Source organism: Apium graveolens, chromosome 4 (genome assembly GCF_009905375.1).
Source record: "Apium graveolens cultivar Ventura chromosome 4, ASM990537v1, whole genome shotgun sequence".
Classification (NCBI taxonomy): Eukaryota; Viridiplantae; Streptophyta; class Magnoliopsida; order Apiales; family Apiaceae; genus Apium; species Apium graveolens.
This window is the reverse complement of record NC_133650.1, coordinates 31,552,971-31,613,918: the sequence shown is the minus strand read 5'-3', so window position 1 is coordinate 31,613,918 and position 60,948 is coordinate 31,552,971. Positions and strand designations below refer to the sequence as shown.

Below are 60,948 nucleotides of genomic sequence, written 5' to 3'. Positions count from 1 at the left end.
TATTTTTAGAAACTTAGATTTATCAAAAACTTAAATTTCAGAAATATGACCCAGGGTACATGTACACGGTTCATACTCAAACAAAAACATGCATCCACACAAGGAAAACAACGAAAAGGATGCAAAATTAATAAAGTAATTTAACTTTCCCTAATCATACTCCCGAGTTTAAAAAAAAAACAAATGATAATAAATACAAATTTAACATATTTTTATTTCAAAATTTTCATTAATAAGATGAAAATACTTTCTCCCAATCACTTAATTCATTTTTATTAAACAACTCGGGAGGAAGGACTCAACAACATTTTAAAAAGTTAATTTATAAAGGGAGGCAAAGCACAATGTCTTAAAAACGTGCTTGGTTATAATAAAGTTGCAAAAAAAAAAGGCTTCTTCGTTTTTTATAGCACAGTAATCGCTCAACCAGTTTAAGTGGATGGAGGATATCATCTCCATAATTAACATATTTCTCTACAAAAAAGGGCAACACCAATCACTAACAAAATACTATATTTTTCTTGGATAAGGACCTATGACATTCTATTTTAATCTCCTCAACCCAATTTTGTTGTATTGCCAAAACCTTTTCCAAACAAGGATACCTTCCTGCTTCACAGTTATAACAATGACAACGCCGACTCAAGCTTCAAAATTTAGGAAGAGATTTAATTTCTGTAGCAGTAGCTCACGGCTCCCATAACAAGGCTTTGCCGATATGATCCAGTCCTTGTCATGAAGTCCTGATTTAGTACTGTCAACCATCTCCTTGTGGAAGACGGAGACAATGCGGTATATTGATGTCCTCAGAATGTCGGCCTGTACATACGCCTTTGAGTATACTGGACTACCTTTCCTCTTCCCCACTCTGCTCACTGCTGGGTCTCTCTTTCCGTTGCTAAGAGTCGCCCATTTGATACCAGCAGGACCTATTAAGTACTGCGCAGAATGCACATTGGTCTTCTTTCCCATGCATAGTTCAACAGCTAATAAGCATGATATCAAAGTTGATACAACAGCAGCATTGCTCTCTGTAATTTGAGCTACGCCAAAACGATCCTCTCTGCGAGAACGTACAGTCAAGGAAGCCACAATTCCAGCACTCCATTTACATAGCTGCATAGCATATAAATTACGATCTGAAACTGGGATATTATTTATGGCTAGCATATACAATTTGATAAAAAATATAGATTTCACTTATGTCAAAGCAAGCATTCCTTTCCCAGGCAAAACTACCATCCGTCCTCATGTTGTAATACATGTTGGAATTGGGTTATATTATTTTAATTTATCAACTTTTTAGAGGTATCAAAAACAAATTAGCATTAGAAACCATTATAAGGGAAGGGGGTGTAGCCCAACTTGAAGTTTTTATAGATTAAAATGATTGTATTATTAATTCCTAAGCTGTACATAGGAGTGGCTCTAGGAAGTTCACTGACCAAACTAACCTTGTGGGTCTTTTGACATCGCTATGCTTTTAAAAAAAAATCTTGTTCTGTTGAATTCTTTTGTGTCTGTAAATTGCTTAATATTAGCTACTTCATAATAAAGTTTGACAGTTAACTGCTAAAGATTTTTAAGTTCTATATAGATAAAAATAAACATTAATTCCTTGCACTAGCATTGTTCAACAGAAAATATCGAGGATTTAACTACAGAGCTTAAAGTATAACTAAGAGAACCAAGCATCTACAGATTTAGGATTTGGAATAAGGACTTGGTAGTGAAGATGAGATTGAGAAAAACAGAGTACGATCAAATAATAACACATACTTCACTGAAAAGTGAAAACGTTTATACCTGCATATTATAGAATGCTTGCTCTAGTCTTGACTGTGCTTCCCTTTCAGTTGGTGACTTTAACTGACTAGACACTTTGAAAACATCAACAGAATCAGTCTCAACACATTCACCCAACTCCAATGCTAGTTGTTCCAGAGGCTTAAGGCAAACAGCTATAACTCTTTTGTACGTTTCACCACTTTCCTCAAAGAAGGCAGCACGGCGCCACGTATTAGCATTACCCTCACAAACCATATAAAGGTCAAGGTATGCCAGGTGACTTGATAGATTCTTCGCAGTGCACTCCTCCAGAGCTGCAAGAAGAGGTTCACTTGGATTTGTTTCAGCTGCAGCTGAACCTTTAGGGGGTGCGAACGAGTACCGCTTTGTATGCAGAACCTGTATAGCCGTTGACGTAATTAATATCTTTGATATATTATAAAATCAACTATCTACTTCAGGTTCATCAACTATCAAAAGTATATTTATTGGAAAGACTTCGACATTATTCAAGTATCTAATTATGTAATTAGAGTAGTGCTAGGTACTCCGAATCTGTTCCCAAAATCTTTCCCAAATGACCCGGCATGACATTTGTCACGTTTCAATTTGTGGGCTCATATGTATCACGTGGGGTCCCACCTCATTATCAAGAAAGTTACCAAGTATGCACCTAAAACATCAAGATTTGAGAATGGTTTTGGGAACGGTTTTGGGGACTCTAGCATTCCTCATGAAATTAATATAACTGCTAATTGCACTTATGTCAATGGAGTTGGTCTATAATGGAAAGAGCATGAATGCTCTGCTAGTGTGTTAGTCTATAATGTCTTCACATTTTTATCACACAATAACTTATACTTTAATTATGTTCCTACCATTTAGCTTTATTTATTTTAAAGAACTAGAAATAACAATAGATCTCTTTTGAAAGTCCTGAGTGGAAATATTTTGATAGATACAACTAGTTAACTTGAAGTTAACATTCATGTAGGGCAGGTCTACGAAAGGGGTTTAACAGGGGATAAATATGTATCTCCATTAAAAATCAATAGTCACATACGAACCCTAATATTTATCCAAATAAAATCAATTCAGAATTAACATCTCCCTCAAAATGAAAGATTACAAGAGGTTTTATAAGATTAACCATCACTGTGAAGCCAAGTAACTTTCTAATGAAAGAAAACTAAATACTTTCTGTATCTACTCCCACATTTAATTAAAAGGAAACAAAGCCTTTTATTACTCGACTAAGATAACATTATTCTAAATTGATAAATACAATATTATTACCTAATTCTATAGGAAATTCACTCTAGTACGATTGTACAAGTGGCTTTTCCCACCAGTGCCATCAAATTTAATTATTTTATGCTTCATCTAATATGGCTTTTGATCCTTTCTGACAAATGTGGATTTTCAAATTTTAGATTTTGTTTTCTGATAGTTAAGTTTAACACATAAATTAAAAAACATGAGAACAGCGAATATAAGAACTATTAATCCAACTTAGAGCATGTTCTGTATCATTGGAGTACTTAATGTTGATAATGTTAATCGATTTTTCTAGCATGCCCACATACTAACCACTTTTTAAACATTCCAATGTCATTTGATGACCTAAAATCAACTAACTTATGTTTATTAATCAAGTAGAATTAGTTAATAGCCCTCATTGTACACATTCAGTTACTTTTTCATTTCAAATTAAATTATTCTAACAAACCTCTAGATACTACTTTTGATATTGAAAAATTAAATTATTTCAATTAAACATCTAATGGTTGGTGGTTAATAACTTAACTAATAAGTTTTATTAAATAATGTGTGAATAGATATGTAAAGGATTAGGTAGTGAATTAATAAACGTGTCTTATTCTAACAATTAGGAAATCAGTAGATTGTATGGAGAGTAATGTTACATTAGATTCTAATAATTAACTCATATTTATTAAACATGATTCTAAACATCCAATACTAACATAAAAGGAAAGATAATAAATACACAGAAGATACAAAATGAAAATGATATAGTAGTCAAATTCTCACAATGAGCACTAGAAGTTTTAAAAATCTTAATTAATGACTAAGCAAAGGTTAGTTGAGTGTAGGTCAGTAAATGACATTGGAATCTCTAAAAAGTTGATGCAGGATGAGCATTAAAAAATCTACCCAAAAAAAACATATTTGGAGTGATAGGTCCATAATTTAGCATTTTTTTAATACCAATTTTATGTCCGTATTCTCAACTTTATTAATAAATAAATTATTTTACTTTGTTTTGTAGAAAAATAAATAAAATCAAAATTTGAGCAGGAAACGGTGAAAAAAGCACGGAGGTGGAGAATACTTGAAGGTAAAGAAATTCGAATACTTATTAAAAAGAATGAAAAGAGGGAAATATATCTTGAACAGAATTTGCTATCCCAAGAACCAAGCCTTCATATTTTCCCATATATATATACATATATATATGTCTCTTCTCTTGTATTTTGAAAGAACCCAATATCTAAAACCAATCGAGAGCTAGAATTTTGTTAGTTATTGCTTTACTCATCATGTGTAGCTACATTTGTTTCCCTATAATGTAGATGAAGTTAATTTAATTATTTTGATATCTTCTCGTTCCTATTATTTGATTCTCATAATTTTCTTAGTGGTTAATTATTCAATTGACAATGTGGATTTGATATATTATTGTTACCGGCTTTATTTTCCATAGATTATGCTTGCTACATAAAGTTTTAATGGGTTATTGTTAAATAACAAGTTTCATAATATATGCTTGTCTCGTTAATTGATATACATTAGTTTTGTGAAGAAAAGAGAATTTATTTTAGGGCAAGTTGATATTAATTGTGATTGATTAACAGATTTGGATCCTAGGTTTTTCATATTATTTGTTGTTTGCTAATTAGGTTAAACAAATCTATCTCAAATTTATTTGTCTTGTTCGCCCATTAAATTATTAGGATTTTGAAAATTTGTAATCTCTGTGAATCGACCTGTAATTGCTACAACTAAACAATGCGCGCTTGCAGTTACAGTTATTATTTTTACACATCAAGTTTTTGGCGCCGCTGCCGGGGACTATTGGTAATTTTCACTCCTTGATATTTAATTCTTTAGACTAGTTTATTGTTTTCTCTCTCTTTGTTTTTTTAGGAAATAGTGAAGCGGAGGAAAGTTTGGATAAAAAGGTCGTTTGAAGGCCTCGCCGTCTCTTTTGAAATTTTTGGAAGAGCTTTTTGGTATTTCATATCACCTCTCTCTATTTTTTTTCTCAATTTTATTATTCAAAAACCACAATTTTCAAAAGCCCAATCCTGGTCCATACCCAACTCAAAATCCCAACTCATATCCTCCTCAAAATCTTGGTCATTATCCTAACTCGATCCCTTGAATCCTTCTGATTTTAGTGAATCTAATAAGAAATTGAATTCCATTGAAAAAATTATGGAGGCATTACTCAAATCTCAACAATCTTTCATGCAAGCTATGACCCAAGATAGGCAGTTGCTAAATTCAAACAAACAAGCTATATCTAAGCTATAATTCCAAGTTAGTCAACTTGGTAAACACAATCAATGAGATACAGAAAAATCATTTCCCTAGTCAACCTGAGGTTAATCGTAAATTTCATTCAAACCACAATTCTCGTGAAAATGTGACCTCTGTCATTTCTCTAAGGCCTGATAATCAATTCAACAATCATGTTCATGTTAATACTCACAAGGAAGATAAGCTAACATCTCAACTTAACATATTAATTGTGATTGATTAACAGATTTGGATTCCTAGGTTTTTCATATTATTTGTTGTTTGCTAATTAGGTTAAACAAATCTCATCTCAAATATATTTGTCTAGTTCGCCCATTAAATTATTAGGATTTTGAAAATTTGCAATCTCTGTGAATCGACCTGTAATTGCTACAACTAAACAATGTGCGCTTGCAGTTACAGTTATTATTTTTACACATCAAGTTTTTGGCGCCGCTGCCGGGGGCTATTGGTAATTTTCACTCCTTGATATTTAATTCTTCAGACTAGTTTATTGTTTTCTCTCTCTTTGTTTTTTTAGGAAATAGTGAAGCGGAGGAAAGTTCGGATAAAAAGGTCGTTTGAAGGCCTCGTCGTCTTTTGAAATTTTTGGAAGAGCTTTTTGGTATTCCATATCACCTCTCTATTTTTTTTCTCAATTTTATTATTAAAAAACCACAATTTTCAAAAGCCCAATCCTGGTCCATACCCAACTCAAAATCCCAACTCATATCCTCCTCAAAATCTTGGTCATTATCCTAACTCGGTCCCGTGAATCCTTCTGATTTTAGTGAATCTAATAAGAAATTGAATTCCATTGAAAAAATTATGGAGGCATTACTCAAATCTCAACAATCTTTCATGCAAGCTATGACCCAAGATAGGCAGTTGCTAAATTCAAACAAACAAGCTATATCTAAGCTATAATTCCAAGTTAGTCAACTGGCAAACACAATCAGTCAGATAGAGAAAAATCGTTTCCCTAGTCAACCTGAGGTTAATTCTAAATTTCATTCAAACCACAATTCTCGTGAAAATGTGAACTCTGTCATTTCTCTAAGGCCTGATAATCAATTCAACAATCATGTTCATGTTAATACTCACAATGAAGATAAGCTAACATCTCAACTTAATCATCTACTCTTGAATCCTAGTCTTCAACAATCTCCCAATCCAAATGCTAAAATTTCGAAAAATGAATCTAATGAGTCATCACCATCCAATAAACCACCTTCAAAACTGCGCTCTGATTTGTCTAGTGAAAAAGTCTTTAAGCCGAACATTTCGTTTCCTCAAAGACTTATCTCAAACAAACAATCTGCTCAGTTAGCTAAGATTTTGGAAGTCTTTAAGCAAGTCAAGATTAACATTCCTCTATTAGATAATGCAACAGGTTCCCTCTTAGGCTGAGTGTCTAAAAGATCTGTGTACTCATAAAAGAACCACTCATGTTCTTAAGAAAGCTTTCCTAACCTCTCATGTAAGTTCTATATTGTCAAATCAAATCCCTGTGAAGGATAAGAATCCTGGTTGTCTTACCATCTCTTGTGTCATAGGTGATACCTTCATTGATAAAAGCTTTACTTGATCTAGGAGCTAGTGTGAATCTTCTTCCATTATCTATCTATCAAGCCTTGGGTTTAGGTGAACTTAAAAAGACTAATATCACTCTTCAATTAGCTGACCGTTTTGTCAAAACTCCAAAGGGTGTAGTTGAAAATGTGTTGATTAAGATTGGTGATTTGTCTTCCCCGTTGATTTCATTGCTCTAGAGACCGAACCAGTAAAATATCTCAAAAATCAAATTTCCATCATTTTAGGAAGGCATTTTCTTGCCACCTCTAATGCTTTGATTAACTATAGGAATGGATCAATGAAACTCACTTTTGAAAACATGTCAATAGACCTAAATATCTTTATTGTAGGAAATCAAACTAATGAACTTTTTGACCAACCCGTAGAAGTTAAGATGATTGATGAGTAGCTGATAGTGAAATCATGAATGTTGATGATGTTCTAATTAATGCGACACTAACTCCGCAATTAAGGTTATTTTATTCACTATCATTTGCCCCCCAACTTCTGGAAAACACACTCGATGTTTCGTAGAAGTTACGTTATCTCTTACCCTATCTGAATTATCCTTTTTAACGTAAAGTGTGGAGCGACCTACACATTTACAACGATTTGCCTTATCCGAGGCTTCAGGATATTTTCTGAATTTTATATAATTTTTCATACTCATTTTCTTACCTTATTCCTATTTTTAGGAATTTTCAGGTATTTTCCCTTAATTTTCGGGGATTATCTCTTACTCATATGTATTTTTCTAAATTTTCAGAAAGTTTTATGTACTCGCAGATATTTTCCCTAAATTTTTAGGAATTTTTCCAAACCTCCGGGTATTTTTCATAATTGTTCCTAACATTTTACATCCTGGTATTTTTCATAATTTAACCTGTATTTTAGGAATTTTTCCGTACCTCCGGGTATTTTTCATAATTTTTCCGTATATTTTAGAAAAAATTTCATACCTCCGGGTATTTTTCATAATTTTTCCATACCTAAGGGTATTTTTCATAATTTTTCTAATATTTTAGGAATTTTTTTGTGCCTCCGGGATTTTGTAGGGACCTTTTTGCAAGATTACAAAGTTAAGGAATTACTTTACGCTTTTATAAATCGAAGGGACTAATTTGTCAGCTTTTAAACTATAGTGACATGTTCGTAAATTCTGCAAAACATGAGGCACTGAATTGCATTTTGGCAATCCAACCTCCCCACTCTCTGCTCGACTTATCGACTTATGACCATTTTTGGCAGCCTGGTTGAGCTCCAAATCGAGGAGAGCTGGTCGACAATTTTTTTTTTACTTTTCTTCCTTTTTTCTTTTTTTTTTCTCTTTTTTTTCCTTTTCTCTTTTTTTCTTTTTTCTTTTCTCTTTTTTTTTCTTCTTTTTTCTTTTTCTCTTTTTTTCTTTTTGCCTTTTCTCTCTCTTTTTTTTCTCTTGTTTTTTTCTTTTCTCTTTTTTTTCAAAATATTATTAATAAATAATAATATTTAATTATTCAAAAAGTTTTGAATAATATTGACCCCAAAATTAGGGGTGTCCAGCCCGGATAAAATTTCACACGGATAAATTTCGATCTGAATTTTAATATTATTATTTCTAATAATATTTTTCTTCCTTATATTTATTATTTGAATAATAAATATATTTTTTGTGGAGGGATCTTATGCAACATGATTGAGGGATTCTAATCATTGTAGACCATGAATTTGCACCTTCCAGATCAGAAATTCGAACCCTATTTGATGTGAATTTTTGTAGAATTTCGACCAGGATTCTTGTCGGATTAAGGATGATTTTGTCGCTCTGGTCGGATTGATTTTCGACTAGGATGCAACCCCCTTCCAACGAGGACTCTAGTCGACTTATGGGTGATTTTAACACTCTGGTCGAATTGATTTTCGACTAGGATGCAGCCCTCTTCCAACAAGGATTCTAGTCGGATTATGGGTGATTTTAACAGTCTGGTCGAGTTGATTTTCGACCAGGAATCCTGACCTCGTATACCAGGAATCCTAGTCTTTTAGACCAGGAATCCTGAATTACGGGTTACCAGCCTTTTAATGGCGATAACTTTTCGCTCGTTGCTCTGATTTGAGCATATAATATACCGAAACGAAGCTTATTACTAGCTCTAACTCATGATGGCATCTTCATATTTTTTCTTAGTTCCTCGATCCCTCAGTTTTGACGGAAAGTGGCATAACGTGATCTCTACGAGCCTTATTTTTACTTAGTCCAACCAGGTGAGTTATCCTACTTATATTCTCAACCATATTAAACCTTGAGCTTTAAAGAATGTCAAGTCTCAGTACCATATTCTCTTAAAGTGTTTCCAAGTTTGTGGGATCCTTGTCCCAAATATGTTCATGTTTAGAATGACTCTTTGAAAATAGGTATTGCCTTTCCTTTCTGCCCAACTCGGGACGCCTTGATTTTTCTGAGGACTAAGTCTCTATATCGAAGAAATCTTTCTTTTATTCTTACAGTATAGCCATCGAAACTTGTTTCAGATGCTCAACAATCCCGGTGTTGGCTTCATCAAATCTAAAGTATGTGTCATGTCTTCCTCGTTCTTCCCGGGCTCAAAGACCTCATTCTTTGGAGTTGTTAGAGTGATTCCTAGTGGCGTCACAATCTCAGATTTATCAGCCATGGGATAACTCCTATCTTTTCTTTGCAAGTGGCATGAAACACCCTTTGTAGGGGTAGTAGTAAAGATGGCAAAATAATCCGATCGGACGGATACCCGATCCGAAACCTAAAATTTTGGATTTATCGAACCCGATTTTTTAAATTTGGATTTGGATATGGATTTAATTTTTAAACCCGAAAATTTTTGGATTTGGATTTGGATATTAGGTATACCAATCCGAAACCCGATCCGAAACCTGAAACTCTATTCGTACCCGAAATAAAAAAAACCCGAATTATTATATATATATATAATATTAAAATTTTATATTTAACATATTATAATATTATATATATTATTTAATATAATATACATTATACATATTATTATATAATTTTTAGAACATATGTTTTTTATTTATTTATCTTAAAAATTAATTAATTATAAAATTTAATGATATATAATTATTGAATCATAAATGGGCGATAAGGTTTATAATGTTAACAAAACATCTTTTAGTTATAAATCTAAAAAATTGGGTGTCAATTGAGTTAATTTATTAAATATTAGTTATACATATAATAACACAATTAATAATGTGATAAGATGAAATGTTAAAATCTCTTTCTCTGCAAGTTGCATGTTCGATCCCAAGCACTTGCAATATCAATAATTATACAAATTTTCAGATTTCGGGTTTGGGTTTCGGGTTCGGGTATGAATATATCCAATTCAAAAAAATTCGAGTTTTGGCTATACCCCAATTCGATGGATCGGGTTCGAGTATTCATTTTCGAGTATTTTTTGGGTTCGGATCGGGTTTGGATATGGATTCTGCAATACCCGACCCGACCCGACCCGATCCGACCCGACCCGATTGCCATCCCTAAGCAGTAGGTCGTCTGCCTAATCATTTCCCGAGTCTTCTTCCTTCTTTTTCAGTCCCTTAATTTGCTACCTCGGCTTTCCAATAGGGATGAGAAATGGTTGTGGAGCAGGATTTACTATAGTTCTTCTTACATCATTGATGTCGTTCTGTCTTCTATCACCCGTCATTGGGATTCGTGGGAGTTCATACTTTATATCACACTTTTCTATGGGAATTGTGTCACTTGAATATTGGTTATATAACTAAGGGTTTTTTCCTCAATCTTCTTCATGTCAGGATCTACCTCTAAACACCGGCTAAGAAAATGTATCAAGAGTACCAATCTCATACGTTGTAAATGAGACATGGGAATTGGTCAAAATCAATATTTTATAAAAAAAATTAAAAATGTATGTGTGTGCTTCCGAAATCAAGTATACTTTCCTCTCACAATCTTTGACATCAGCCATCATCTTTGGCCAATATAATCTAAATAAGATACGTTTTAGGTGACAGCCTTGCCCCCCGAGCGTAGCCCACGGTTCTCTTCAGGTATTTCTTTTAAGGCCAATTCCGTTTTTCGGGGGTTAGGGCATTTCAATTGAGGAATCACGAACTACTCCTAACATAAAGTCTTTGCAATCAAATTGAAACTCCAAATCTTTTCCAGCATTTTTCATGCTCCCATGGCATCGTCGGGTCACCGACTAGTTTCAGATTGAGTCATCTAGGCAATAAGTCCTCACATGTACCAGTGTTATCAATTTTGTATTAGTTTTGGGTATTCATGACTTAGAAGTAAAAGCTTCCCGTGAAATTTTCCATTTCCTAGGCAACGACCTTCATGCTTCCCTCCCTCGGGATGTAGCACTTATTAAAGTGAGTCGTGACTTCACAAGTTTCTCATATTTAATTGTTGTCCCATGCTTTATTTTGAATTCCCCATTTACTTTGAGAAATCATCAAATATTGAATCTCCGCAAATTTTTGAAGTTCTTGACCCTCGGGGTTTTAGCTGAGGCGATTCTGGCCACTAAGACCTCATACTTGTCTACGTTCGTCATTTGAGAAATCCAATATCTAGGCAAATTCTATCATAGATCCATCATGATCTTGCACTACTCATTTTTGTTGTTGATGATCCATCAAAATAGAGAACCGGATATCACTTGAGTATCGTCTCTTTATCTTGTCTTACATGTTTCCTTGCCCATAGGTATCTCATCCTTCTACATATTTCCTTTCCTTCATAAGGGTATCTCGTCCTGCCCCCCGACTTCTTGGTTGTCAATGGGGCTTTCAAACCATGAAGTCGGTCAAATCTTAAACCTTAAACACGGTTATTGTTTGTACTAAATTCGTCAGGCTCGGTTGTCCGCTAAAACAACCTTCCACCAGCCTCAGGGATGTGCATTGTGCCCCTCGGGGCTAGTTCTGCACATTTGGAAATACAGTTTAACTTTCTCATGCCTTGGTCATGGCTAACGCGAACTTCTCAATACTAGAGTTATTCACACAAAATTTCACTGTCCTAGCATGTGGGTTGCTAAACCTCCATGTCTTTTCTCACAGGGGCAAGTCTCAATTACACAATTGAGTTTTCCATGTATAAATTTAGTACTTCTGGTGTTCCGGTTTTCTGCTTCTTCAATTTCTCAAAGATTACATGGCTTTCATCAATCCATAAAGGGTCCTTTACTTTCTTCAATATCGTGAAGAAGGGCAAACACTTGTCACTGGGTTCGGAGATGAACCTCTCCTAAATTGCACTCTTTAGTTTCTCTATGTTCTTAATGAACGATGAGGGTTCCATAACAGGAATCTTATCAACACTGGCTTTGATTCCCCACTCAGAAATGTGGCCCAAAAATTTATGGATCCTACCTCGAAGACACACCTTGTAGGATTTAACATTATCTTGTGGTGCATCAGCACTTCAAATACCTCTCAGTGGGTGATCATTCACCCTTGATGGAAGCACAATTCTTAACATCTGAAACTCGGGTGTTCATTAGTGAGAGCACCATCTATAGTTTGGGACTCTTCCATTAATTATGCATCCGTTGAGGTTGGAGACCGTTCTTTGATTCAACAGTTGAGTAATGGGGATCTTCGTCCCTGAGAGATTAGTCCCTCAGATATTGAGGTTCGACTGTGGTTGAGTCTCAACGTTGGATGCAATATTGCACATCTCATCAGGTAGTTTCTCGGTACTTCTTCGTGCTTTCATGGTTGTCATCTTCGTCCCATCTTCGTCCCACAGACGGCGCCAAATGTTATGGATAAAAAACATGTATTTCTTTAATGCGGGTATTTAATGACAGGGTTTGATAAGCTTCGAGTTTTAATGGTTGCGCTTGTGTTTTGTGGCTTGAATCTGCCCTCACAAGATGTCTACGTACCTTGGCATATGCCAAGTATCAAGCCAAAACATAGTTCTTGGTGATGCATGCCCTCGGGGCTATTGCAGCAAGAGCTCACCAAGGACGTAGTGACTTTCATGTCCTTCGAGGACCGAGTCTAAAACGTCGTTCAAGGTAATGGCCTTGTGGGTTGAAGGATGCCTTCGCGGCTTTGTGACGTGTGGAGCTCTTGTCCCAAAACGTTCGGCTGAAGTTGAAGGGGTAAGACCCTTTATATAGACGTTGAGAGTATAGAAATTAGGGTAGAATTGGGTGACTTGATGGGCAAGTCTCCCCCTCATATTGGACTTTGGAGTCCTAGAAAGCAGAAATTAGTTTCCTTCTGAATTTGGGTTGCTTGGAGGTTACTTCTTGTAGAAGTAGTTACTTATTTGAACACATTTACTGGGCTGTTTAATTAGCCCATTTATTAATTAAGAATTTAATAAATAGTTAGGATTTTGGGCCTCATTAATTGGGCATTCCCCTTTGACCAAATCAGGTCTAATTAATGTGACACTAACTCCGCAATTAGGGTTATTTGTATTCCCTATCACGTAGTCTCTGTGGATCGACCTCTAATTTTTACAACTTAACATTGTGCGCTGGTAGTTAAGTTATTATTTTTACACATGAGGGAGCATTTTAAAAAAACTTTGGAATCCCACTTAATTATTATATTATTAGTTATTTTCTACTAGAGGATATATTAGAATTTGATTTGAATTAGAAAACTAATTCATATTTTTATTTTATGTCGAATCTTATGTTATGTAACAGCTCAGAGTTTTGTTATTGAATTAATAATATCCTAATTTGTTGCCAGAAAATTCTCCTTGAACCCTAAAATCCAGTGCCTTCTCTGTCAAGTTGTGCCTTCTCTGTCAAGTTGTAATAGAGCAACGTTTTAACAATCTTTTGTCACCAACATCATATCCATTAAACCTAAGTCTTGCCCTCATCCATCTAAAAATCCTAGAAGCACCAGGAAATTCTTATAATACAACCTATATTTACCTATATATAGGCACATATCTCTTATAACTTTTGCCAAACATCTTACAACAGTACTATACCTGGAAAGAAGAAGAGAAGAAAGAGAAAGAGAGAGGAAGGGAAAACCTACAAAAATTATGAGGAACTATTATAAACAAAACTATGATAATGATGAACCACCTACATTTTCTACTGAATTACTAATGTCTTTGGTCATTTTTATATTAAGAAGTGGTAAATGTACTCATGGCATTAGTTTGCTTGCTAGTTGTTACTAATTCGAACCTCTGGCAATGGAAATGGCACCGCAACTTTTATTTTTTATTTGCTGATTAAATGTTAGAAAATTAAGCAATTCATCGAAAGCTTGAAAGAAATATAACAATTACTGTAACCAGTCACACACTCACGCAAGTGCCGAACAAACCTGATGTAGATGAAGACTTAATTCCCAACACATAAAAACTATAAAGACTCCGATAAAAAGGAGGATCTGCTCATTTACGATTTTTCCCAATGTAACCATACTTTTGAACTCATTAGGTAGAAAGAATGCAAGCAAAGTTGAAATAAGGTATCCAGTGCATGAAAGCTTAAAAGCTCGTCTTGTACAAGAAGGTATGCCCATCTTGAAGCTGAAGAACAGTGGGCGCTGTTAATGAAAACTTGAATCAGCAACCAAGAATATAATGAAGAAAATGCACAACAGAGTTCTTTCAGTATAAGTTCTTTCAGTATATGTCTGTGTGCTGGTTTCTTTCTCAAACACAAGTTTCTAAGCATACAGTTTCTTGCCCTCTTATCTTTATAACACAAAAATATTCCATTCTATTTTCCAGTTCACATCTTTCTTATAGAATATTACAATTCATCAGCTTTTCAATGTTTTCCCCTCAGTCAAAAGAAGCCAAAAATCATGAATAAGAAACAATACTCCGATTTTCATTTCATCAATTAATTTACCCTTTTTCACACACGAGTTGCAGAAAAACAGATACAGTAAAATTCAAACAGCCATGATACATGAATTGATCCTTTAATTTAAAGTCATGAGCAGATGAACTATATTCTCATAAACAAGTCAAATCATACCTATCGACAATATATTAAGACATGACACCGACGGTCACTAAAGATTTAGGCACAAAGATGGTATACAAAATGTAAGAAAAGCAAGCAAAAGTTCCTTTGAGTCTGCAACTAATTTCAACAAAATCGAACCTTTAATACCATGTCTAAAACAAATTTAATTAATTTGCAACCACGCATTTTATGGAAGTAGCTAGAGCTAAAAATCAGAATTCTAATAGAAGTGGCAGACTTCTGCAATCTTAATTCATATTATAACATAATCAGAGAAGGATTCTTACTTAGCTTAATTTCATTAAAGTTGTTGATCAAACTGTTAGACTTATTATGCAAATGTCATTAGCCATCTATACAATCTGGCAACCCCAATTACAACTACGTTATTTGTGCCCCCCCCCCCCCAAAAAAAACAAAGAATGACCAACCTTTCTGCATCAGAGAAATTGGGCTCAATAAACCTAAGTAGCTTCAATTAAACCTATCATTAACAATACTTTTGTTGTGTAAAAAAAAATAAAATCCAGCCAAAAACACCACAATGAAAAACACATTGAATCAACAAATCAAATAAAGTTCCAAACATTAAAACAAGCCATTAAAATCGAAACACAAACTACTGACCTGAACAATAGGAAACTGAATAATCCACCTCTTCTTAAAAACAAAAACCAAGCCATAAATGAGGCCAACAACAAAGCCCTTAAACCCAACAACCTTAAACCCCCCACCAAACTCCATACAACTCCAACAAACACTCCCCAGCGCAACCGCACCCGAAAACCCACAAACCCCAACAAACCCTAAAGAAACCCCAACTCTCCTCCTTCCCTCACTCCCAGCACCAGAAAGAAAAAGCAATCGAAAAACCCCGAAAAGGATGTCGACAGGGGAAGCGAAAGAAACGGGGGGTTGTTGGGGGGAGGAAATAAGGTGGAGGGCAGTGGAGAAGAGGAGATTAGAGAGGAGAAAAGTGAGAAAAAGGAAGAGAGAGAGTAGAGAGGGAGTGAGTTTGGTGAAAAGAGTGAGTTTGGAGAGAGAGTAGAGGGAGAAAGATGAGATTGTTTGCCAGATTAAGAAGCCTAAGAAGCGGTGTTTTAGAAAGGCTTCATCTCCGATGATGTAATTTGATAGTGTTTTTGACATTGTGGGTGTTTGTGTTTATTTGATTAAGCTCAGATTATTATTATTATTATTATTATGCAATGTAATGTATAGAGATGTTGAGGAGGTACTGGTTGTGTTGTGCGTAATAATAATATTGCAATTGAGGCGCAGGGTTTTGTCAAAGGAACAGCCCCCCTTCCGACAGGCAGCTCCAGGGTTTTCCCCGGGTACTACCACTTTCTATACATTGGCTGTGTTGTGCGTAATAATAATATTGCAATTGAGGATGTATGCTGACCTTTGACGGGCCTCCGTTAAATCATGCCGGGCCTGGTTAAATTATGCCAAATCGGTTGTCACATAATAATTTGAACAGAAATTAAAATATAAATAAAAATATATTAAGACCCAATAACTATGGCCCGATTCATGAATACATATCGCTATTATAACCCGATACCAACGATTAAGACCTCGACAATACATTCATGCCATTGAAAACACCAATTCTCTAAAATATGAATAATCTGATTGCGAGCAATCAATCATTGACGATCGTTAACAAAGAATCACAGTAAGTGATCACTTCAATTATTCTATTTCTCTTTAAGGGTTTATATTTAGGGTTCCATGAATGTATCCATTTTGGGAGCTTTATTTAGGGTCTATAATTTATGCAGGAAAAAAATGTATACGGTCATAGTCTACCATGGGGGAAATTTTGTTCATGTTCCCGTCTTCGGCTACACGTCAAACACAAGAAAGATTTATCAAAATATCGACTTAGAAGAACTCAGTGTTTAAGAATTGAAGGTATGCGTCGATGACATTTTAGGGGAGTTCGATTCATTGTATTACCACGTTGTTTCGGGTATTCAATTATTGACTAGAACAACTAAGGATGAAGTGATTGAAATGAGTAAACAATTTGATTACCTATGTTGTATGTCTACCATCAAACTCCTACCGAATGGGATGATGACATTAATAATTTTAGAGAGGATTGTGCATACAGTGATGAGGAATTTAATGAAATAAGAAGAGCAACCCGGGATGATAGATTGAAAATGAATGAATTTGAAAAAGAACATAACATTAATAATGATAGCGGGTCAGAATCATATACATCAGATTGTAGTGCTGATTATGATAGAATTAGTAGTGAGGAGGAGAGTGACAGAGAAGTGTGTTATGCAACACCTTCTCAGTTCAAGAAAGGTAAGAGTATTGAAGAGATTTTTAATGCTAAAACAGATGCAAAGGATATTAAATGGAAAGTAGGTCTCGTGTTTGCTATTAAAAAAGAATTTAAAGATGTTGTTAGGTCTAGCTCCATGGAAACTGGTAGGCCCTATCAGTTTTTAGTAGATGACTTAAAAAGAATGTAAGTGGGATGTGCTAAAGGGTGTCCATTTAAGATGTGGGTCACTTACTTTGATTTAACCCAAAGTTGGCAGGTAAAGACTATATGTAATGAACATAATTGTGTTTGGAATTATAAAAATAAGCTTGTGACTGTGAAGTGGCTAGATGATAAATGTGGGGATAAAATCAGAAAAAATCCAAATTGGAAGTTAGGAGAAATGCAGGAGGAGTTTAAAAATGATTTAAAAGTCGACGTTGGTGAGTGGAAGTGTTGTAGGGTAAGGCCAAAGGCTTTGAGGGTTGTTGAAGACAAGATGAGAGAGCATTATGCTAATATTAGCAATGGAAAATGTGTTAGGATGAGTTACAAAGGAAGAATCATGCACTGTGGTTATTGTAAATCTGCATAACACAGGATAAATAAATGTCCAACAAAACCTGAAGGGTACTCACCTCCTAAAACTGGGAATAAAAGAGGTAGGCCAAAGAAAAAGCATGTTGATGATGAAGTGATGGTTGAAGAAAAGTTGCAGAGCAAAGAGGCTGCCACTGGTGAAGTAGAGATGATGGATGATTTGTTGAATCAGATGGAAAATGAAGATGGTATACAGGAACAAGAAATTCTCAACTTGGATGATGATATTGAAGTTTTTAAAGTTGTGCAGCCCAAAATGATATCCAAAGCTGCTATGGAATTTGTAATTTTTTTTTTAATTTTTTGTCAGGTCTGTTTTTTGCTATGGAATCCAAAGCTGCTATGGAATTTATATACTCTTTATTTTTTGTAGATGCCGAATATACGATCTCATTTGAGTAATAGTACCCTACCTGCATCTGCACCCCTCATACCTACTTCTACGCAACAGTCAACTTCACATGTTCTTCTCACAAAGAGTGTTAGTGGAACTGTTTCAAAGAATGTGAATAAATTTAGAGCACCAAGGAAAACCCAAAAGTGATTCCAGTTGATTGTACTGCTGCATATATTTTAAACCATCAATGTGACACTATATGACACTATATGCAGTATTTTATTTTGATTTTGGTACTCTGTGTCTTGAGACAAGTAATTTCACTATTAGACAACTGTTCAATGATTTATTTTAATTTGGTACTATTTTTGTATAGATTTGGTGCTATTAATTTAAGGTTGGATTTGGTACTCTTTAAATTGCATTGTTAGCTTAAATTATTAAATTGTCTTGTTAGCTTTATTGTTGCTCTTATGTTTGTATTGCTAGTCTGCAACATCAACAAATAGCTGACAAAAGAATTTTAAAACCTCTAATGCAAAGGCCAAGAAAAATAAAGATTTAGTCCACCTTCTTAATTTATCCGAATTACACATATACATGAAATATCAAAAAAAGGAAAAATACACATCAGCGTGCCACCTGAGTCTTCCGTTAGTCCCATCAAGTGACTTAATGATAATTACCCATTTACAAATTTTAAATGGTTTAGTTAGTTGACTGCAAGTTTTTTGAGTTCGATTACGCAACTGCAAGTTGAGTTAGAGTTGAGTAATGAATTAGCCAATTCACCCCATTAATTTAAGGTTGGATTTGGTACTCTTTAAATTGCATTGTTAGCTTAAATTATTAAATTGTCTTCTTAGCTCTATTATTACTCTTATGTTTGTTGTGTTGCTAGTCTGCAACATCAATAAATAGCTGACAAAATAATTCTAAAACCTCTAATGCAAAGGCCAAGAAAAATAAAGATTTAGTCCACCTTACTAATTTATCCGAATTACACATATACATGAAATATCAAAAAAAAAGGAAAAATACACATCAGCGTGCCACTTGAGTCTTCCGTTAGTCCTGTCAAGTGACTTAACGATCATTACCCATTTGCAAATTTTTAATAAATTAATTAGTTGACTGCAAGTTTTTTGAGTTCGATTACCCAACTGCAAGTTGAGTCGGAGTTAAGTTATGAATTAGCCAATTCACCCCTAATTTATCTGAATTATACATATACATGAAATATCAAAAAAAAAGAAGGAAAAATACACATCAGCGTGCCACCTGAGTCTTCCGTTAGTCCTGTCAAGTGACTTAAGGATCATTACCCATTTGCAAATTTTTAATGGTTTAATTAGTTGACTGCAAATTTTTTGAGTTCGATTACCCAACTGCAAGTTGAGTCGGAGTTGAGTTATGAATTAGCCAATTCACCCTTATTACGCCTCATTTGCTTCTACAAATAAATATTTCATTCATTTGTATTCGTTTTTTTAGTGAAATTATTAGATTAACTAATATATAATTTAATAAAATATTTTTATTTAAATATATTATGTTGAAGATATGAACGATGATTGATCTCGTGATGGTATATGAATGCCAAAATTATTATTTTTTGTGTCGTTGTTACTCGGCTCCTAAGATTTCTAGAACGAAAATAAGTTAATTTGATAAAAGTGATATGCTTAAACATGATTTTGAAAATATTAGATGCTTATATTTAAACAGAAGTTAAATATAAAATCAAAATTGAACCAAAAATCATAAAAATTGCAAGAAAGAAATCGCAATATTAGTTATTGATTTAGTTATGATTTTAAATTTTAGAAATTTTATAAACATCATTTATATTGTTTGGTTTCGGTTTTCAATTGAAACCAAATTGATAAAACCGAACAACACTAATTTATTAAAAATTAATATAAATTGGAATCTTCATAAGATAATATATAAAAGGTTTTTAGTAACACATTTTCTCTATTTCTTTATGAACGAACAACTACTTCTTTTTAGTACCGAAATAATACGATAATAGCTAGATACAAAAATAAAAAATAATTAAAAACATATGAGCAATTGACCAGTTTATAAGATTTTTGATGATTTCTTTAAAGAGTTCATATCTCGCATATTCTTGATCATACTTACTGTACTTACGGCACAGTTCCTTTCTTTTTTAGTTATATATATACTAGAATTTTTGCCCGTTTTGCATGGTTATTAGTGATAAAAATAATTTTGTTAAATAATTTGTTGTATGAAATGCAGTAAAGTTAATGTTGGTTGTCCTTTTGGAAAATGACTAATTGATGCGTAGGTTGTATATGCCAACACTGGGAATAAGGCTATAATTAATTGTTAAATATGCGCCGTCTAAAAGAAAAAAACCCGAAATGTTAATGAACCAAATATTATTATAAAAATGGTTAAATTAGGTATGAAAATTTATTTTTTTGTCGATTAAATAAGTGTACCCACTAAATTGTGTTAATGGGTGGTTATATTTGTCTGAATTTTTTTCTGCCGATTGAATTAGATGACCAATTTAAAGTTAATTTTTAAAGAAATGGTTAAATTTGCCCCCTTTTTTGCTGATTAAGGGTATGTTTGGTATTGCTGTTGCAGACAGTAACAACAGTTTTTTGCTGAAAAGCAGTTAAAAAACTGTTTGGTAAAATTTAAAAGCTGCTTTTCGGAAAAGTGCTTTTGGCCTAAAAGCTGCTGTTAGAGAAAGCAAGTCCCCCCATGCTTTTAGAAAAAGCTGCTTTTCAGCTGTTGCGGGAAGCAGATGCTGATTTCACCATCAAACCTTACCAAAAGCATCATTATTTTTAATTTTTTGCATCAACACATATACGTATCAAAAAAATTACCAAACAGTCATCTGATTTTTATAACAGCACTTTTTTCAGCAGCACTTTTTCTAACAGCACAGCAATTTTTAACAGCAATCCCAAACAGAGCCTAAATAAGATGACCAATCTAAAGTTAATTTCTATAGGAATTATTAAATTTGACAAAAGAAATATTTATAAATTGTTAGTTCAAATCATAAATATATTATACGATAAAATGACCTTGCCTGAAATATAAATCAAGAGGAAAAAGAACCAAATAGATAGAACCAAATACATTAGGAAGTGAATAAGAACTTTACCTCGAAAACCGGGTTTCACACTCAACCGTAATAAGATAAGTAATTTAAATGCACCAATTAAATTCTGTTAATGGAAATAAGGCTACAATTAAGTGATAAAGACCTTTTTTTAAATGATTAAAATAAAGCAACAAATATAGTTTAATAAATTGTTAAATTAGTAGTGTTTGGGCCTAGTCCAATACTTTTAATTTGGGTATCCATTTAAAAAATGACTTGCTGTGTATTTTGAACAATTGATATAACAGTTAGAATTATTGAAAGTTGTAACAGGTAGAGTTATTGTCCCCCTTTCAGACCCTCATAACATTATTCTCTCTACATCCCCCAAATTAGCAATTTGTCACCAAATTTACAGGTACGAACCCATTAATCTGAACATTGAATTCTTTAATGTCCATATTTCGTTCGAAAAACCGTCTTGGGTATATCTTCTGCCTTATTCTTTAAATGATGGTATCCCGACCTTAAATCGATCTTTGAGAAATAAGTAGCTCCCTTTAGCTGATCAAACAAGTCATCGATTCGCGGGAGAGGGTACTTATTCTTGATAGTCAACTTATTGAGTTCGCGATAATTGATACATAATCTCATGCTTCTATCTTTCTTCTATACGAATAGCACTGGTGCTCCCCATGGGGATACACTCGGTCGAATAACTCCTTTATCCAACAATTCTTGCAATTGCGTCGCTAGTTCCTTCATTTCAATGGGCGCCATTCGATAAGTGGCTTTCGAAACTGGTTCCGTTCCAGGAGCCAAATCAATCGTGAATTCAATCTCTCGATCCGGAGGTAGTCCAGGTAATTCATCGGGAAATACATCGGGAAACTCTTTTACCACAGGAATGTCCACAATCTTTAAGGATTCCTTCTCTACATCCTTCATATGAGCCAAATAAGCTTCGCATCCTTGTCGTAACAATCTTCTTATTTGAATTGCCGTTAGAAACTTCCTACCTTGCTTCTTTCCCTTGAATATCACTTCAGCTCCGTCCTTGTTTCTCAATTTCACTTTCTTATTTCTACACTCGATTTGCGCATCATGGTTTGCTAACCAATCCATTCGAGAATAATGTCGAATTCTCCTAACTTAAACGAAATTAAATCAGCAGAAAAGTACCGACCTTCTATTACAATATCGCAACTAGGATAAATTCTATTGGTAGTAACTCTTTCCTGATTTGCCACTTCTATAATCAAGTTAGATTCTAAAGGGTACGCAATACACTTTAGTCTATCAACAACACTTTCAGAAATAAATGATTTAGTAGCTCCAGAATCCATTAACACTTTGAGTTCTACTGAATTTATAGCAAGCGTACCTGCTACCACATCCACATCCTGCACTGCATCTTTCATCATCGTATTAAACGTCCGCGCCCTCGGCTGGACTACTTATGTTGGTGGAGGCGGTGGTCCAGCAATCCTAAGAACATTTGCCTTCTGAACAGGCTTCTTGTAATTCCTTGCCATATGGCCAACTTTCCCACACTTAAAACAAGTCAACTCTGGTTTTCCCGAACCACTTGTGCATTTAGATGAATAGTGTCCTTTCTGGTTACACTTGAAACACGTCACGTTGAGCATATTACATCTTCCAGGGTGCCTCTTTCCACAAGTCTTGCATTCCTGAATCCAGAGTTTATTCTCCTTTGTCGATTGTCCAGATTTCTGAAAGCGATTCTGCTAATTCCTATTTCCAGGCTTAAACTTCTAGAATTTCTAATTCTGACTTCCCATATTCCTTCCAAACTTTCCTCTAAACTTGGAATTTCGCTTATCTTGTTCTGAATCCTCAAACTCTCTTTTCTTTCATTCACTTTCCATTTTTTTTTGCTTCTCTTTCTCCTTCTACGATCATGGCTTTCTGTACTAAAGCAGCGTAAATCCTTAACTCAAGAAGAGCCACTTGACTATGAATCCATTGCTTAGGTCCTTATTGAAACCTTTTAGCTTTCTTTGCTTCAGTATTCATATATTCAGGCACAAACTTTGCCAACTCTGAGAAGTTTACTTCATACTCTGCTACCTTCATATTCCCTTGCTTTAAATCCAAAAACCTCATCTCTAACTGATCTTGCATGTAACTTGGTAAGTACTTCTCTAAAAAAGCTTTATAAACTTCTGCCAAGAAATGGCTTCTCTTTCTAGCAACGCCTTAGTAGATTTCCACCAGTAACTAGCTTCATCCTTTATATAGTAACTTGCATACTGCACATTCTTTTCGTCCTTAACTTCCGCTAACTCAAAGGCCTTCTCCATTTCTCTCAACCAAGACTGATCTTTAATCGGATCTGGTAATCCTATAAACTCTGGGGGATGAACGAATTGAAAACATTTGAAGTTCCCGACTCTAAGGGCTGAGGGTTGTTGCAAAAGTTGAAAGAGTCGGTTCATCATAGGGGTGTCTTGGTTTTGCTCTTGGTTTTGAGTTTGAGTTTCTTCTTCTTGGTGATTTGGTGAAGTGGCCATTTTATAAACTCGATGAGCAATTATTTAGCAATACAATAGCACAGCATTCATGACAATAAAAATTCTCTTAGAAATAGTTTTTTGGGTTTTAAGTTTTACCCGGTTTCTCATGCAATCCCATTACTACATAATTCACTCACCGGTTAGAGTTCTTACATGATATAAGGTACATTATCACAAAGATGTTTCAATATGGTCGTTGGAAAGCAGGATATGCAAAACAGTTTATAAAACCTAAGGATCCACAATATAGAAAGAAAATGCATAGATAAATGCTTAATAAAATTCATCGATTCTCAATAAGGCAACGAAGTACATAGATAAGTAGTTCTAGTACAAATGGAAAATAAATCAAAAATATCCCCTATCTACCCCTAACCTCTACCTAACTAGTACTACTGCGACCAACACTAAGTTCTGAACCACAATACAACATATAAAGGGATCCCGACATCTGACCAAGTATCCTAAAGCCTACTAGCGCTGGAATAGAAATAACAACTACTACTACTACTACGGGCTCTACCAGATGTCCCGTCTGAACTCACACCCAAACTACACATGGCAATCCAGAACCTCCCTCAACATAGACAGCATCCAATGCACAATATTATGAACTTTGCAGGCCTCGACATCACTGCAAGAAGGTCCCTCCTCCAACCGTCTACGTGCAACCTACTCCACCATCTCAATACGAACACGCTACTGGGGTTGTGGCACCAACATATGTAACCTAGACTCTCGGGCCAACCTGACTACCAAGGATCTCAACTCAGTGATGCGAGTCAACACAAAATCACGGTCCTGAGCCAAATCATCACTAATATGGGTGGGTACAGGCACAATAAGCACTCTGTCAGGAGCTGGGGACTAAGACATAGTAGCTGGGGAATCTGCCCTAACCTTTGGGGAATCAAATACTGGTATTGTTAGGCACAAAGCATGCACTAAATAAATCACGCAAGTATACGCATTCGCAAGTAATATAGAATGATTTCTAGTTCGTTCCCATAGAGACTCTGATTAGTTATATTTAATTAACACTTACTCACCAATGTATGATTATTCTTCAATATCAAGATAATAACATTTAAGGTTGATTAACTAATATTAACTACGAGAATTAAACACTTAAATTAACAATATTAAACACACATGAGATCATAACTTCATTACTACTTCATTCAATAGTTATTGTTATTACCCTTAGCATGTAATGGTGATGATATTAATCGAACACCACGAAACTGATAAACGCCAACTTTCGTTGTACGAATATCATTCTACCAAGCATCCACAATTAAGATAGAAGTTGAATAGGCATCAATTATGTTGAGACCCTATATGTCTACAGAATTTGACAACATAATGATTTAAGCGCAAGTTATTCATTATGATTATACAGGCCAAGTAAAATGGTTAGAGTTACCCACTAATCATGCATACAATACATGAACCTATGCTAGCATGACAGGTTCTAAATCTCAAGATTCACTGTCACTTCACAAGAATTAACATGCTATCTTACATGTGCGCGACGCACATAAGACGAATAAGCACAACCTATGTTAGATATCATACAATCACCACATACCAAGGTATTAAACAATTAACTAAAAAAATCCATAATAAATCCGCTATGATCCCATGATTACAATTAGCCCATAATAGAACTCATCGTCACCATGGGTCCATATGAAAATATGATAATAACACAACGATATAAACTAATAAAAATACTTAATAAATAATGAAGTACGTCACAAGAGTATTAAGGTTCAAAGCATAAAGAAAACTAGCATCCACTGTTACAATGAATTAAAAGAATCACAAGATAAACGTATGCTTCCTCTTCTTCGTTGTTGCGTGCTAAAACGGTCTTCTTGATCTTCTTGCCTTAGCTCCTTGTTACTTGTTGTCGAAAACGTCTTCCAAGATTGTTTATATAATAACCCACAAGAATCAGCACTAACAAAAGCCCAATAGAACTCGAATTCTAAAAATCAGATTCTGAAAATCCGCACCCAGGCGGCCACCTCCTCCTTCCAGGCGGGCGCCTGCTACCAGGCGGTCGCCTGCTCTCATCAGGTGGGCGCCTGCAACCCTTTTGGAAAAATTATTATTTTGCTTCTATTTTTGCTGAATTCTTCGCACATCAACCCGGGAATGACTCCAAGCACTTCCTTAAGCTTATTTTTGATGAAATCCACCTATCTAAGCAAGTTATACCCTGAAATGCAAAAACACTTGAAAACGCGTTAAATACACAAAATACTAGAGTTCAAGACACCAATTCAAGCCGTTATGAGATGCTCTAAATGGTATAAAATGCCACTTATCACACCCCCAAACTTAAATCGATGCTTGTCCTCAAGCAGCACAGACTCAAACTCAGAATAAAATATGCATGAATGCAAACTATATGAATACAACGATCCCCATCGCGATGACTAAACCAACCAACATATGATATTTCAACAAATGCAATTAGGTGACTAAAGATCAATCAAATCTCGCAAGCTAACATACAACTAGAAATGTGGTGTGTGTGAATGCTTAACAGATATGCTTCGAAACTATTTCAATCACCATAACTTAATTATCCTCAAGGCAATCACAAGCTTATATGAAGAATATAATCTAGACACAAGATGACTTATAACACTTCAAGATTATTGGATTTTATTACAGAATCATGCTTTTATTCAACACATAAAATAAATGCTTATTTTATCGTGCAATGAGTGAGGTCCACAAAAGATTTATGCAATGGTACCCATTTAGCGAGCATTAGGTTAGGGGATCCCAGACTATAAAACCCTTAGGTCACTAGGCACAAAGTCCCCTAAAAACTTAATAACTCGAATACCAAAGAGCTCACTCGTGATCAATTGTGCATTAAACCATATTTTTTTTTCTTTTCTTTCCTTTTTTCTTTTTTTTTTATATTTTTTTTCAATTTCTGAGCAAGTGCGTTTCGCTCCATCTTGCTCAACCCTAGACTACTCGTATATAATACGAGCCACAACTAGCAATGAATTCCAATTTTTTCCAATTTTTATCCTTCCATGTCTTTTATCATTAAGAGTCTATCATGCATTCTAAGCATAAGCAATAGATTATCCTCAAAAACCATCAAACCATGACAACAATCTAGCCCTTAAGCATACTCTAAGATTTGGTAAAATTACAAGTGTTTCTAGCATGCATGTCAACCTAACAAGATTCAACATCACTCTAACGCTATCACTATACTCGTATCAATATCTCATATTAATCAGTAAAGCAACACAAAGGGATCATGGTATATGCATGAGTTATATGACATGATAATTAAAGCTATAAAATAAAAAAACCCTATATATAAAAAAAAACTATATGACAACAATATGCAACTATTTTAACTAAACTAACATGAAAATACAACTACATGACATACACACACAAATATGTTCTTAACTACCACCCCTAAACTTAAAATCTTCATTGTCCCTAGTGAAGGTAATAGAAAGGAACACATGGTATACCTACTCAAACGAATCATCCTCGTCATCACCCTCAAAGGGTGGGGTGTCAGGAGGTGGATAAGCAAAATCCTCACCATAAACGGGCCACTGGATGTCAGCTCCAAGGCCTCTAAATGTAGTCCCAAGTGCTTGGGTGAGCTCCTGCGCAAATCTACTATGCGACTCATACATCGCATCCATCCTCCTGGAAAGCCTCCTGTACTGGGCATCAGCCAATCCCGAACCATCTCCTCCCTGGGCTCTCGAAGAACCTGCCTCTCCCCGAGCCTGACTGGGCCTAGCCATGGTAGCACCAGCTACTGGAACTCCTCCTGGGAGGTGATATCCAAAAACCATGTGACTCGGGCTCTCCACCCGTCCACTCCTGCATCGCATTCAACGTCAGTGAATCAATAGGAGCGGCCGATATCTGCAGCTGTTCATAAGACGGCCACTGGACTCCACATGCCTTGCAAAGCTTCGTGACAATAGAGGCATATGGATAGAGGACTGCGACTTCCCCCTCAAAAACTTCAAAATCTCTTGGTAGATGTACTCACCAAGGTCCACATAATATTCCTCATTCAGAATTCCCCATAACAACCTAGCCCTCTCCACTGTAACCTTATATGCATGCACAGACGGAAGAATATTAGCACACATAAATACATTCCAAGCACGAGCATACCCATTCATCGTGACAACAGGGAAATTACGATACTCGTTGGTTCCCCTTTTGAACTTCCACAATGTGTCCGGCCGACAGAGAGTAGCAATAATCAAGTCCATATCAAAGTCCTCAGGGGAATTTTTATTCCAATTCTCCTCCTGCGGTTTCCTTTGTCGCTGCTCAATAACACAGCGAATCGCCTCGAGCTGATAATCAACAGTAAGCCCACGAATAACAGAAAACCCATTCTTGTCGGTCTTGGCATTTGCATAGAACTCACGAACGATACTCATCGGAACCGCCACAGGTGACTCACAGAATATAATCCATCCCTTCTCAGCAATCATCGATAACAAATCACCATCCCTCCCTGATGGCAAGAACCCCCTATCCCTCATAAGAGGCTTAGTCAGAAGCTTGGTGTACTCTTCTTCAGCATCCCCATCCAACAATCGGGGCCTCGCAGCAGTGTTCCTCAAAAAATCAACAATCGGAATGGTGTTGTTGCTCCCTACAGTTCGTGATCACTTTGGGGCCATGGAAACTGAAAATAAGGGTTGGAGAGTTGTGTTTGGTGTGTAGGAGAGATATTGTAGAGTTGAAAGTATATGGGATGTGTATGGAGAGGTTGTATGTATATATATAGTAAAATTAGGGGTTGAATTTGATTAGGAGTGGGTATTGTGGCTAATATTGGGGGAGAAATCATGGGTTAATGGGGATTATGGGCTGTGGTTTTTGTTTTTTTTGTTTTTCTGTTTTTTATAGGCTGAAAACTGTTTTTTCAAAAATCAGGTCCGCAGGCGGTCGCTTGCTAGCGCGTGGCTGCCTGGTCCTAACAGGCAGGCGCCTGCAAGGTTTCTGGAAAAAAAAATTCTGCTAACATTTTTCTGATTTTTTTGGGTTTTTGGATAAAGTACTAAATTCTAAGGGTTTCTATGGTCTTATATCTTGGGTTGCCTCCCAAGAAGCGCGTCTTTTACGTCATTAGCTTGATGTAGAGTAATGCGATCAAGTTGTCAATAAAACGACACTAGCCGTATCCCCATAATAGTGCTTTAATCTCTGACCATTTACTTTGAATGCTTGGCCCAGATCATTCTCAAAAATCTCCACCGCTCCATGTGGAAATACAGTTTTGACGATAAATGGTCCAGACCACCTTGATTTCAACTTTCCAGGAAAAAGTCGGAGATGAGAGTTGAATAGAAGAACTTGTTGCCCCGGCACGAATGACTTAGGTGATAGCTTCCTGTCATGCCACCTTTTTACCTTTTCCTTGTACATTTTGTTGTTTTCGTACGCTTGAAGTCAAAATTCATCAAGTTCATTTAACTGAAGCATTCGCTTCTTCCCAGCTGTACCTAGATCAAGGTTTAACTTATTCAATGCCCAATAAGCCTTATGCTCAAGCTCCACAGGTAAATGACATCCCTTACCATAGACAAGTTGAAACGGGGACATCCCAAGTGGAGTCTTGTATGCTGTTCTATAAGCCCAAACAGCTTCATCGAGCTTCAAAGGCCAATCTTTCCTTGACGGATAAACAACTTTCTCTAGAATACGCTTGATCTCTCTATTAGACACTTCAGCTTGACCATTAATTTGCGGATGATAGGCAGTAGCAATTCGACGATTCACATTGTAGCGTTGCATTATAGAAGTGAACTTACGATTGCGGAAATACGACCCTTCATCACTTATGATAACTCGCGGCATTCCAAACCTTGTGAATATCTGCTTATGAAGAAAATTCAACACTACCTTTGCATCATTAGTCGGTAGAGCCTTGACTTCTACCCATTTCGAGACATAATCGACTGCCAGCAAGATGTACTGATTATTACAGGATGAGATAAATGGTCCCATGAAATCGATTCCCCAAACATCGAAGAGCTCAACTTCAAGCATCACATTTAAAGGCATCTCATCCTTTCTGGTAAGATTCCCAACTCCTTGGGAACGATCACACCTTAAAATGAACTGATATGCATCCTTAAACAACGTAGACCAAAAAAAACCTGCTTGAAGAATATGAGTTACTGTCTTTTCACCACCATAATGTCCACCATAAACTGTGGAAGGACAGTCTCGTAATATCCCCTCCGTCTCACAGAATGGGATACATCTCCTGATGATCTGGTCAGCTCCTTATCTAAACAAATATGGTTCATCCCACATTTACCACTTCACCTCATGCAGAAACTTCTTCTTTTGATCCGCATTCATATTAAGAGGCATTATATTGCTAACAAGATAGTTCACAATGTCTGCGAACCATGGCTCTTCCTTTTGAATTACGAACAACTGCTCATCCGGGAAAGATTCGTTAATCAGTGTCTTATCATGTGAAGTAGAATTGGGATTCTCCAATCTAGAGAGATGGTCAGCTACTTGATTTTCAGTACCTTTTCGATCCTTGATCTCTAACTCAAATTCCTGTAGCAAGAGAACCTAGTGAATAAGTCTAGGCTTCGAATCCTTCTTTGAGACCAGATAGCAGATGGCAGCGTGATCAGTGAACACTGTCACCTTTGTCCCAAGTAGATAAGATCAAAATTTTTCAAAACCAAAAACTATAGCCAAGAGCTCCTTCTCAGTAGTGGTGTAGTTCAGTTGGGCTCCATTTAGCGTCTTACTAGCATAGTAGACCACATGAAAGATCTTAGACTTTTGCTGCCCAAGAACTGCTCCCACTGCATAATCACATACATCACGCATCATCTCAAAAGGTTCTCTCCAATCAGGTGTCGTAATAACTGGTGTGGTGATTAAACTCTTCTTGAGAGTCTCGAATGCTGCCACGCATTCATCATCAAATTTGAAAGGCACATCTTTCTCGAGCAAGTTGCACAACAGCTTAGATATCTTAGAGATATCCTTGATGAAATGCCGATAAAAACCCGCATGACCAAGAAAGCTACGGATTCCCTTCATAGAAATAGGTGGCGGAAGATTTTCAATGATGCCCACCTTGGCTTTATCCACCTCAAGACCTTTACTAGAGACCTTATGCCCAAATTTGATGCCTTGCTGTACCATGAAGTGACATTTTTCCCAATTGAGCACCAAATTGGTTTCCACACACCTTTTGGGCACCAAACGGAGATTATTCAAGCATTCATCATATGAATGTCCAAAGACAGAGAAGTCGTCCATGAACATTCGACATTATTTCCAATCATATCAGAGAATATAGCCATCATGCATCTCTGAAAAGTGACAGGTGCACCACATAAGCCAAAAGAAACTCTGCAAAAAGTAAACGTGCCAAATGGACAAGTGAAGGTGGTCTTCTCTTGATCTTCTGGTGCAATGCAAATCTGATTGTAGCCCGAATATCCATCCAGAAGACAATAATACTCATGACCAGCCAACCTGTCAAGCATCTGATCAATAAATGGAAGAGGGAAGTGATCCTTCCTTGTGGCTTTATTCAACTTTCTGTAGTCCATGCATACCCTCCATCCTGTGACCGTTCGAGTGGGGATGAGCTCGTTCTTCTCATTTGCTACCACAGTAATACCTCCTTTCTTAGGTACACATTGCACGGGGCTCACCCAAGAACTGTCAGAAATAGGATATATGATTCCTGCATCCAGCCACTTTAGAATTTCTTTCTTCACCACTTCTTCCATGATAGGATTAAGCCTTCGTTGTTGCTCAACAGTTGGCTTGCTACCTTCCTCTAGCAGAATTTTATCCATGTAGTACGAAGTGCTGATCCCTTTTATATCTGCTATAGTCCATCCAATGGCCGATTTGAATTCTCTCAGAATCCTCAAGAGCTTGTCCTCATCACTACCTGAAAGGTCAGATGCAATAATAACATGCAAAGTAGATGCATCACCTAAAAAAGCATAACTCAAATGTTCAGGCAATGGTTTAAGCTCCAAAGTAGGTGCTTCCTCAATAGATGGTTTGAGCTTTCCCTCAGCATTCTTGAGATCAGTATTTCCTAGATATTCAAATGGCATGTCTAACTTTCATTTCCAAGGAGAATCATTTATATATTGTAACTGCTCATTGCCTTCCTCATCATCACTGTCAAATTCCCCCAATAAGGTTTTTTCCAAGGCATAGACCTTATCACATGATCAAGTTCTGAAGTAACTAAAGAATCAATCAAATCCATCTTGAAGCACTCCTCATCTTTCATAGGGAATTTCATCGCATTGAACACATTGTATGTCACATCTTGATCTTGCACCCTCATGTTGAGTTCACCTTTTTGCACATCTATCAAGGTGCAGCCTGTAGCCAAGAAAGGTCTTCCCAAGATTATGGGAATCTTCTTATCTTCCTCGAAATCCAGAATGACAAAATCTGCAGGAAATATGAGCTTGTCCACCTTTACTAGCACGTCCTCCATGATGCCTCGTGGGTATGTAATCGAACGATCAGCTAATTGTAGAGACATGTAGGTGGGCTTCAGATCAGGCAAATTCAACTTTTTGAAGATAGACAACGGCATCAGATTGATGCTTGCTCCCAAATCCCAAAGGCACTTGTCAAATGACAACTTGCCAATGGTGCAAGGAATGGTGAAGCTACCTAGATCCTTAAGGCTTAAGCTTTGGAGGTAACTTTTGCTACAGCACGGCATTGCACTCTTCCGTCAGAGCCACGATATCAAGATCATCCAGTTTCATTTTCCTTGAAAGAATATGTTAGTCCCAAAGTATCGTAGAAGGGGGGTTTGAATACGATACCTACAATCTTTTTCGATTCGTTTCAATTCTTCGGTTAAAGTACGGAATCAAAAATAACACAAAACAATTCAAGGAATATATTGTTTTATTAATATAAACCTTGAGGTTGCTACAATCTAATGAAAGTATTGATTAGCTACAATAAATTCAGCAGCATAACATTATGTTTACAAGAATAATAAATGTGAAGCTTTAATGGAGCTCTCGTAAACTTTCTGTGTTTGCTGAAGAAGATAACCAACTGAATTGAATTACCTTCAATTGCTGCTTTGTAGTCTTTCAAAATTAAATAGACAGCTGGCCAATTATTGTCCACACAAATCATTTAACTTTGCTGCACATTGAATCAGTGAACAACACCTCTGTGGTGACATATCTATGGCGACAAGCTTTCTCTGTGTATCCTCTGTGGCGACCGCTCTGTGGTGACATAGTTGTCTTATTATTCTCTGTGGTGACAACCTCTATGGTGACATACTTCTGTGGTGACAATTGCTCTCCTGTGGCGACAGCCTCTATGGCGACAGTTGCCTTGAGCAATTGTTCCAACACCTCTGTGGCGATAAGAGCTTCTGTGGCGACAGAGTTTCCTTAGAGCAATATCTATGTGGTTACATCTCCTGTGGCGACAGGGGTGCCTTGGTGCCATTTCTCTGTGGTTACATCTCCTGTGGCGACAGGGGTGCCTTGGTGCCATTTCTCTGTGGTTACATCTCCTGTGGCGACAGGTAGAGAGAACTGACTTTTACTTAGAATATTTTTGGCTCTTGGTCAAACCATTCTTCAATGTATCAATCATTTTTCTTCTGTTAATTGAATCAAAATACTTCCTTGAATGTTGATGTTTGGTGCACTGGTCTGGTTCACAAACAACTAGTACTGAGAGGATCCTGATTCAATTTGTCTTGTGATTCTGAGTTGATACATACTGATGTTTATCCATTGCTTCTTTCACTGAACCCTTGATCTGTAACATTTGAAGTCAATACATGCAACTGATACTTAAAGCCCCTTGATGTATTATTCTTCATGGCTGCTTGAACATAGTAATGAACTTCTTCCCATGATCTGTAGGAGGACTTAATGAATTAATCACATCATTTGGTTCTTTGTGTTTATCCTGTCTTCATCTGAAGGGTTCATGTGCTTCATAGTTTAATAATGTTTATCTGTTTTTGTTTTCATGTTGAGTTATAAATCCTCGATTACATGTTACATTACATTATGCTTTACAATTTCCCCTATTTGATTGTTAGAGTTCGACAAGCAAATCCTTGAGGATAACTCAACTGATAATAAGAAAAAGTACGAACTGTAAAACAGATAAAGATATTAAATACATTCTGGATTACATATTCATTTCTAGATTTCTTAAGATACAAATTACAAAGAAGTGTTCCTCTAGACTAAACATATACTCTATGTCTTCTTTGTCTTTGTCTTCTTCTGCTTCCTGCTTCCTTCTTCTTCTTAAGGCTGAACAGATTTTCTCTTAGAGACTTTCTTCTTAGGAGGAGATTCCTTCAGCTCATTCAATCTAACTTGAACACAATCACGAGCTTCTATTTCAAGTGCATTGACCGGAGGTGGATTGTTTAGCTCATGAAGCATTATCTCAAGATATTTGATTTTAGAACATTTAGGAACCAGATCAAACAATAGAGAGGATTTTCTGGACATTACGAAGACTGTTATCCTTTTTGGATGTCCTCTTACTCTTCTAGTGTCATTGATCGACTCTTCTTTCATTACTTCATTAAGAATCTTTATGATAGGGATCAGAGCAACCTTGTCATCTTTACAAGTAGATAGTTTGACATCCGTCAAGGCTTGCTGAATTGAGCTTGATTCACTTGTCCTGAAGTCTTTGATTATGATTCTGCATTTATTGATTCTAAAGACTAACTCTCCTTCACTGTCAATGCTGATTATGGGTTCAGTGTCTTTGAGAAGATTAATTTCTACTTCTCCATTAATGAACACCATCTCATGATATTCTCTAGTGATTGCACTCATATCCTTCTCCGTGTCACTGATCATCTTGTCATTGAGCCTATAAGCGTATAGAACTTCAGCAGCTTTGACATCTGCTTCAGATCTCTTGACACTTGGAGCTGTCAGCTTAGCTCTTTTGCTCCTTAGTTGACTTTCCAGAAAGGTAAGTTGTAGATACCGAATGGTTCTTATGTGTTGGTCAGACATGGTGATATTCTGCAATCTACTACCCGTAACAAGTTTGATCACAAATGGATACATAAATGCTTGAGGAGATACATCCATCATCATTCTCCAAAGTATGTCTCTAAAGTATTCATTTTCATTCGATTTCAACCATGGGATCTTTAAGGCTAAGACAAACAGTTCAACAATGTTCAACTTCTTCAGTACACTTATAGACACTTTCATCTGTAGACCATCTCTGTGATTGATAGTGATCTTCCATCCATTCTTCAGAATGTTCACAGTAGTTCCAGTAATTACTTTGCCGAAGTGATCATAGAACTCATGGATGTTTACATATGTCTCTCTGTAGTGCTCAACAGTTCTCAACAGATTAGAGTTTCCAGGGTCTGAATAGTGATATGTTTCTGGTTTGTCCATTTTCTTCTTTGTTTCTTCCCATTTATTTCCTTTCCTGTTAGCTCGAAGATATGCTTCTCTCTCCTCTCTGTTCCTTTTTCTTTGAATAGCTCTTTGAATTCTTGCTCTGGATCTTTCTATTTCTTCTTGAATTTCCAAATAAGAGCGATTGATTTTCTCTGTGATTCCATAGGATAGACAGTAATCTGAGAAAACATCTTCTTCTTCAAATTCTTCATCCTCTGTGATGATCATTCTTTCTTCCATAGCCACTTTTTCAAATCTTGGCTCACACCCTATCGGAACATCACTTTCATCTATTTCACCTTCTTCTAGTTCTTCTTCAGAAAATAAGGGTGTCGGAGCATATATCTGAGACAACAGATTTCTCTGAGTTGTAATAATTCTGCTCAGATGCCCTGATTGCTCCCCCTGAGATGTTGCGCTTTCCTTAGAGAATCTTTCCTTTAGGAGCACCCTTTCATCAATTCTCTCCTCCAACTCTTCCTTCATCTCTACTTCAAATTCATCATACGTACCAGTGGTCTGAAAGGCATCTTGAAGTAGATTAACAGCAGTGTCCACTTTTTCTTGTTCTACTACCCTTTTCTCCCTCTCTGTTGGGTTATCCTTCAGAGCTATTGTTGATTAAGCATGTAAGGTCGAGACAGGGATCTCAAGAGAAGCAGGCAGTTGCTTGCTGACTGAGGTCTTTGGCCCAGTACTGGCAAGAGCTTCTTCAGATGAGACCGGGATCGGCGCTTGCTTGCTAACTGAGATCTTTGGCTCAGTGTTGGCAGTTGCTTTTCCTTTTCCTGTATGAGAGATAGATCCCTCAACGAATTCCCCCAAACTGGCGAATGCCGCTTGTTGATGTTCAAGTTGATTGGAAAGACTGGCGATCTGATGATCTCAGAGAGATAGTTCTGTCTGAAGGTGTTGATCTTTAAGAGCCAGCTGTTCCTTGAGATAACTGTCTTTGAATGCTAGCTGCTCTTTGAGATAATCTTTAGTGACATAGTTTGATAGATCTATAGGTGTAGTTTGGATGGGAGGTGTCTCACAGGCTTCTCGCAGTGTATTGCTCAATACTCTATCACTCGGTTAGGGTCATGTGTGTCACTCGTTCTCACAAGTTCACTCCTCTCAAAGCTCCGAGTTCTGGGTGTACCTGCAGAAGACACTGGAGCCATCTTAAGGAGGTCAGCAGTGGTGTAATGGGAGTTCGTAAATCCCCATCCTTGTCTGAGACAAGTTGTCTATCATCAGGAGATAATTCATCCAGAGTTTGAATCTCTGAAGGGAGCACTGGGGCCTTCATATCTGGCATCTAATCCCCAGCTTCCCCTTGTATCTATGAAGATACATTCCCCTTAGGCTCACCAGTTAAATCTGGTTCATCGCCAATGGGTTGCCGATCTGCACCTATGTCAAATCCACTATCCGCAGATGCATCCAGGTTTATTAGTCTTGGGGAGGTAAGTGTTGTGCTAGATTTGGTAGCGATTACAGCACTCTCTCCTAACACCTGTGAAGGCAGTTGATCCATTGAAGGACCTTGAACAAGATATTCTAACCGTAAAATGGTTCCTGTTACCGTCAATACTTCCTCACCAAATAGTACTCTTCTAATTGACTCATTTAAAGCTTCAAGAGCTTGAATATTGGATAAGGTGTTTGACTCGTTACAGGATACCGTGGTTGACGGGCGAATTTCAATAGATCTACCTTGTTGAGAAGATAGATCTAGGAACTGTGTAGTTGCCTTTTTAGCCAGAGAATCCTTTTGAGAAGATACCTGGAGGTTTGCAGTTGTCTCAGGATGTTCACTACTTTGCTTCATAGGAGGCATAGCTGCGGGTTCACTCAAAGTACCTTCCTTATTTGCTGCATCTAGTACAGTTTCTCCCGCTATTTGCATAGGGTCCTTATACTCCAGGGTTTGAGCTAGGAGAGATGACGGTGTTTGGTTTGGCTCTAGAGGGTGGTTATGAATTTATGGCATGCCAAATTCACTCCCTAGCCTATCTACTTGTTCAACAAGTATCCGTGTGTGCTGAGAATCAAAGTGTAATTGATCTATGCTAATAAAATCAGAACATGCTTCAAAAGTACGACTCATAGCAGAAGTACCCATAACTGAGAAGACTGGTCTATAGACAGAGGTATTAGAATGAGTAGACTCAGCAGCTTGATGTGGTGGACTAGCAGCTTCAGGTTGAGGTTGAGGGGATTCTTCAGGTTCAGCTTCTTGTTCTTGCTCAACTTCAGCCTCTGTTTGGTCACCATGTTCAGAAATAGGTTGATCTGCTTCTACATTCACATCTTCTTCAGGTTCATGATCAATGTTATCCTGTGGATCATATTCAGCTTGAGGTGCATCTGCAGATTCAGGTGCTTCTTGAGCTTCCTCTTCTGCTTCATATTGAGCATTGATAGTGGCAAATGCATCTATCATGTGGTCTGTTAGGAAAGAAACCTCTGAGTTTGGATAGTTCCCTTTATTGTGTAGCTTTGTTACTAACAGTTGAGACAAGACAGGAGGATCTTGCATTAAGTCACTGTGAGTGGTTGTCTTTTGGGCTTTTGACAGTTTTCCATTTAACACTATCTGAAGAAACCTTGCATATAGGATAAAGTTCTGACGATTGGATTAGTTCTCCAAAATGTGCTTCATGAATAACTTCCCAAAGTTGATGCGAAGATTATTCGCGACAGCAACCCCAATAACTTGATTGAAGATAGTGAGTCCATGAAATCCAGCTGTCTTGGGAGACAAGCAATGAGACAGTATATTGAAGAATAGATTCCATTCCTTCGGAAGATGAATTTTGTTGAAATGCCTTGGTATATCATCATTCGTTGTCATTGTGCTCCTGATTGCTCTGAAGAAGATGAGTAGTTCCCAGTCTTCTGGAGTGTCATCAAAGTTATCTCGAGATAACTGAAGATGTTCATTGATATCATCCTCTGTAATTCTGATGGTCTCATCATCAATGTCAAAAGAAAAAGCTAATTTGTCATTTGCAGAAGAGTTGATAGCTGTTGTGTGTACATGCCTGAGAAGCTCAACATTCAATTTCACATTAGTCGTTAATGCGAAGCGCACAATTGAATGTTCGTTTAAAAAACGGATCCAAGTTTCAAAGTGTACCATTTTCACGGGATCACGTTCAATAATAGAAACAAAATTTGTTTTTGGAATCTGAATATTATTTTCCATTTAAATAAAATGAGAATAAAATTTAGATTTAAAATAAATTAAATTGAGCACTTCGAATTATTAAAAGAAATAAATAGACTCTAATTTAACACACTTTAGTTCTAAATGATTAACCAAATATTGTCTTAAGGAAGACATTTAATTAAGATTAAAACCCTTAATGGAGTAACCAAACAAAGCCTTAAACAGTTAAAAAGACAAGTATTTCGATCTGCAAAATTAACCGGTGAAATTGAGTGATTTTGATATCAAACTACTCCTGATTAACTGGGCTTTTCAAAACTGTAAAAATTATAAATTTTGACAGCACTTAGTTAGGGTTTTGATCAATAAAAATTTTTTTCCTCTCCTGTGATTGTAATGCTGTGTGTATAATGAGGATAACCAAACCCGACTGTGTATATATATTAACAGGAAAACAAACAAAATCAACCAAGGGGTTGTGTTGCGACCCCTCTCTGTGGCGACCACTCTCTGTGGCGACACAGACTACTGGACTTAGAGAAATTTCTAAGTCAGGAATCTGTGGCGACACATTCTGTGGTGACACAGAGTACTGGACTTAGAGAAATTTCTAAGTCAAGTCTCTGTGGCGACACAGTCTGTGGCGACACATAGTACTGTACTTAGAGAAATTTCTAAGTCAAGTCTCTGTGGCGACACAGTCTGTGGCGACACAGAGTACTGTACTTAAAAAATTTTCTAAGTCACAATCCTTTGCTATTGATTTATTTTAAACATCAAAAATAACTCATTGAAAAGGATGTTTAAAACAAATAATTATTCATAATTATATTTCACTATTTTTATAGATATTATCATTTTATTGATAACACTATAATTTTGTGGAAAAAAATTATGCTGCAACATATTTAATTTTAATTTCAATGAACCCCTTTAAATATTAATTATTTAAAGTCCTTTGAGATCAAATTAAATAGCTTTATCAATATGAATGTGCTCAGCCATATATATAATTTGTATGTAAGCACAAAAATGATGGAATTACGAGAAATAATTAATGGCATTTAAATTCAGATGTCCTTAAGATATTGAGTTTAAACAACAAGTGAATTTAACCAGACCAAATTGCAGGTATTGACTTATAAAATTAATTAGAAATATTTAACATCCTAAGTTCACTAACCAACTTAGAGAAAGTGTTTTCATCAAGTGGTTTGGTGAAGATGTCTGCAATTTGATCCTCTGTGGGTACAAAGTGTAACTCCACAGTGCCATTTGTGACATGCTCTCTGATAAAGTGATACCTAATATCAATGTGCTTTGTCCTTGAGTGCTGAACTGGATTGTTTGAGATTGCTATTGCACTTGTATTGTCACAGAATATTGGAATCTTTGACACCAATAGACCATAATCCCGAAGTTGGTTCTGTAGGGTTTTTAGCACATAAATGCAGCGAAAACGTAAATTTAATCTTAAAAAAAATGAAACCCTCCGCAGGATCCATGCACAAAATAATATTTAATTCGTAGTTCAGTGTGTTTACCTTAAGAAGCTTTACGTTAATAGAAAGATGGAGGTCTTTAATAGCGATCCAAGAACGATGAACGGAGATCATTAGCAGCTGCTCCTCAAGTGTGAAGCACTCCACCGGTATCCACCAAGAAAATGATGTAATGAAGGAGGAGGAGATGGAGAGAGTTAGGGTTTTATTAATCTTTTTGGTTGAGGCAAAAATAGGGTTTATAATAGTATATTTATAGGCAAAATTTTCAGCTGAAAATTTTCCCATAAAATATTATTAATATTAACCCTTTATTATTCTCATTAATAATTAAAACACCTTTTAATTATTAATCCTTTTTCTAAACTTTTTAGAAATAATTCTCTCACTTTATTTAATTTCCAAAAATTAAATTCTTAATTAATAATATTAAGAACCTTTTCTTAATTAATTTATAATCAATTAAATCTCATTTAATCAATTATTAAATTTTCCAATTAATTCTTTATTTCATAATAAATAATTATCAGTCATTATTAATTAATTCCTCCACCATTAAATCATTCTCTTTTATGGTGTGACCCTGTAGGTTCAATATTAAGCCGATAGTAGAAATAAATAATAATAAAATTATTTTATCATTATTTATATAAATTCTCTAATTCATTAAATATGATTAATTAATTAATCATATTTATTCTACATCATGAGGGATACTTCTCAGCATATCGCGACTATCCGGATAATACGAATTCACTGCTTTGAATACCAAGAACCTATTCAGTGAGTAGTTACCGTACAATTAATTCCTTCTACCCTGCAATGTCATGATTAAATACAAAGCATGGAACTTGTGTCAAGCCTATCTTATTTAATCACTTGCTTTCCCATTCACTATGCTTTGTTCTATTTAATGTAAATTAGAAACTCCTTTCTAATTTCATTCACTCTGGCCAGAGATTCCTGAACTAACATAAGTGGATCAACATTGAACATTCTCTTCCTATACCGGAAGGGGTAGATCCTTTATTGATCATACACTATCTTCGTGTACAAATTTCTATACCCAGTAGAGCCCTTATAATTGTCCCTTGAGACTAAGAACTAAACCAAAGCATAGTTCCGTGTACAAAGATGACTATGATGATCTCAAGTCTAAGGATACTTGTATAACTATCACTATGTGAACAACTGCTGACACGTGAGTGAACTCCATCAGTTGTTCAGCTGTGTGAGTCATGTTCAGTGAACTTATTCTATAATAAGCACCTACATACTAGCTATAGTGTCACCACGCAAATGTCTATGAGAACAGACATCCTTCATAATGAAGCAAGCATAGTATGTACCGATCTTTGCGGATTATTTGTTACCAGTTAGTAATCCTACGACCAGGAACTATTTAAGTTTAGAGTTATCATCTTTTAGGTCTCATTATTATGATCTCATCACAATCCATAAAAAGCTTTACTCTAAACTGTGGTATATCTTATTTAAACATTTAAATAGATAGAGCCCGCAATAAAAACAAAACAAGCCTTTTATTAATATCAATGAAATCAAAACAGATTACATAAAAGTTATTCCTAAATCCTCATACATGATTGGACTTAGGACATATCTCTTTCAGGTTCCTCATCCACAAGATTTGAGCTTAGCAGCTTCCAGCAACTATGTATTCAGCTTCAGCAGTTGATGTGGATACTGAGTGTTGCTTCTTGCTATGCCAGGATACCAATCTTCTTCCAAGAAACTGACAGCTTCCTGATGTACTTTTCCGGTCAATCTTACAACCTGCAAAATCTGAATCTGTATAGCCAACTAGGTCAAAACCTGTACCTTTAGGGTACCAAATTCCAAGATTTGGAGTTCCCTTAAGGTACCTAAATATTCTTTTAACAGCTATTAGATGAGATTCTTTTGGTTCAGCTTGAAATCTAGCACATAAGCATGTTGCAAATATTATATCTGGTCTACTTACTGTGAGATAAAGTAATGAGCCTATCTGTTAGGTCCCAATTTGTTTGTAGAAGGGGGGTTGAATACAAACAGTACCAAATAATCGAATAAATGCGGAATAAAAAAAATGTGAAACAAAATTCAAGTTAAATAAAAATATTATTAAACTTGAAAGGTGTTACAACAACTGTATCGATTACAAGGTATTAATCTCAAATCAATTATCACAAATCTAGAATAAATTCGACATGAACTTTTTCTATTTTTGCAATAATTAGAATCAAATGCTAAACGCGATTTGAGATTAAGTTCTAGGGATTTTGATCCGCTAGATTGTTACACAAGAACAAGATAAATAATTCTAGTGGTTTGGATTTAACATTAACAAACTAGAATTTTGATCTTGATGTAAGCAGAGAAGAAAATAAAATGTTTCAAGGCGGTTGCTTTCTTTTCTTTGTTCTTGAATGTGTTCTGTATGATTGAGATCTTTAGTTGAATGACTTCTGCTTCTATTTATCAACAGCCGAATTAATTGAATTGGAATGACAATCCTTTAAGCTTGTATGACAATCGGTGAGACTATCCTTTTGAGCTAGCAAGACAATCGTTTGAACCAGCATGACTATCGGTAGGACAATCTTTTGAACTGGCATGACTATCGGTAGGATAATCTTTTGAACTGGCATGACAATCGGTATGACAATCCAGATTGTCATGCTAGTTCATTTTCAATTGTCTTGCTGATTTAAGATTGAATTTAATCCAATTAAACTTCTGAAAATTCCTAAAATTAATTCTGAATTAATTAATCAATTAATTTAATTAATCAATAAATTAATCTTTGCAGATATAATTTATTTACTTAATTAAATTATATGACTTAATTAATTAATAGAGAATTAATACTAACCCTGAGCAGCATCCATTCTTCTGAATATCTTCTAAAAATCACTGAGAATTATGAATCAATTCCACCACTTCAACGTTGACACTCGATGTACTGTCTGGTTCATGAGTGACTAACTTCCATGACGTTTCTTCATGTCTTGACTTTGACGCTTTGATTTTCTTCAGATTAAATCCTTGTAATTAATGATACTCTGACGAGATCTCTGTCACTTGATTAAATCCACGATCTTGATTTATATCACTGAGGCATGATCAACTTCTTGAACTTCTTCCAGTGAATTACCTCCTCAAGTCTGTAGATGAACCTTGTTTCTGAATCCTTTGACATATATTACTTTACGAGATCTCTCTGACGGTCGATCCACTATTTACTTATTACATTCTTATTTGAGTTGAGTTGAATCCTCGAATATACAAATAGGCTATGACATATGACTTACACTATCATACCTCTATAGCTTGTGATGTCAACTTTTTTACTAGTTTTGTCCTGATCAAGCTTGGAGGCTGTTGGCATGGGAGTCTTTGCTAGAGCTGAATCTTCCAGATTATACTTCTTAAGAAGTTCTCTGATGTACTTAGATTGACAAATGAATATTCCATCTTTCCTTTGACTCACTTGTAATCCAAGAAAGTAGTTCAACTCTTCCATCATACTCATCTTGTACTTACTCTGCATTAGCTTAGAGATTCTCTTGCAAGGATCATCATTAGTAGAACCAAATATAATATCGTCAATATATACTTGAACTAATATTATATCAGATTTATGTACTTTATGAAACAGAGTTTTATCTATGACACCTCTAGTAAAACCATTTTCAAGTAAAAACTCAGAGAAAGTGTCATACCATGTCCTTGGAGCTTGCTTAAGACCGTAGAGAGCTTTGAATAGAAAGTATACAAAATCAGCCAGATTTGGATCTTCAAAACCAGGTGGTTGTTCCACATACACTTCTTCTTCCAGCTCTCCATTCAGGAATGCACTCTTCACGTCTATTTGATAAACTTTGAATTCTGAATGTGCTGCGAATGCCAGAAACATCCTGATTGCCTCAAGTCTAGCTACTGGTGCATAGGTTTCATTCTCACAAGTGTATCACTCTTCTCTCCACTCGTGTTTACATTCATTCTCACAAGTGTATCACTCTTCTCTCATAGCTCCATAATCCAGCTGTACCTGCAAGGAAAATCACCTTAGCCATCCTTAAGGAGGTCACAGGTGGTGCAATGGGAGTTCACAAATCCCCATCCTTGTTAAACTCGTCAGATGAATCTGAGTCATAATTTACAAGTTGCTAGTTTCCCTTTTAGGGTTCCAGATTTGAATTCTGGGAAGGTAAACAATGATCCAACGAATTTAGCATAAAGATCAAAGTTCCCTTCTAATGTCTGTGAAGACATTTCCTTGTGACTTATCAGGTAATATCTGAATCAATGTCAACAAGTTGCCGATCTGCGCCTATGTCAGATCCACTATCCGCAGATGCATCCAGGGGATTTAAGCCTGGGGAGGTAGACACTGACCACTGACATATGGCTTTTGGATCAGTATCCTCTCCTAACACCTTTAAAGGCAATTGGTCCACTAACGAACCTTGAACAATCGAATCTGACCTTAAAATGGTCGAAACTCTTGTTTGCGCCAACTCATCCTTTGTGTGTGTAACCTCTCCTTGTGCATCAAGAATTGTTTATATTTGAAGTGGTGACACTACATCGGATGCCTTGGCCGACAGGCAAAATTCAATAGACGCACCCTGTTGAGAGAATGAATCTAGTAACTGTTTATGTGCCTTTTCAGCCATTACATCTTTTTGAGAAGATGTATGGGGGCTAGCAGTTGTCTCGGTTTAAATACTACTCATCTATGTAGGAGACAGAGCTACTAGGTTGACTACAGAACCTTCCTTATGTGGTGCACTAGGCACTATCTCCCTCACGCTTATTCATACTACATTTAGTGGTAAGAGAGTGTTGGTTGGTTCTGTTTTTGTGTTTGTCTTTACAGTCTGGGATAGACGTTGTGGGTTTTCAACCTCATGACTGTTAATGAAAGAAAGCTATTAGAGACTGAATCTGTAACACAGAATATATGGTAATAGAGAGAAAATGATTTACAATAGTGATTTCAAAAGATTTTACATGACATAAGAAATCACTAATGTAGAAAGAAGTTTGATTTTGTTTTTCAATATGAATGAGTTTTTGATAAAACATTGATCACTTAGGGTAAAGTCTAAGTAATTCTCATTCATGTCAAAAGCTTACAAATATCTGCAACATAATGTTAACAAGATATAATTGACCGATACTTGTCAAGTACTTTAGATATTAATTGTTATGTTGCATTAAAATATATCACTGCACATATAAAACAATATGATTGTGCTTAGTGATAAGATAGTTATTAATATGACGACTCTACTTATTCATATAAAATTATAACTTCTGTTAGAGTGCCATACCATGTCCTTGACGATTGCTTGAGCAGTATACTAGTTCATACCAACCTGAAGTGAGATTGTGAAGAAGAAATTGCATAGTCCAATAGATCTGCAGCTGCAAAGTCCATGAACTGTGGTGCATTGACTTCCTCTTTTGACTTACCAACCAGGAGTACACTTGTACACATCTTACTAGAGTACAATTCCAAGTGTAATGTGCAGCAGGTGTCTGATATGTCGTAATATTCTCAAGTCTCGTCACTGATGCTATATGTTAGATACTGCTTCCTGATAATAACCTAGCACAATATACAAAATTACAATGATAACATTCCCAGCTTGCAAACAGCCATATCCTTCAGATAAACCTTTGCTGTTATCTCCAAAGGTAACCAGGGGGCCAGCTTTCTCAATCCTCATTTGATAGCAGGGCTCTATCTCCGGTCATATGTCTTGATGATCCACTGTCAAGAATCCACACTACCGGTTACACCTGTATACTGCCCTGCACTTCAAATGGATTAGACCTTCTTCGGAACCCAAACTTGGTTGGGCCCGGCATACTTGTAGAATTGTCCTTTGTCAGGCAAAACAACATTTTTAATTTTAACGATCTCAACATCCTCAATGACTGAACATTTGACCTTGTAAACAGCCTTAACAAATTTCTGTTTAAGCTTAGGCACAAATGTCTCCTTTCTAGCCTTAGAAGGACTAGCAGTCTTAGACCTATCATGCTTCTTGTTATTCACATGCTGACGAGGAGTAGTCTTATCATTAGACACATGCTTACCATTAAAATAAGCATACATCATATTAAAAGCACAAGACATACAATTAGCAACACCACATGCTTTATGAGAGTGATTAACAGCAGGCAATTTATGCATGGTAGACATGGCATTATTGTTATCCAACTCATGTGTGTCTGAGTTAGTCTCAGTTGCTTTCACAATTTTGACTGGAACTTTCGACTCACTTGACTTGGAAACAATCTTCTCATTAGCATGATCCTCAGCACGTATTTCTTCTTGAATAACAGAAGAGGTCGCATAAAATGGTTCAGCAATTGATGCTTTATAGAGGGGTTCATCAACACCCTTAAGCACATGTAGTACTTCCCTCCTTTTAGCACAGACATGAGGAGGGGAGTTTATGCCTAATTCTCCAATAGCAACATTGTAATCATAACCTATTCCAGATGTTTGATTAACAGCTTGCTTACTGTAGAACTCTTTAGCCTTCAAACAAGAATTGGAGTAGGCTCTAACCTTAGTCTCAAGACCGGTGATCTTGTCTTTGAGAATAGTTTCGAGTTTTCTATAACAATCAACTCTATTCTCTAGAAAAGATACCCGTTCTTTTAATTTGTCTTGATTAATGTGCACAAGTCTTAATTCATTGACCTCTTTCTCAAGGTCTGTGATCTGTAAACTTAACAGTTCATTATCACGACGTGCACAATCTAAGTTACCTCTTAGATGATAAACCATTTCAGCATCAGAAAGTTTTACCTCTATTCTTGACGATGAAGCTTTTCCATCAATAGCCATAAGAGCAAGATTTCCTTCATCTTCATCTTCACTGTCAGTATCATCCCAGCTTCTTCCCTTTGCCAGATAAGCCCTTTCAGAGTTCTTTCTTACTTGCTTTGGCTTCCTACATTCTGTGGCAAAGTGTCCCAACTCATTGCAGTTATAGCATCTAATGGTGCTCCGATCAACCATCCCTGTTTTGTATCCACAAGTGCTGGTGTTAGAGGATGAAGATCCACCTTTCTGGAATTTGTTGTAGTTGGACTTGTACTTAAGCTTGGGATTCCTCTTGAATCTGACATGGGAGAATCTCTTGACAATTTGGGCCATTGACTCGTCTTCCAATTGCTCCAGCTCTTCCAAGGAATAAAAATCATCACTTGATTGATTTGTAGTAGGAGGATCATATTCTGCTACTAACTCATTTTCCTCACCCTTGGAAAACTGTACCATTCTTTCTAACTGTTGAGATTGTTGTTGTTGTTGACCTTCAGCTACAAGTGCATTAGATGTGCTGACCATTCTATCCTTCCCGTAGACTTCCTTCTGTTGAATCTGCTCCAACTCATAAGTTTTTAACACTCCATAGAGCCTGTCCAAAGAAATATCACTCAGATCTCTAGCTTCTCTAATGGCAGTGATTCTATGTTCAAGATGAGCTGGCAGTGTTAAAAGGAACTTTTTGTTGATCTCCCTGATTGAATAATACTTTCCATTGATGTTCAGGTTGTTGATCAACGCATTGTACCTCTCAAATACTTCAGTAATTCCTTCTCCTGGATTTGATTTGAAATGTTCATATTCAGAGGTTAGGATTTCCAACTTGTTCTCCCTAACTTCCTCTGTGCCTTCATTAATTACCTTAATAGTTTCCCACATGTGTTTAGAATTTTTACAGTTCATCACATGTCTGTTCATCAAGGGATCAAGGGAATCAATTAATATTAATTGAAGGCTGGCATCCAAGGAGGCTTCTTCCTTCTCAGCAGGAGTAAAATCTTCGGGCTCTTTTGGATAGGTTCTAGCTTTAGTAGTCACCACACCATGTATTATTACCTCCGGTTCAATAACCATCGGAGTTTTTATACCCTTCTTTAACAAGTTTGAATATTTGGGATTTGCAACTTGTAAAAATAATAGCATCTTCTTCTTCCACATGATATAATTCTCTTTATCAAATTGTGGAATTTTAACGGTTCCAACTTTATGTGAAGTCATTATGAATTTTTGAATAAATAAAAATTCAAGGAGTTGAAAAATCACAAAAGTCTAGGATCTTGATTTGTTCGTTAATCAGAAGGCTCTGATACCAATTGTTAGGTCCCAATTTGTTTGTAGAAGGGGGGTTGAATACAAACAGTACCAAATAATCGAATAAATGCGGAATAAAAAAAATGTGAAACAAAATTCAAGTTAAATAAAAATATTATTAAACTTGAAAGGTGTTACAACAACTGTATCGATTACAAGGTATTAATCTCAAATCAATTATCACAAATCTAGAATAAATTCGACATGAACTTTTTCTATTTTTGCAATAATTAGAATCAAATGCTAAACGCGATTTGAGATTAAGTTCTAGGGATTTTGATCCGCTAGATTGTTACACAAGAACAAGATAAATAATTCTAGTGGTTTGGATTTAACATTAACAAACTAGAATTTTGATCTTGATGTAAGCAGAGAAGAAAATAAAATGTTTCAAGGCGGCTGCTTTCTTTTCTTTGTTCTTGAATGTGTTCTGTATGATTGAGATCTTTAGTTGAATGACTTCTGCTTCTATTTATCAACAGCCGAATTAATTGAATTGGAATGACAATCCTTTAAGCTTGTATGACAATCGGTGAGACTATCCTTTTGAGCTAGCAAGACAATCGTTTGAACCAGCATGACTATCGGTAGGACAATCTTTTGAACTGGCATGACTATCGGTAGGACAATCTTTTGAACTGGCATGACAATCGGTATGACAATCCAGATTGTCATGCTAGTTCATTTTCAATTGTCTTGCTGATTTAAGATTGAATTTAATCCAATTAAACTTCTGAAAATTCCTAAAATTAATTCTGAATTAATTAATCAATTAATTTAATTAATCAATAAATTAATCTTTGCAGATATAATTTATTTACTTAATTAAATTATATGACTTAATTAATTAATAGAGAATTAATACTAACCCTGAGCAGCATCCATTCTTCTGAATATCTTCTGAAAATCACTGAGAATTATGAATCAATTCCACCACTTCAACGTTGACACTCGATGTACTGTCTGGTTCATGAGTGACTAACTTCCGTGACGTTTCTTCATGTCTTGACTTTGACGCTTTGATTTTCTTCAGATTAAATCCTTGTAATTAATGATACTCTGACGAGATCTCTGTCACTTGATTAAATCCACGATCTTGATTTATATCACTGAGGCATGATCAACTTCTTGAACTTCTTCCAGTGAATTACCTCCTCAAGTCTGTAGATGAACCTTGTTTCTGAATCCTTTGACATATATTACTTTGCGAGATCTCTCTGACGGTCGATCCACTATTTACTTATTACATTCTTATTTGAGTTGAGTTGAATCCTTGAATATACAAATAGGCTATGACAAATGACTTACACTATCATACCTCTATAGCTTGTGATGTCAACTTTCTTACTAGTTTTGTCCTGATCAAGCTTGGAGGCTGTTGGCATGGGAGTCTTTGCTAGAGCTGAATCTTCCAGATTATACTTCTTAAGAAGTTCTCTGATGTACTTAGATTGACAAATGAATATTCCATCTTTCCTTTGACTCACTTGTAATCCAAGAAAGTAGTTCAACTCTTCCATCATACTCATCTTGTACTTACTCTGCATTAGCTTAGAGATTCTCTTGCAAAGATCATCATTAGTAGAACCAAATATAATATCGTCAATATATACTTGAACTAATATTATATCAGATTTATGTACTTTATGAAACAGAGTTTTATCTATGACACCTCTAGTAAAACCATTTTCAAGTAAAAACTCAGAGAAAGTGTCATACCATGTCCTTGGAGCTTGCTTAAGACCGTAGAGAGCTTTGAATAGAAAGTATATAAAATCAGCCAGATTTGGATCTTCAAAACCAGGTGGTTGTTCCACATACACTTCTTCTTCCAGCTCTCCATTCAGGAATGAACTCTTCACGTCTATTTGATAAACTTTGAATTCTGAATGTGCTGCGAATGCCAGAAACATCCTGATTGCCTCAAGTCTAGCTACTGGTGCATAGGTTTCATCGTAATCAATACCCTTTTCTTGAGGGTAACCTTTAGCTACCAGTCTGGCTTTGTTCCTCGTTACAGTGCCATCTTCATCTAGCTTGTTCCTGAATACCCATTTAGTGCCTATCACTAACTTGTTCTTTGGTCGGGGTACCAGCTTCCATACTTTCTGCCTCTCAAACTGATTGAGTTCTTCTTGTATTGCAATAACCCAATATGGATCTTCCAATGCCTCATCCACTTTCTTAATTCCATTTCTGAAAGAAACCCTGAGAAGTGGCATTCATTCTGAGTGGCATGTCTAGTTCTTACTCCTGTGTCAGGATCACCAATGATCAATTCAAAGGGATGGTCTCTGTTCCAAACCCTTTGATGAGGGAGATTAGATCTTGATGTTTCCTCTTGTTTAGCCTGATGTTGAGTGTAAACTGTAGATCCTCTTCCTGCTCCCCCTGAGTTGCTGTCACCATGACTGGATGATTCTGATCTGTTTGTAGTGGTTCTTGATGGAGTTCCTGAATGATTATCATGATCATTATTTCCACCATTATCACCACTTGATCCTGAATCAGCATTGCCCTGAACTACAGGCACAGTTCTAGCAATCTCAGGTTCTATTATATCCAAAGGATCATCTGATAGATTTTCAAATTCCAGAGATTCAGAATCCTCTTCTCTCTGCAGGCTTGCCAACTTGGTGTCGTCGAATGTTACATTAAAGCTTTCAATCCCCTTCTGATCGGAGATCACATAAACCCTGTAAGCTTTAGATTCCAGAGAGTAGCCAAGAAATATGCCTTCTTCTGCTTTAGCATCAAACTTTCCTAGATGTTCATTTCCTTCCTTTAGCACAAAGCATTTAGCACTAAACACATGAAAGTATTTTAGTGTTGGTTTCTTGTCAACCATAATCTCATAAGGAGTCTTGTTATGATCTTTGTTAATCAGGGTACGATTTTGAGTGTAACACGCTTTGTTGACAGCTTTAGCCCAAAAGTAGGTGGGAAGTCTTGATTCACTTAGCATAGTCCTTGCTGCTTCAACCAAGGTACGATTCTTCCTTTCTACTACCCCGTTTTATTGTGGGGTCCTTGGGGCTGAGTACTGTCTCGAAATACCTTTCTCCATACAAAATTCATTTAAAAATGCATTCCTGAATTCTGTCCCATTATCTGATCTGATCTTTCTAACAGGTTATTTTGCTTCCAGCTCAATCTTCTTTATATGATCCACTATCAGCTGAGGTGCTTCATCCTTGGATTGTAAAAACAACACCCATGTGTACTTGGAGAAATCATCGACCATTACTAAAGCATATCTTTTCCTTGATGGTGACAATACGTTCACGGGACCAAATAAATCCATGTGAATTAACTGAAGAGGTTCAGTTATACTTGTCATTTCCTTGCTTCTGTGTGATGCTTTCTTTGATTTCCCTTTTTCACATGCTTCATAGAGTCCTTCTTGATAGAATTCTATCTGTGGTAACCCTCTCACTAGTTCTCTCTTGATCAGAGAGTTCATTGTTTTGAAGTTCAAGTGCGAGAGCTTCTTGTGCCATAGCCAACTTAGTTCTGATGAAGCTTTGCTGTAGAAACATTTGCTTACTCCATCAAAGGTAGACTTCAAGTCAACTACATACATATTACCTTTCCTTACTCCCTGTAAAGCAAGCTTCTCATCTTTCCTGTGAGAGATCAAACATCTTTTTGTTCTGAAATCAACATTGTATCCCTTGTCACAAAACTGACTTATGCTCAGAAGATTATGCTTTAATCCTTCCACAAGAGAGATATTCTCAATGATGACATTGCCAATTTTCAAATTGCCATATCCCTTAGTAAATCCTTTGTTGTCATCTCCAAAGGTAACTATAGGGCCAACTTTCTAAACCACACCTGTGAGTAGGGAATTTTCTCCTGTTATGTGCCTAGAACACCCACTATCCAGTATCCACATGATCTTTTCTTTTCTTATATTACCCTGCAAACACAGATTGATTAAGAAGACTTTGGTACCCAAGCTTTCTTGGGTCCTAAAGGTTTAGGAGTAGAAACATAATCAATAATTGAACCCTTAACAGGCTTAGCTTTCACTTTGGCTGGCTCCTTCTCAGTGTTAGTCTCAACAGAGTTGTCAGACTTAGAAATAGGAGTAACAGTCTTGTCTTGTGTGTGCTTATTACTCATGCTTGTCTTAGTGTTGATGCAAGTGCTAGCTGTTGTATGAAAAGCTTTAAAATAATCAGACATGGTAACAAATGCACATGGCATACATCCAACTATAGCATAAGGTTCATGAAAACTAGGCATGTTAGGCATGACAGGCATACTGGAAGTTGCAATAGATTCTACTTTACCTTTAGTGCATGCATGTGTAAGATGTGCATCAGAATTGTAATTATTATAAAGCTTCCTAGATGCAGATGAGGAAGATGCAAAATTAGATTTCTTATTAACACCTACCTTGCCAATCCTGTTCTTCTTAGTCTTAACCTTAGCACTCTCACCAGTCTTAGAGTTGACTATAGGTTCTGGTTTCTTAAGAGTTTCAGGTTCCTTTCTATCCACCTTAGTACCTAGGTCAGCTATGGATTTAGCTTTCGTAGCTGGAGCCTTAGGAGTCTTAGAGGATTCCTCTACCTTCTCTCTATCTTCAACAATCAATTCCTCATTGATCAGCAAACTTACTTCATCCACAGGTTCTGAAACAGACTCAGTGAATATCGGAGATACAGCATCCTTAATAACATATGGAACCTTTTTCAGAGACAAACATATTTATCTCTGATGTGCCACTATGTTTCTTACTGTTCAACTTAGAATAGTCAAGTCCTATTGAAGTCTTAGATTTAAATCTTTGACTGTCTATTATCTCCTTCTGAGTCAAAGCTGCATTCTTAAACGCCTATAACTTCTTTTCTACGTCAGCAATTTGGGTTCTAAGAATGGCCTCTATTTCTGCATTGCACTTAACCTTATTCTCTAGATACTCATTCTTTTGCTTAAGGTCTTCTAGTCCAGCTACAAGAAATTCTAGTTCTTCATTCCTAGAGGTTAAACTCTCAGATTTAAGAACTAACTTATCATTTTCCATTTTATATGCAAGCATGCTTGTATGAACATTATACAATTCTAAAGTAAGTTCATGCACAGTAGATTTATATTTAGATACAGACATTTCTATAGTGGTAAGTTCAGGAACCTGAGATGGTCGTGGTGATTCCTCTGCAGAGTCTGCCATGAGAGCCAGATTTACATGCTCTTCCTCTTCATCCGAATCAGTATCATCCCAGCTTTTTCCTTCAGCGATGTAGGCTCTCCCTTTTTCCTTTACCACATAAGCATTCAGCTTCTGTTTCAGCTTCTCATTCTTCCTTTTCAGATCTTCATAAGTTTCCTTCCTTTCATAGGAATCATTTGGTTTAGCTGCCTTGGGCTTTCTGCAATTAGATGCAAAGTGCCCTAACTCATTACAGTTGTAGCATCTGGTTTTGCTCTTGTCAACCCAGCTTGACTTGTAGCCTCCTCTGGAGCTTGACCCTGACGAGTGGCTTCCTTTCTGAAATGTCCCTGATGAACCCCTTGGTTTGTAGTTGGGCTTTCTTCTGAATCTAACATGACTACATTTTGCAACCATGTATGCCATAGATTTGTCATCCAACTGTTCAAGTTCCTCTTGAGTATTGAAATCACTTTCATCTTCTGGCTCACCATGAGTAATTTCAGCTACGACAATTTCTTTAATTGTTGAGGAGGGTGCAACCTTGTTTTCCTGAGATTCTGGTTCACGAACTACAAGTGCAGTGGTTTTTACAAGTGTCGTACTCTTACTGTCAACAGAACCAGGTCCATAGATAATGGATCTTTGCCCTTTCTCCAGCTCATGTGTTCTTAACTTACCATAGATCACATCCAGGGACATAGTGATAAAATCTGATCTTTCCCTGATTGATGAGTTCTTTTGTTCCAGGTGAACTGAGAGCGTCAACATAAACTTTCTGTTAGACTCTCGTATGGGGTAGACTTTCCCTTGCAGCTTTAATTCACTTAACAGTCTTGTATATCTCTCAAAGAGTGAAGACAGTGCTTCTCCGGGTTGAAATTTGAATGCCTCATACTAAGTCATCAGAATATCCATCCTGTTTTCTTTAACTTCCTCTGTTCCTTCCATCAAAAGCTCAATGGTCTCCCACATATCTTTTGCACTGTTACTTCCTAGAAGCTGATGGCTCATATCCTTATCGGTCGATTCCACAATTATGAGTTGAAGGATTGAGTCCAGATTTATCAACTCCTTATCGGTTTCCGTATATTTAGACGGATCCCTGGGAGTAGATATGGAAGGAATTCTTACACCAGTTGCAGTTATGGATTCATCAATTACTTGCATCAGAATATAAGGTCCATTCAGTAGGATCCCAATGTAAAGTGGATTCGAAGCTTTCATAAATAACATCATCTTTTTCTTCCATAGGTTGTAATTATCTCTGTCAAATGGAGGAACCTTTATGCTTCCAATTCTTTGGTTATTCATTTTCTTGGTGGAATTAAATTATTTAAAATTCAAGAAATTTCAAGAAATGAGAATTTTTTGAAAATTAAAAAATTCAAGAATTTTTCAAGAACTTGTTTCTTTCTCCGGATCTTGATTTGTATGACATTCAACAAGCTCTGATACCAATTGTTAGTTCCAAAGTATCGTAGAAGGGGGGGTTGAATACGATACCTACAATCTTTTTCGATTCGTTTCAAGTTCTTCGTTAAAAGTACGGAATCAAAAAGAACACAAAACAATTCGATGAATATATTGTTTTTTAATATAAACCTTGAGGTTGCTACAATCTAATCAAAGTATTGATTAACTACAATAAATTCAGCAACATAATATTCTGTTTACAAGGATAATAAATGTGAAGCTTTAATGGAGCTCTCGTAAACTTTTTGTGTTTACTGAAGAAGATAACCAACTGAACTGAATTACCTTCAATTGCTTCTTTGTAGTCTTTCAAATTTAAATAGACAGCTGTCCAATTATTGTCCACATAAATCATTTAACTTTGTTGCACATTGAATCAGTGAACAACACCTCTGTGGCGACATATCTATGGCGACAAGCTTTCTCTGTGTATCCTCTGTGGCAACAGCTCTGTGGCGAAAGAGTTGTCTTGTTATTCTCTGTGGTGACAACCTCTGTGGAGACATACTTCTGTGGCAACAATTGCTCTCCTGTGGCGACAACCTCTATGGCGACAGTTGCCTTGAGCAATTATTCCAACACCTCTGTGGCGACAAGAGCTTCTGTGGCGATAGAGTTGCCTTAGAGCAATATCTCTGTGGTTACATCTCCTGTGGCGACAGGGGTGCCTTGGTGCCATTTCTCTGTGGTTACATCTCCTGTGACGACAGGGGTGCCTTGGTGCCATTTCTCTGTGGTTACATCTCCTGTGGCGACAAGTAGAGAGAGCTACCTTTTACTTAAAATATTTTTGGCTCTTGGTCAAACCATTCTTCAATGTATCAATCATTTTTCTTCTGTTAATTGAATCAAAATACTTCCTTGAATGCTGATGTTTGGTGCACTGGTCTGGTTCACAAACAACTAGTACTGAGAGGATCCTGATTCAATTTGTCTTGTGATTCTGAGTTGATACATACTGATGTTTATCCATTGCTTCTTTCACTGAACCCTTGATTTGTAACATTTGAAGTCAATACATGCAACTGATACTTAAAGCCCCTTGATGTCTTATTCTTCATGGCTGCTTGAACATAGTAATGAACTTCTTTCCATGATCTGTAGGAGGACTTAATGAATCAATCACATCATTTGGTTCTTTGTGTTTATCCTGTCTTCATCTGAATGGTTCCTGTGCTTCACAGTTTAATAATGTTTATCTGTTTCTGTTTTCATGTTGAGTTATAAATCCTCGATTAAATGTTACATTACATTATGCTTTATAGAATACCTTTCATGAATTTCTGCATAGCTAGGCATTTGCTCCAGAGCCTCAGCGAAAGGTATGTTAATGTGAAGTTTCTTGAACACCTCCAGAAACTTACCAAATTGCTTGTCCAGCTTTTGTTTCTGCAATCGCTTAGGAAAAGGTGGTGGAGGATAGAGTTATTTCTCCCCTGTATTACCCTCAGGAAGAGTGTGTTCAACAGTAGTCTCTCTTGATTCCCCCTCTTTCTCCTTTTGCATTCTTTCTTCATCAACAACTTCAACTTCTCCATCTTTTGCTTTTTCAGCATCAGCAACTTTTCTAGACCTTAAGGTGACAACTTTGACTTGCTCTTTAGTTTCCTTCCTGCCTGGCACTTTAGTATCGCTGGGAAGTGTGCCAGGTCGACGATTGAGCAAGGCATTGGCTATTTGTCCAATTTGATTTTCCAAGGTCTTGATAGAAACAACCTGACTTTTGCATAACAGCTTTAACTCCTCAAAATCAGAACTAGAAGGTGGAGCAGCACCTCCTTGTTGAGGATATGATTGCCTTTGAGCATATTTCTGAGGTTGCTGGAATCCAGGCGGATTAAACTGTTTACTTGCAGCTTGCTGATATGATTGCTGAACAACATTCTGATTATTGCTCCAACAGAAATTGGGATGATTTATGTTATTAGGATTATAAGTAGCTGGCATAGGCTGCTGCGGTCGCTGATAATTATTCACATACTGAACAGATTCATTAACAAGAGAACACTGATCCGTAACATGAGAGCCTACACAAAGCTCACAGACACTAGCTATTTAATTTACTCCATAGTTGGCTAAAGAATCGACCTTCATAGACAGCGCCTGTAGCTGCAATAGCTGTAGCTGCATCAACTTCCAGAATATCTGCTACCTTCCCAGGAATCATCCTTTGAGTTGGATTTTGATACTCGTTTACATCCATAGTTTCAATGAGATTATAGACCTCTGTATAGATTTTGGCCCACAAGGCGTCTCCAAAACCTGCATCGAGCATGGGTCGAGATTGGGCCCCCAAACCATTGTAGAACCCATTTTTCACCATCCAGTCGGGCATACCATGATGTGGACACTTTCTCAACATCTCCTTGTAGCACTCCCAAGCTTCGCACATAGATTCTCCATGTTGTTGCACAAACTGAGTAAGAGCACTCCTCATGGCTGCAGTCTTGGCCATTGGATAGAACTTCACCAGAAACTTTTGCGCAAGATCTTCCCAAGTAGTGATGGACCCAGCTGGTAAAGAATGTAACCAGTCCTTAGCTTTGTCCCTCAGAGAATGGGAAAAGCCTCAGCTTAATAGCCTCATCAGTAACACCATTATATTTGAAAGTACTACAGATCTCGACAAAATTCCTGATATGCATGTTGGGATCTTCAGTCGTAGCACCTTCGAAAGAAACAGAATTCTGCACCATCTGAATAGTACCCGGCTTGATTTCAAAAGTATTGGCCTGAATAGCCGGATGAATGATGCTTGACTAAATGTCATCAATTTTAGGCCGAGAAAAGTCCATAAGAGCCGGGTCAGCTGGAACTATACGATCACCCATTATTTCAGGTTCTTTCTTTTCACTCTCTTTATCCGAATCTTCAAAATCTATCTTCTCCGGAAAGTCAAGAGCTGTATTTGTCTCCTCAGCTTTATCCATATTCCTCTTGCGGGTGCGAGAATGTGTTTGCATAAACGCTCGCTAGAGTACCTGAAATACAACTGGAAGCAGTAAGTAACAAGTCTTAATCAATGAATCCTAATGACCACTGATGGAAAGTACATAAACTAAACAAATTAACATCGAGTCCCCGGCAGCAGCGCCAAAAACTTGTTACGCACAAAGCATGCGCTAAATAAATCACGCAAGTATACACGTTTGCAAGTAATATAGAATGATTTCTAGCTCGTTCCCACAGAGACTCTGATTAATTCTATCTAATTAACACTTACTCACCAATGTATGATTATTCTTTAATGGCAAGACAATAACAGTTAAGGTTGATTAACTAATATTAACTACGAGAATTAAACACTTAAATTAATAATATTAAACACACATGAGACCATAACTTCATTACTACTTCATTCAATAGTTATTGTTATTACCCTTAGCATGTAATGGTGATGATATTAATCGAAGAACAGGGAACTGACAAACATCAACTTTCGTTGTACGAATACCATTCTACCAAGCATCCACAATTAAGATAGAAGTTGAATATGCATCAATTATGTTGAGACCCTATATGTCTACAGAATTTGACAACATAACGATTTAAGCACAAGTTATTCATTATAATTACACAGGGCAACTAAAATGGTTAGTGTTACCCACTAATCATGCATACAATACATGAACCTATGCTAGCATGGCAAGTTCTAAATCTCAAGATTCACTATCGCTTCACAAGAGATTAGCAGGCTATCTTACATGTTCGCGACACACATAAGACGAATAAGCACAACCTATGCTAGATATCATACAATCACCACATACAAAGGTATTAAACAATTAACTAAAGAAATCCATAGTAAATCCACTATGATCCCATGATTACGATTAACCCATAATAGAACTCATCATCATCATGGGTTCATATGAAAACATGATAATAACACAACGATATAAACTAATAAAAATACTTAATAAATAATGAAGTACGTCACAATAGTATTAAGGTTCAAAGCATAAAGAAAACTAGCATCCACTGTTACAACGAATTAAAAAAATCACAAGATAAACGTATGCTTCCTCTTTTTTGTTGTTGCGTGCTAAAACGGTCTTCTTGATCTTCCTGCCTTCGCTCCTTGTTACTTGTTGTCGAAAGCGTGTTCCAAGATTGTTTATATAATAACCAACAAGAATCAGCAATAACAGAAGCCCAATAAAACTCGAATTCTAAAAATCAGATTCTGAAAATCCACATCCAGGCGGCTGCCTCCTCCTTCCAGGCGGGCGCCTGCAACCCTTCTGGAAAAATTATTATTTTGCTTCTGTTTTTGCTGAATTCTTTGCACATCAACCCGGGAATGACTCCAAGCACTTCCTGAAGCTTATTTTGATGAAATCCACTTATCTAAGCAAGTTATACCCTGAAATGCAAAAACACTCGAAAACACGTCAAACACACAAAATACTCGAGTTCAAGACACCAATTCAAGCCGTTATGAGACGCTCTAAGTGGTATAAAATGCCACTTATTAGGTATCAGGGGAGAAACAGGCATAGGGGTAGCACTGTCCTTAGACATATCCTCCTTAGGGTCTGAACTAATGTATTGGGGCTCTTAAGGTGATCCTGATAACAAACTATCCTTAGAATCAGCATCACTACCAGTACTAGGGTCCTGAGATAAAACATAAAACAGCAGCCAAGAAAATAACATTAGGGTTAAATAAAATTTCTAACTGGCTCCATTCCCTAAACTTATTTATCACATTAACCTATTTATTCCACTTAGACTATACCTAATAGTCTAACTCAACTCTATATGAGTTGATCACTCTCGCAATATTAATTACCCAAATACCCTTTTATCCTAACTTATCTTAGGGACTAGATCATGTAGCTCTGATACCAAACTGTGACGCCCTCAATCTCGGGTTTATGAAATGAGGACTCACAACTATAATAAACTAATATAATAAGAGCAGAATAATAATAAACTCCGACACTAACAGGATCTGACAGGATAAAGTATGAGATAAGATTACAACTATCAACCAAAATATTATTATTACAACCCAAAATATAGTTAAAACCAAATTATTCGATTCCGACTTGGAATCGACAAATAACCCAAAAGTATCTGATTCAGCTAATACACTTCCCACCATCGCTTTCTCACACGAAATCTACCTGATCTGGCATCTGAAATCCCACAACACGGTAGGGACCGCAGGAACGCTCTTGTGAGCTCTACGCCTAAGTCTGATCATCTTCTTGCTTAGCTGCCATTGTTAGATCAAAGCAAATAAATGAGCAAAATACGCTCAACAAGTAACTGGATAGCAGTTCTAAATATCAACATAAATAACATTATCTGAGGCATTTTATTTCAAGATAAAACTAGGCTAGGTGGCAGTATTCTATTAATGGCTAGGTATAGGCATTGGAAAAGGTTCCCAGGCTTTCAAGATTCAAAGTTGAGAGAAAGCTGACATTTATCACAATCAATAAGGGACTTCTCAAGGAGTTTCTCATTTTAAAGGAAGAGATCATTCGAGCTTCTAAAATCAATAACAAGGTAAAGTGACAGGGTTCTCGATCATATTCCATAACTTTAAAGAAAATACAGTTCAATCTATTTTATATAAAAGAAGCAAACTGCTTTATCAAATATATACATTTCCTCTTTTGTAAAATACTAAAGAACCCTCGATTGAAATATCCATCTTTTAAATGTAATACGGGTGATCAGCCCGAACTGACCTCCATCTGATAATTAAGATACATATGACATTATTTCAGCCTTATATTAGACTAGCCCCGCTAGCCTCTTATATGACTGGACTAGTCCCACTAGCCTCTTATGTCTACATCCAATCTTCAAGGAATTCATTTGAAAAACCTTTACGTTGGAATACAAGAAAGTTTAACTAAATTCAGTTTTAACATTACCGATAAGTGAAATCATTTAGACTCTTGCAAGTCGAAAGTCATTCTTAAGTCTAATTTAAGAATTTAAGGAAAGTGAACAAATCGAAAGTAAGCAGGGATCATAAGTTAAAGATATTGATCAAATGTTAAATAGGGTGTATACGGTCGCAATAAGGGTAGTTCCAAAGAAAGATGCATAACAAGGCATAAGGGATTATCAAGGAGTGTAGCATATGAAAAGTTTATACAAACTCTCTTAGGTTAAGGGATCATAAGTTAATAAAATTCAAGGATAGGGTAAATGTACTTGAAGCAAAGGGGTTACTATTAGGGTTCGTCATAAGGATTGATAACAAGTTTATCACAAGGAATAA

General features: G+C 36.4%; 1 protein-coding gene and 1 non-coding gene across 2 annotated transcripts; one reads left to right on the top strand and one right to left on the bottom strand.

The window, feature by feature from the left end:
* Positions 1 to 344: 344 nt before the first annotated feature.
* LOC141717930 (uncharacterized) lies at positions 345 to 16,261 on the bottom strand. Its single transcript, XM_074520196.1, has 4 exons — positions 15,513 to 16,261; positions 14,230 to 14,454; positions 1,807 to 2,187; positions 345 to 1,116 (listed from the first exon to the last, which is right to left on the bottom strand). The coding sequence occupies exons 1-4, from the start codon at positions 16,032 to 16,034 to the stop codon at positions 643 to 645; spliced, it is 1,602 nt and encodes a 533-aa protein (XP_074376297.1). The 5' UTR covers positions 16,035 to 16,261; the 3' UTR covers positions 345 to 642.
* A 40,773-nt stretch (positions 16,262 to 57,034) lies between these two features.
* Positions 57,035 to 57,142, top strand: LOC141722184 (small nucleolar RNA R71). Its single transcript, XR_012575209.1, has one exon. It is a non-coding gene; the product is annotated as a small nucleolar RNA R71 (small nucleolar RNA).
* Positions 57,143 to 60,948: the final 3,806 nt, after the last annotated feature.

What these genes read in the sequence shown, in the direction of transcription:
- LOC141717930 (XM_074520196.1), bottom strand. Translation starts at nt 16,034, where the DNA reads ATGTCAAAAACACTATCAAATTACATCATCGGAGATGAAGCCTTTCTA. An exon ending in TTCAGTTTCCTATTGTTCAG is followed by an intron (nt 14,455 to 15,512) that starts GTCAGTAGTTTG and finishes TTTCATTAACAG; the next exon opens with CGCCCACTGTTCTTCAGCTT. An exon ending in TAAGTCTTCATCTACATCAG is followed by an intron (nt 2,188 to 14,229) that starts GTTTGTTCGGCA and finishes ACGGCTATACAG; the next exon opens with GTTCTGCATACAAAGCGGTA.